Source organism: Convolutriloba macropyga, chromosome 3, assembly GCF_964194025.1.
Source record: "Convolutriloba macropyga chromosome 3, txConMacr16.3, whole genome shotgun sequence".
NCBI lineage: Eukaryota > Metazoa > Xenacoelomorpha > Acoela > Convolutidae > Convolutriloba > Convolutriloba macropyga.
The window spans coordinates 36,163,315-36,235,403 of NC_134470.1; the positions used below are offsets into that span (position 1 = coordinate 36,163,315).

The 72,089-nt window shown below is 35.3% G+C and overlaps 2 protein-coding genes across 4 annotated transcripts; both read right to left on the minus strand.

Moving 5' to 3' along the window:
* Positions 1 to 19,614: 19,614 nt before the first annotated feature.
* Positions 19,615 to 59,741, minus strand: LOC142336172 (uncharacterized). 3 transcript variants are annotated; one of them, XM_075384793.1, is made up of 11 exons: positions 58,786 to 59,741; positions 58,158 to 58,340; positions 57,362 to 57,565; positions 44,008 to 44,439; positions 39,574 to 39,606; positions 39,027 to 39,166; positions 37,945 to 38,071; positions 31,427 to 31,510; positions 21,678 to 21,927; positions 20,944 to 21,098; positions 19,615 to 20,346 (listed from the first exon to the last, which is right to left on the minus strand). In XM_075384793.1, exons 1-11 carry the CDS (start codon positions 59,437 to 59,439, stop codon positions 20,191 to 20,193), a joined length of 2,418 nt encoding a protein of 805 aa, XP_075240908.1. In that variant the 5' UTR covers positions 59,440 to 59,741; the 3' UTR covers positions 19,615 to 20,190. The 3 variants fall into 3 exon arrangements, with proteins under 3 accessions (XP_075240908.1, XP_075240910.1, XP_075240911.1); XM_075384795.1 differs by having other exon boundaries at positions 31,442 to 31,510; positions 58,786 to 59,740; XM_075384796.1 differs by lacking the exon at positions 31,427 to 31,510 and having other exon boundaries at positions 58,786 to 59,736.
* Positions 59,742 to 65,364: 5,623 nt separating this feature from the next.
* LOC142337041 (interferon-related developmental regulator 2-like) lies at positions 65,365 to 67,082 on the minus strand. The gene has a single exon (XM_075386084.1). The coding sequence runs from the start codon at positions 67,023 to 67,025 to the stop codon at positions 65,754 to 65,756; it is 1,272 nt and encodes a 423-aa protein (XP_075242199.1). The 5' UTR covers positions 67,026 to 67,082; the 3' UTR covers positions 65,365 to 65,753.
* Positions 67,083 to 72,089: the final 5,007 nt, after the last annotated feature.

Sequence of the window (72,089 nt, forward strand, 5' to 3'; positions counted from 1 at the left end):
TCAAGACCTAAACAAGGAAACTGAACTTTGGGTTAACACAGGAGAAGGAATGGTTAAAAATTCAAAAACACCCTAAAACTGGCTAAAAATATGTCGCAACTTTTTTTCTCAAAAGTGGCAATTATTGTCGGAATTTATGTGCTTGACTGTCATTAACAAAACGATTAAATACTTGTTTTTCGAAGATGCCCTCAAAAAGATTAAATTTTGTCCAAAACTTTAGTTATATTTGATAAAATTAGGCGTTTTTTAAATTTCGTTTTTCAAAAATTGCACTGTTAAATTTAATGAGCAGTGTCAAAAGGCACTAGTATTCTAATAGGATGAATGTACAATCGATCGAAATTTATGTTTCCAAAAAAGCAAAATTCCTAAAATTTCCATTTGTATTGAAATTCTAGACGCAGAGAGCTTCCAATTGATACCACATATGCTAGCCTGGGATGACCTCAAAAACTCAAAAATTGTCTCAACCAATACGGCGCTAGCATAAGAGTTCTCCCATTTTTTTTCAAAAAATGTGGGAACAATAATTTATGAGTACAGTAATATTTGATACTAAAATGAAATTTTCCATTGAAATGCGGACGGGAACAGTATTGAGAGTTCAAAGGAGAAAAACGTTATACGTTTCACCAAGATTGAGGTTCAATTGACAAGCGCAATGTCTTGAAATATTCAGTGTTTTCTTTTGATTAATGAACAAAAGTTTCTCCTGAATCTCTTCAAGAAATATTGACACGACGCGGAGCAGTGGAACTGTTTCCTCCATTATTTAAAGCTTCAAATTGCTGGTTTAATTTTGCACTCAATTCTCTAGATGCAACCTGAATTGTCATCAGCTGTAACTCGAGGGACCATATTAAACTCTTTATTAGTTCCAATTTTGTGACAGTTATGTGAAAAAGAAGTAACTCACTTTGATCAATTTTCATCTTGTGTTCCCTCCTATACTACTGGCCCTCCTTTGAAAAGAACTCAATTAAATCTTGTAAATATGAACTATTCAGTGCTTAGTTTTTCTGTTCTAATCGGCACATATCGTTTTTTATAAATTGCAGTTGAAAGGCAATAATCAAATTCTACACAGAATAATGCGGAAGTGTGCTGGTGATTCTTGAGAATAACGTGTATTAATAATAATCAGACCTAATTAGAACACTGAGTCATTGAGTTATTAATGCCTTGAAACGAGGCTGTTAAGCCGGTGAAAACCTTTAATGAACAGTGTCAAAAAGCACTACTATTCTAATAGGATGAATATACAATCAATCGAAATTTATGTTTCCGATACAATAATGGATAGCATTAGCAGATGAGGGTCTTTCCCATTATAGCATCCCCCACCAGCTTAGTTATATAGGGGGGGGGGGGGGGGGGGGCTATAGTTTCGTGGTGGGGGCTACAATTGGAAAGACCCACAGATGTAATAACAGAACAAATAGATAATTACAGTATTTATTATTGGACCATTACAGAGTTGCCCTAGCCGAGGCCTTCAAATATCGAGCCTTGTTATTCTCGTAAAGAATTTGTTGCTTCTACTTTCTACTTTTGGGTTCAAAGGCGCTTTATAGGCAAGAATTTAAGGCACCCAAATATAAGTGACCAAATTATGTATGCAAATGTTTAATATGACCACATTAACTTTCTGATACTTGGTTGATAAATATTTCAACGAAAGAGGTAATGCGCACGCACATATTTTGTTCCAACCACTGCCAAAAACAGCTAAACGTATATAAAAATAGGAAAATTCAAGTATAAAAGGTAACTGTAACAAGGAGGCTCGATAATTTGCTTTTGCAAAAAAAATGTTCCGATTCTGCTCATCCACATTTTGACGTACTCGTCTACCAAATGAGCAAACATACACTTTCAACAAGGAGGCTCGGTTATGTGCGTCCGCATATAAAGTTCCGACCTCGCTTATCCACATTCTTGGCATAATTGTCTACCAAATGAGGAACAGATCGAAAACCCCAAAAATTTAAGTATTTTTCAAAAAATTGGTGTATGAAAAAAATATCATCTCCAACATAAATCAGTGGAGTAAAAAACCGCATTAGATTGATGAGATCTGCAATTATTAAGAAAGCGAGGGAAGATGAACAACAAATCAAACAACAGCCACAAACTTTAATTTTATACAAATCTTATGTCCATTTTTTGTAAAAAACATAATAACAAAGTCCAGATAGCGTCAGATAAAACCTAAACTGAATAAAATAAAGTCTAGTTTACTAGAAAAGGTATGGACCAATCCATAATAAGGCTCGGATACGATTAGACATAAAAGAACTAAAACAGCAAAGTTAATAAATTCGCTTAAATTTTTAAAAACAATTAAATTCAAAGTAATGAAAAGCATTAGATATCAACTGAAAACATCCAAATCTTTTTTATCACCGATGCCTATGTAGAAGGGCCTTGAGACGTGTCTTTATTCAATTGTTTACGCGGTTACAAAAAGAACAACAAATAGAGACAAAGAAGAAATCAATTGAAACTTGCAAGAAAAGACTATCCAAGCCGTAAAGCCATTTTTTACCCCTCAGAATATGTTCGGCTGCGCTTTCTTTGACTGCCAATTTTGTGTTATGTGTCATCTTATTAATAAGACCAGGTAAAAAGTTGACAAAAAGAGAAAAAGTGGTAAATTTAAGAAATACTCTTGTTTGTTTAATTTATTTGTCCAAAGAAGAACTTGAGACCTGTAATTATTCAGAACATATCTTACTTTTACCAAAAGAACGTCAAACGGAGACAAATATCAAAAAATAAATTACTGTTTTTTTGCGAAAAAACCGTGTCGAGGACAATAAAACAATGACAAATTCTTAGATTTGTTACACCAGCGCCAAGAACGTCATATGTGACATGTAATTAGCGAGACTAGATAACAAAGACACACAAAAAACAAAAAAGCAAAGTTAAAAAGTGTTTTTTGTTTTTTTTAGAATAGATGTTTTCAAAGTCATGAATGCCATCAGTTGTCTATTCAAATCAGAATACAGGCACTTTTCAGCCTCCATAAAAAACCAATGAGTCCTGTCATTATCCAGGAATTTTTATACGACTAAAAGACAAATTAAAAACGACACATAAAGACAAAATTAAAAAAACTCAATTAAAGTCATCGAGAAAGTGGTGCCAGAGCCGTTAAAACCATAATCTGAACCTTTTTAAAATTTTGATATGTTCCACTGTGCCCTATTTTGAACGCCAGTAATGTCTTTTGTGAACTTTAAATAAAGTGATAAAGTGAAAAAATGAGAAAAACGCGAAAAATGGAAAATGCCGAAAAATCAAAAAAAATTGTGAAATCTGGTAGTATGAAAGCCAGAAAACCATAACTTAACGCATAGAACCTCAAAAAAGATTTTTAAATTCAGATGTTTTTTAATTCAGTAGAAAGAAGAAGAGTTCTTACTTTGCTGACATTAAGACCGAAACTAGACTTACAATGGCTGTTCATCAATTAAAAACACTTCATTGTTTCGAATGCTATAGATATAGCTATTTTGTTAGTAGAAAATTTTTCAAAAAAGTATGCTGCGATTTTGATAATCATCGAGAAATGTTAGCAAAAAAACGGAAAAATTTTAAATCCCGAGAATTCTCAATGGAAATGGAAGTAGCACCAGCCCCTTTTGGAAATTACAAAGATGTGTTAGTGGTTTTTGGATCTCTACTCCGGCAAATTTAATCAGAGTGGACAGAAGAAGCTTAGTTCGTGCAAAATAACGCAAAGCAGTCTCAATACTCACAAAAATTTAAACCTCGATAACTCGCTCTGGAAAATTAGATTAAATAAATCTTATTAGTTCCATATTCTACGTTGGATGAACCTTTTAATGATACCACTCACAACTCTGTACCGTGAATATATCGATCGGTCAAAATTGACTTAACAAAAAAACCATTTGAGTATAAGGTTCCTCCGGCCATCAAGAGGTGTCGGTACGAAAAAAAACCTACTTCGAAGTAAATCGGTTTAGGAGTATCAGCAACCATCAGTTTTCAACAGAAACTAGATACATTTTTATGTAACTCCTTAGGAAGCCAATGGGAAGTGTCATAACTTAGTGTGTCATTGCACTATCATACCTGTCAATAGAGAGACTACGTCATAAGATTCTACAAAATATCAAAAAAAATAAAAGCAAGATGAAAAGAATTCAAATATTTTACAAAAAACACATCGTTGAAGCCATTAAAACCAAAAGCAATTAACTGACATGATTACATATATTCACCTAAGCCGCATGTGAACATCAATAAGGTCTGTTTTTTAATGGGCGATGCAAAAGAACAGTTAAAAAACCAAATTATTGACCAGTATCAAAAAAATCATTAACCTTTCTTTATAAAACCATGTAGTGCCAAAGTCATAAAAGCTTCTAGTAAAACTGAAAACCAGTAGCTATAAGTGTTTATCTCACAAAAAGTGGATGAAACCTGGCATTATTGAGACTAACTTACAAATTAAAACAAAGAAGAACAAAACCGGCAAAGTTCCAAATTGTCAATTGAAAAAAATGAATACAAAAAGAATATCTATTAACGGCAAAAATAGAAAACTCATCAAAACAATTTGAGAGCAAACTATCAAAGCCATTAAAACCGAAAACTATTATTTTAAGCTCAAACTTAATTTAAGCTCAATTGGGACTCTTCTTAACGCTAATGGGACCTGTCATAAATGTCATAACCTGACAAGAGATCAAAAAGATCACAGATATAGGTAGATTTCCAAAAACTTTATAATTAACTAAAAAACCGTAGCATCAAAATCACTAAAGCCTTTGTTCGAAAAACCACTCAAAAGAATGACTTGTTTTTCATTCGGAATAGGACGGAACCTTTCAGTAACCTTTCATTAAGCTACAAGTTTACTGAAATAAGGTTGGTAAAATGCTAAATTTCCTGATTCCCTGATTTTTTAAAACATATTTTCAAAGTAATAACAGCCATTAGTTATTAACTGGAAGTGACTAATTAGAAGACTAATTAGTAAGACTACAGAAGGAATGACTACAGAAGTAAACATAGCTCTACTCCAGAGACTAATTAGACTTATTAGTAGAGACTAATTGGTAAGACTACAGAAGGAATGACCCTATTTTGAACGCCAGTAATGTGTTTTGTGAACTTTCAATAAAGTGATAAGGTGAAAAACGAGAAAAACGCGAAGAATGGAAAATGCCGAAAAATCAAAAAAAAATTGTGAAATCTGGTAGTATCAATGCCAGAAAACCATAACTTAGCGCATAGAACCTCAAAAAAGATTTTTAAATTCAGATGTGTTTTAATTCAGTAGAAAGAAGAAGAATTCTTTCTTTGCTGACACTAAGCTACAAGCTGACCAAATTAAGAACAAAATAGTGGAAAAGTTCAAAAAGCCCTTGTTTAATTAAAAATCTAATAGTTTTAAAAGTCAAAAAGAATACAGGCTTTCGAGTAAAGAAGTAGATACATTAATTTGGAACCGATTAGGAAGCCAGGTGGACCTATCATCAGTGAGCTTTGATTTGAATTGTTCCGTTTTTTTCTAGAGAAAAAAAAACTTTTTTAAAAAGACCGACTCATTAAAATCCGAAATGTTTTTGTGTTGTAACAGTCCAACACTGGTCCGAAACTAGACTTACAATGGCTGTTCATCAATTAAAAACACTTCCTTGTTTCGAATGCTATAGATATAGCTATTTTGTTAGTAGAAAATTTTTGAAAAAAAGTATGCTGCGATTTTGATAATCATCGAGAAATGTTAGCAAAAAAACGGAAAAAGTTTAAATCCCGAGAATTCTCAATGGAAATGGAAGTAGCACCAGCCCCTTTTGGAAATTACAAAGATGTGCTAGTGGTTTTTTGATCTCTACGCAGGCAAATTTAATCAAAGTGGACAGAAGAAGCTTAGTTCGTGCAATTTTATTAGCCTAAATTTCAGCCGAAAAATTAATCAAAATATTCAACAATACTTTTTCGGTCTTTGAAAATCAAATCAGCAACACTATTGTTAACAATGTGAACATAATTTAGTGATATTGACTAAATTTTAGGCAAAACGTCCCGAAAATGTGAATAAAAATAACGCAAATCAGTCTCAGTACTCACAAAAATTTAAACCTCGATAACTAGCTCTAGAAAATTATCTTAAAAAAATCTTATTAATTCCATATTCTACGTTGGATGAACCTTTTAATGATACCACTCACAACTCTGTACCGTGAATATATCGGTCGGTCAAAATTGACTCAACAAAAAAAACTAGTTGAGTATAAGGTTCCTCCGGCCATCAAGAGGTGTCGGTACGAAAAAAAAACCTACTTCGAAGAAAATCGGTTTAGGAGTATCAGCAACCATCAGTTTGCAACAGAAACTAGATACATTTTTATGTAACTCCTTAGGAAGCCAATGGGACCTGTCATAACTTAGTGTGTCATTGCACTATCATACCTGTCAATAGAGATACTACGTCATAAGATTCTACAAAATATCAAAAAAATAAAAGCAATATGAAAAGAATTCAAATATTTTACAAAAAACACATGGTTGAAGCCATTAAAACCAAAAGCAATTAACTGAAATGGTTACATATCTTCACCTAAGCCGCATGTGAACATCAATAAGGTCTGTTTTTAAATGGGCAATGCAAAAGAACAGTTAAAAAACCAAAATATTGACCAGTATTAAAAAATTCATTAACATTTCTTTATAAAACCATGTAGTGCCAAAGTCATAAAAGCTTCTAGTAAAACAGAAAACCAGTAGCTATAAGTGTTTATCTCACAAAAAGTGGGTGAGACCTGGCAATATTGAGACTAACTTACAAATTAAAACAAAGAAGAACAAAACCGGCAAAGTTCCAAATTGTCAATTGAAAAAAATGAATACAAAAAGAATATCTATTAACGGCAAAAATAGAAAACTCATCAAAACAATTTGAGAGCAAACTAACAAAGCCATTAAAACCGAAAACTATTATTTTAAGCTCAAACTTAATTTAAGCTCAATTGGGACTCCTCTTAACGCTAATGGGACCTGTCATTAATGTCATAACCTGACAAGAGATCAAAAAAGATCACAGATATAGGTAGATTTCCAAAAACTTTTTAATTAACTTAAAAAACCGTAGTATCAAAATCACAAAAGCATTTGTTCGAAAAACCACTCAAAAGAACGACTTTTTTTTCATTCGGAATAGGACGGAACCTTTCAGTAACCTTTCATTAAGCTACAAGTTTACTGAAATAAGGTTGGTAAAATGCTAAATTTCCTGATTCCCTGATTTTTTAAAACATAATTTCAAAGTAATAACAGCCATTAGTTATTAACTGGAAGTGACTAATTAGAAGACTAATTAGTAAGACTACAGAAGGAATGACTACAGAAGTAAACATAGCTCTATTCCATGATAGAAAATTCAAGAATTCATTAGAAGTACGAAAACAATTTGTCGAAGCCATAAAAAGCACGGGTTTTTCTCTGACATAATATTTTTTCAATGGGCCTCTTTTGAACGGAAATGCGATGACTCATTATTTGAACTTCAATATCAAAAGTCTGCAGTTGGCAAAAAATTGAGAAAAAATTATCGGAGCCCCAATACAATATGTGCTCTTCTGGTTTGTAAAAATCTACTATAGGACCAGAATTCACCTTGGTGGCACTAATTAAAAGAGCAGAACTATTCCATGTCTTAGCGTATCATATTTTGGCTTCCAAAAATCTTATTGTATCAAAATTATAAGAAATAATTTTCATAAACGTCGATATAAATTAGCGAAAGCCCGGAAAATACCAAAACACTTTTTTGAAAGCGGAAGTAAACATAGCTCTAATATGATTTCCAAAGATTCGTTCAGAAGTTTGTAGGTCTGTTCCTCAAACTTTAGCCTGTTCTACAAACTTTGACAAAATGTTGTAACGAAGCTCATTTGATACTTTTTTTCTCTTGAACAAGCCTCAAAACTTCCTAGGAAATACAAGACCATCTTATTATTTTGATGGTCTACGCTTTGACCAGCTTACTATTTATTCCACTCACAACTTTCTACGATGATTTTATCAACCGGCCAAAAATGACTGAGTTAAATAAAGGAACCCAGTTGAGCATTCAGTTTCCCCGCTCCACCAAAGTGAGGCAGGAACAATTGAAAGTGAGGCTGAAAATCGAAAAAACATGTACAGTTTTAATTAAAAATAACCTTTTCAGCGTAATCCCAGCGCAGCGTTAAGCTTTTAAGTCTGCCGTGCCTTAGCGGTAGCATGTTCCAAGCTGTCCCTTTATATTATGCTCCACATTTTAGACTGTTCTATTTGTAAGCATGCATGTTATTTTTGGTGACTTTTTTGTCTGCAACTTTCAAATGGTGTATGCATTGCAGTTCATAGATTAGCAGTTTTAAAGGCTAAAAAAATGAAATGTGGAACCAAAAACGAATTCAAGATACAATTCACGTAAACAATTCTAAAACGAACGGTATCCCATTCAATAAAAAGTTAACTTAAAACTGAATCAAAATTGACCAAAAATGCGCAACGCACTACTAAGCCAAGGAGAACTTTTATTTTTTCCGACACGAAAAATGCAAGACCAAACATAGCCGGCAGATTGCCGGAAATAAGCTGCCGTTGACGCGCTAGATGCACATCGGGATTGAAACAATAAAAAAGAAAGATTGAAAATGAGAAAATTTTCCTAAGTTTTCCTAAGTTTCAAAAAATGTTCTAACTCAGTGTACAGTTTCAGTTAGATTCCAAACCTATAGCTATTTCAGCTTCTAAACTGAAGAGTATTAGGCTTAATAATATTATCAGCTAGCAATCGGTCTAATGAACTTCGACAACCTAATGCACTATGACTTATCGGTTTACCCCGTTTCTTTTGATTTTGCTCTTTTGAGATTGATCGCATTCAATACATTGCGTAATTCAATGCGTGAAAAAATTAGAATTCATTCATTTGAAACAGTGAGTGAGGTAAGTTGGAAGTCAAAAGTGAAAATTGTGACTTAAGAAAAATGAAAACGTGATTAAAAGGTAAAGCGAATTTTAAAAACATAGAAGGACAAGTCTTGACGTACAATTCAAAGAATTTTCAATGACAGAAAACTATACCTTGAACGGACTATGAATGGATTGGGAAAACCATTTAGAAAAAAACGGGGAAAACGTTTTCTCAAAAAATCAGATCAAAAAATTTAAAACAAAATGTCAAAATGCCACACGTGAACAAAAGAGCCCTAGCGAGAAATAAAAATTCGGTTCAAACAATTTTCATTGACTAAACAAAAAATTAGACCTAGAACGGACTTTGCGTGAATTGTAAAAACCATTTCCAAAAAAAATCAGATAAAAAAAATTGAAAAAAAAACAGAAACTCAATGCCAAAATGCCGCATGAGAACAAAAAACCATTGTCGAAATGAACTATGAATAGGTTGGGAAAAGCATTTAGAAACAAATGCGATCCACAAAATCGAAAAAAAAGTAAAAATCAAAGTGAAATTGCCGCATGTGAACAAAAAACCACTAGCGAGAAAGCGAATTTTTGTTCAAACACCGTTTTCTCACTCTAATTTAAATTTAGAGCGAAAAAATTTCACGCCGCAAAAGCACTCGCTTTTTTTCGCTCCACTTCCTGTTTCGGCGTGACCAAAATCACTACCCCAATTTGACTTCAAAAATCATGAAAATGTGTGAACAGATCATAAAAAAAGACAGCGCCCCAATACAATTCAAATTCTTTGAATTTTAAAAAGAAAGCGCTCAAATAATAGCCGTTTGAGAGGCTGACGGTGGCTATTAAAGAAACAATTTTCAGTTTTTGAAAAGAGTGCGTCAAAATCATATGCACAACTGCTACAAACACAGTCGACAAAACCGATTCTCTTTCTCACTAGCAATGAATGAAATCTGTCATAGCTGCGACTAAATAACAAAAAAATCAAAAAACAAAAAATCTTCTTACCTTTCATTATTGAGAATAAGTTATAAGTACAAATACAAGGAAAAATTTATCTTTTTTCAAAACGAACAGCGCATAGTTCATAGAAAGCAGTAGTTATGCTCCGAGACAATTAACCCGATCAATTTGAGCCACCTTAGCAACTGATGAGAACTTTAATTAATTAAACTAAGAGAAAAAGCAACACAGTGACAAAAAACGCAAAATTAGAAAAGATCGATATTTCTAGAAAATATTTAGTGTCAGTCAAAGAAAACAATAGCCTTAAACTTAATTATTTTAGTCCATCAGTTTATTCTCTCCTAGGAATATACAAGACCTGTCCCTAATGCTATTAAATGATAAGACAACAAATACACGAGAAACTCAAAAAGTCATTTTCGAGAACAGATAGTGTCAAAAGTCATGATAAACACAAGCTATTGAATCACACCATTAAATGGTTCATTTATGTCTGATTAGCAGCCAATAAAACCTATGCGTATATGAAAAGGAGGCAAAATGCGAATATTGATTCGTTCATTTCCTATAAATACAAATAGTTCAAATTCATAAAAAGCTGCCCAATGATCAATTCAAGCAATTGCAAATAGGCACAACTAGAACAGATAATTATCAATTTATTAGCACTCACGAGAAGAAACGCTGAAACAGAAGTCAAATTGACCAACATAAAAATAATTCCCTGTGAAACACTGGCAGTTTGTTTGACCAATATTTTCTCACTTCAGTTTAAAGGTAGTTTGATAAAAAATCACGCCTGACCTAGTCGATCTTTGGCTCCCAATACGACTGCAGCGTTACCTATATCACAATTCTAATACGACCTCTCACTGACGTAAAAAAGCCGAAAAAAGAGCAATTCTTATACATAGCCGACAAATTGCCGAAAATTAGCCGACGTTGACACGCTTCCTGCACATCGGGATTGAAACAGAAAAAGAGAAAAAAAAGAGCGAAATGGTGCTTAAAATTAAGCTTAATAGCAATGTCAGCTAGCAAACACTCTAATGAACTTTGATAACCTAAATATCAATGACTTAATGACCGGGCTTTTTCTGTTTATACCGTCTATTTTGATTTTGCTCTTTTTACCTTGACTGTATTCACTATCTTGCGTAATTCATCGAGTGAATGGATTTAAAAACCATTCAGTTGAAACAGTGAGTGAGGTACGTCAGAAGTCAAACGTGAAAGTCGTGAATTATGTAAAACAAAAAACTGATCAAACGATAAAGCGAATTAAAAAACATAGGACAAGTCCTGACGTAAAATTCAAAGAAATTTCATTGACTAAACAATAAACTAGACAAAAACTAGACCAAGAACGGACTATGAGCAAACGGGGAAAACGTTTTCTCAAAAATCAGATCAAAAAATTTAAAACAAAATGTCAAAATGCCACACGTGAACAAAAGAGCCCTAGCGAGAAATAAAAATTCGGTTCAAACAATTTTTATTGACTAAACAAAAAATTAGACCTAGAACGGACTTTGCGTGAATTGTAAAAACCATTTCCAAAAAAAATCAGATAAAAAAAATTGAAAAAAAAAACAGAAACTCAATGCCAAAATGCCGCATGAGAACAAAAAACCATTGTCGAAATGAACTATGAATAGGTTGGGAAAAGCATTTAGAACAAAATCCGATCCACAAAATCGAAAAAACAGTAAAGATCAAAGTGAAATTGCCGCATGTGAACAAAACACCACTAGCGGGAAAGCGAATTTTTGTTCAATCCCCGTTTTCTCACTCTACTTTAAAACTAGAGCAAAAAAATTTCACGCCTCAAAACCACTCGTCTTTTTGCTCCTCTTCCTGTTTCGCCGTGACCAAAATCACCACTCCAATTTGACTTCAAAAATCATGAAAATGTGTGAACAGATCTTAAGAAACATAGCCGGAAGTAACAACTCGAAGTCGAAATCCACTTAAACTCCATCCAACCTCTCATCAAACAAAAAGTGTCTCTATTAATTTATGGTTATCTTGAAACAAAACCATGAAACAAAAGTAAAAACAAGAAAATCAAATATATTAAAATATGATAAAAAATCGGATCCAATTTTGTTTTTAATTGAGATCCCGAAATAACTATCTCTGCCAAATTTACTTTATCAAACAACTAGTACCTACTAAAACCACCTATGTGATTTTTCCAAAAATAATTGAGGCCAAATTATGAAGGAAAAATCTCTTAAAAAAACAACTTGCACTAAAAAACTGGAAAAAGTTTAAAAAAATTTTTAAAATAACAAACATATAAATCCAAACAAAATTCATTTAAGCCAATAGGGTGGGTATCAAGATGCTCGCAAAACAATAGGCAAGTCATAATAGGCATAGAAAATTGTCTAAAAAACAGAAAATGAAAAACTGCGAAAAATTTAAAAAATAGTTCAATTTTTTGCCATTTTTTGTCATATTTCTCAACTAAAAAAAATCATTTCCATAAAACTGTAACCAATTGTTATCTAAATTTTGCGCAAGCAGAAAGGGTCTTTTAAATACCCATTTGAGCCGGTAAAACAAAATAATCGTCAAAAATCGCAAAAATTAGCCCGAAAAAACATGAAAAACCTCCGAATTAGCATAAAATTCATACGAATTTCCAGAAACCTTCAAACCACTACCAGAACCAGCCTAAACTCAAAAAAAAATCAAAACCAAACCTCTTAACCAAAAAAGGAAAAAAATTGCTTTTAAATGCCGCACATGAACATAGAATTTCGCTCGCTTACAGAATTGTTTTTCACACCTCAATTTCTCGCTGTCTAGAAAAACATAGCTGGCAAATTGCTAGAAAATAGCCGTAAAAGCTTCGTAGATCTATAGTCTCAAAAAAACAGTAAGAAGACAGACCAAAAAATTTCGTCTTTTCATTGAAGGCTGATATGTTATATTTTGATTAAAAATCTGTATGTTTTTGCTGCCTCTATTAGGTGCTCTCAAATAACCTTCATTTAGAGTGACACACACACACACACTTGACCTTATCTCTTTGAATTAAATTAAATAAAAGTCAATTTCAAAGTGAGGAAGTCATTTTTGAGAGTGAGGTAAGTCAAGTGTGACCAAAAATTTAATTATGCAAATGAACAAAAAAACTCGCTCCACTAAGAGCGAAAAATGGCGTCACACGCACTTCAGTTGAAATTTCATCAACGAAAGAACAAAAAGGAGATTTGAAGTGGTTGTGACGTCATATGGTCGTAACCAAAAATCGCGACAACAAAATAAAAAGAACCAAGAGAAGTACAATAATAGCCCCCACTATCGCGGTGCGGCAGTTAACAGCGATATGAAGAAAAAACCACTCTCCTTTCACTCCACTCTGTGTTTCATTTCCCGCTCCAAAATTCACTCCAATAAAATTGATTAAAAAACATAGCCGGAAAAATTCCTGAAACGGCTCGAAAGGGAAATTTATTTAAACGCCATCCAACTAGTCATCAGACAAAACCTGCCTCCACTAATTTATGTTAATCTTAAAACAAAACCATAAAACGAAAAATTAAAAATCAATAAAATCAAATCTGTTAAAATGTGAGAAAAAATCTGATCAAATTCTGTTATAAATTGAGATCCGGAAATACCTATCTCATCAAAAATACCTATCTCATCAAAACGCCAAAATTACTTCATCAAAACATCTAGTACTTACTAAAACCACTACTAAGATTTTTTAAAAATACGTGAGACCAAATTATGAGAAAAAGCTCTTAAAAACAGCTTGCACCAAAAGACTGGAAAAAGTTAATAAATTTTTTTAATATTACAAAAGCATATAAATCCAAAGAAAAATTCCTTTCAGCCTAAAGGTTATTCCGATGCTCGCAAAACAATGGGCAAGTCATAACAGGCTAAGAAACATGTCTATAAAACAAAAAAAAACAAAAATCTCCAAAAATTAAGAAAAATAGTTCCGATTTTCGCTATTTCTTGTCATATTTATTAACAGAAAAGTGATTCATATGCACAAAATTGTACTCAATTGTTATCTAAAATTTGCGCAAGTAAAAGGGGTCTGTTCAATACCCATTTTAGCCGGTAAAACAAAATAATCGTCAAAACACGCAAAAGTTAGCCCGAAAATCAGCAAAATACATAAAAAACCTCCGAATTAGCATAAAATTCATATGAATTTCCAGAAACCTGCAAACCACTACAAAAACCAGCCTAAAATTAAAACAAAATCATAACAAAGCTTCTTAACCAAAAAAATGAAAAAAACTGCTTTAAAATGGCGCACGTGAACAAAAAAAATCGCTCTTACAATTTTTTTCACACCTCAATTTCTCGCTCTCTAGAAAAGAGCGATATGAACAAAAAACCACTCTCGATTCGCTCCACTCTTCATTTTGTTCAGCAACAAAATCATTCCAATTTTTTCCACGTGTTCCATTTCCCGCTTCAAAATTCACTCCAATAAAATTGATTTAAAAAAGGATCGAGTCGTAAAAATTGATCGAGTCGTAAAAAAGGAGAGCGCCTAAATAATAGCCATTTGAGAGGCTGACGGCGGCTATTAAAAAAGACAGCACACCAATACAATCCAAATACTTTGGATTGTGGGAAGAAAGCGCACCAATACAATCCAAATTCTTTGGATTGTAAAAAACCCAGAGCACCGTAATATAGCTAAACTGAGCTTACTGCTTGGCATCTACAATAATAATAACAGTAATATTAGTAATAATAGTAACAGTAGTAAAAATACTGATGATAAATAATGCATTTACCCAAAACCTGGTTTTGAACATCTTGGTGTGCAACATTGGGAGATTGTTTCAATTTTGCCTTGAGATGATCCCAACCCTTAGGATTCCTTAATTATTTGATCTTTTTAAACGGTGAGGTATCCAGGAATACTCTCCTTTAAATTGAATTGGATTGAGCGGCCTGATAGAACAAAATTTGGGAACAATTTACAGTACGCAGTTATTCTCATCCAATTGTATTGGGGTCATACTACTGAATCCGTCTAATAGTCAACTTTGAGCACAATACTTGGTTCAGAACTTTTCTCCTTACTATTGTACACATCCGTCTACCGTTCCGAAGGTTAAAACAGAAAGAGATCTAAAGAGATCTCAAACGGAACTCCATTTTACTATTTTGAATAACAAGGCGGCTCGGTAATGTGCGATGGCACATAAGGTTCCTACCCCGCCCATCCACAATTTTGGCATAATTGTCTACCAAATGAGGAACAGATAGAAAAACCCAAAAAATATTTTTTGCGAATCCCAAAAAAGCCCAAGTCTTTTTCAAAAAATTCTGTATGAACAATAAGATAGCCTCCAAAGCAAATAACTCAGTGGAGTAAAAATTGATGCATTAGATTGCTGTAATATGTTAATATGTCAATATTAAGAAAGCGAGTCAAGACGAACAGCAAAATCAAACAACAACAAACATTAATTACATCAAAAAATATATGTCCCTCTTAAAAACTAAATTTAATAACAAAGTCAACATACCGTCAGATAAACCTAAAACTAAACAAAAATAACTTATAAATCACCAGAAAACATATGCGACCAGTCCCTAAAAAGGTTTGGTAACAATTATACAAAAAAGAACAAAAACAGTAAAGTAAAAAAATTAACTTATTTTTTTGAAACAGTTAACTTCAAAGTAAAAAATACCATTAGGAATCAATTAATATTACCAAAAATTTACGATTACCACTGCTTCTATAGAAGGGCATTAGGACCTGTCCATATTCATTTTTTTAAGCGGCTAAAAAGAACAACAATGAACAAACAAAATTTCAATTGAAACTTGCCAGAAAACGCTGTCAAAACCGTCAAGCCAGATTTTGGCACTCAAAATATATTTGATTGCGCCTTCTTCACAGCTATAATGTAGTACGTGGCCATTCATTAGTAAGACTAGGTAACAAGTAGACAAAAAAGCGAAGTGCTAAAGTATGTAATACTTTTAATTTTTTTCGAAACAAAATTACATTCAATGTCATGAAAGGCATTAATTACAAAAAGAGCTATTTAAATAGGGTCGTTTATTCATGAAAAGGAAGCCCTCGAGACCTGTAATTATCCAGAATATTTCTTGCACCTACAAAAAGAACGTCAAATATGACAAAAATCAAATTAATTTACTTTTTTTTGTGAAAAACCGGTGTCGAAGCCAGTAAGGTCATAACAAATTCTTCAAGAAAAAGATTTTGGGACACCGATCCCTTTTATTCCCTTGACACCCATAATTTCATATTTGACCTGTAATTAACTAACGAGATTAGGTAACAAAAAGAAACATAAAAAACAAAATTGCGAAGTTAAAAAGTTTTTTTTTTAATTTTGGAAAACGATTGTTTTCAAAGTCATGAAAGCCATCAGCTATCTACTATTATCAGAATATCCGTTCTTCTATTCTTCCATGAAAAGCCAATGAAAGCTATCACTATACAGGAAATTTCATACGACCGAAACGACAAAGTATAAATGACAGTTAGAGACAAAATTAAAAAATTCAATTGATTTCTTCAAGAAAGAGGCGTCGAGGCCGTTAAAACGATGATGTATATCTTTCAGGATTTTAATATGTTCAATTGTGCCTTATTCTGAATGCTAATAAGGTGACATGAGAACTGTCAATAATGTGATAATGTGACAAAATTAGAAAACGTGAAAAACTGGCAAAAATCAAAACAAACAAAAATATAAAATCTTGTAGTATCAAAGCCAGAAAACAATAACTTCAGGCTTAAAACTGCAACCGAGAATAAATGTTAAATCAGTAGAAAGAAGAAGCAGTCTTTCTCTGCTGACACTAAGCTGGAAGTTGAACAAATTAAGAAAAAAATAGAGGAAAAGTTAATTAAGCCATTATTTATTGAAAAGTCAATTATTTTTAAATGAAACAATAAACTTTCAATTAAAAAACTAAATACATTAGCTTGGAGCTGCTTAGCAAGCGAATTGGTTGGACCTATCACTCCTGAGCTTTGATTTGATATGTTCTGTTCTTTATTATTAAAAAAAGTCTTTTTTTTAAAAAAAAAAAAGACCGACTGATTACAACCCGATTTTTTTTGGATTGTAACAGTCCAAGAATGGCCGAAAACTAGCCCTGCTAATACTCATTGTCCGTTAGGAACAATTGATTTTTCAAATGTTGTAGATATAGATAATTTGTTAGTTGAAAACTCAAAATAAATTCTGCATTTTTGATAATCAACGAGTAAAGTTAGCAAAAAACGGCAAAGTTTTAACTACAGTGCACTCTCAGCGGACTATGAAGTAGAAATAGCCCCCCTCTGAGTCTACAAAGGTTGTATGAGTGTTGTTTGGGGGTGTATTGTCGGCAAATTTAATCAAAGTGGTCTAAAGTAGCTTGTTTCGTGCTGTTATTGATGAAAAAGGCTTAATTTTGAAATGTTTATCCAGATTTTTTTGACCAAAAAAATTAAATCAAAACAATCAACAATGCTTGTTCGTCTTCGAAAATAAAATCAGCGACACTATTCTTAAAAATTATGACAAATTTTAGCAAAATTGACGAAAATTTAGGCAAAAATTCCGGAAAATGTGAAAAAAAAACAACGTGAATTCACTCTTCTTTTCTCAGAAGTTTAAACCTCGATAACTCCCTGTAGGAAACGAAAATTAAAAAAATCTTTTTAATTCCATATTCTACGCTGTACGAGCTTTCTAATGATACCAGTCTCAACTCTCTACGATGAATATATCGAGCGGCGAAAATTCACGGAACAAAAAAAAACCCATTAGAGCATATAGTTCCTCCCCCCTCAAGAGGGTCGGAACAACTACTTACTAATCACCACTCCCGCTGATTAGATGACGTTTCTCTGATGTTCCTATACAGGTGTGAACACTCCGAGATTTCGCACAGAAAAAATTGTGTGCTTTTGCTAACTACAAACTTAACTTCACTATTTTGAATTCCCCTATTTTTCTACCTCTAAACGTTTCATATCAATTCTAAAAATAATTGAAAAATGAGTTTCCGGCCCAAAAGGTCGATGAGTCCTTTATACAGTAACACAAAAGTTTCGTTTACTACACTGATGAAAAGATTTATAGAAAACAGTTAATTATTCATTTGAAGAAGAAACCAAACAAAATCAATTGTGTCAATCTGTATAACAAGGAATTTTGAGATGGACCAATCAATGCAACGCAAAAGTGGGAAAGGAGGTCGTGGAAAAGGGTAAATTTTAGTTAACCTACATAAACTCACGAACAATGATTAGAGTTATCAAACGGGGGACAAAAGTTTGAGGGCTCAAGTCAAATAGTTTGAAAGTGGCAGCTTCACAAAGCAACTTTAGTGGGTCGGTATTTTAGTCAAATCAGTTAATCTTATAGGATTTTATAGTAAATGTTAGAAAATATAGCATTTATAAATTTATTTTGTATGAAAAGCACATCTGCATTTTATACAAACAAACTGTTGAGAGCTAACAGTCAGCTCCAATTCTCACCAAGATTTTTAAATCTTTACTCATAATTTTTCCATGAAAATTTAGGATAAAAATCTTGGTCAATGCAACAAAACAAATCTTGTAAAAACAACTCCAAATAGAATACAAACATCTCACAATCTGATGTTAAGGTCAACACAGTAATCAACACAGTTTATCGCCTAAGCATTAACTGCAATATGTTGAGGAAAAGTGTCAAAAGTTTAGTATTTACGAAGTCATTGGGTTGTTTTATATTTCTGGCAATGAGTGTGCACCACAATGTTACGTAAAATCTATTCATGCAGATACACTCTTATTCGTTTTACTTTACTCAAAGTCGCTCGGAACATTGTGGTGAACGCCAATTTAAGATTTTAAAGACAAGTTAATCGAGTTTCGATCACACAGGTCAGTCAAAATCGTGATGAAACAAGTACGGTCATAGTGGGGGTATACGGAAGAGGGGGGGGGGGTTCAACAAATGACAAGGGAGAGGGTTTAGTTTGAGTGGGTGGGAGGGAAGGGACAATTATCATCAATTTAAACACCTTGATAGGTTGAGGATGGGGGGATTGGGGGTGAAAAGAGAATGGGAAAGAACAGACACTCTTTGTTTTGATAATTGAGAGCACTAACAAGAAACATGTAGCCATGATCTTGCCTGACACTTAAATCCTTTCACACACTCTAGAGGGAGTGAACAAAGAATTTTCACAATGAAAGCAAACAATAGTTTGATTAATATGTGCATCATCAGGCAAGCCATTCATTAAATATTAAGTTTACTGGGCATCAAAATACAACAAAGCAAAATAAAGAAAGAACTATCAAAAATGAACAACCAAACACAATAGGATATAAAACCAAGCGCGAAAAGTTCAAATCCATACAATAGAGAAACTCCGTGAACTCTAAATTTGATAAATTCATTCAAAACAGGAAATGTAATAACAGTTAATAACAATTATAAACATGACAGACTCACATCGCAAAAATGAACCAAACCGACAATTTCACAATATTGACTATAAGAACGCAGCTATAATGCGCTCTTTTCTTTTAAAAATTTTATTGCTTTTCCACAATAGTCCAGCTCCAAGTTTAAAACATTCAGCTACACCTCCTCGACGAAACGTCTATAGCTTGAGATTTTACATATTTAACAATACATAACATTTTATTTTAGAAGTAACAAACGAGTTGAAATTGCCGTTTTGGAGCAATCAAAAATAAATATAATACCTCAAATGCTAGTAACTTAAATCAATATTCTGCTAACCGAATTTATTAACCTCTGCCCGTGATGGGTTAGCAGCAGAGCCCATAAAGTTAACAGTTATCAAGGTAAGGGTGACATTATTCTACATAACTAAGATTTATCAAGTTACAGCTACCAATAACGTACAATTTTTTCTACAGACTTCAATAATGAAAATACTCGATATTTACGCAAGACTTTACATGAAACTGGAATTCATCAGTTCATAGAACCAGCAAATAGCAATAGTCACATAATACAAAAGTGAGCAAGTGAAAAGCACCAATTATCGTCCAAATATGACATTTTTTCCAAGCATTTGTAGCAATATGCGTTATTTCCAATAGATATTTGGTCAGGATCAAATATTTTACGAGCAAAAAGCAGTTTTGTATTGTATGATTTTTAACTAAATAATAGTGACGCACTGTTGTTTTTGTGGTCAAAAACGACATGAGAACAAATCCGTTAGGCTAGATGGCGAGAAATTTGTTCAAGAGATCAGCGATCACAGATACTTTTCGATGACGACGACTGATCCGAACTCAGACATGACCACAATCTGATTGTCTCCCTTGGGAACCGCACAGATGGGCCTGGCGAACTGCAATGCCCGCCCATGTAACACTCGGATCAGCTTGCCTTGTCGGGATATTACTTGCACCTAGAAGCCAAAAAATATTATTTTAACAAGAATAACTGAAGAATGACACAATGAACAAACTTCAAAAGAAGTTTAAATACAGCACTGAAATTATACTTGGTGTCCGTAATTTTGAGTTTCTTAAACCTTAGCAAGATGTAAACGCAGATTAAAGCGAAAAAAGATAAACACAACCTACTAAGGAAGGGCGAACTTCTCTTAAACGACTGGCGAGCAGTTGGCTTAGCGAGGCTACCTTACGAATACCTGAGAGAGGGTGACGTCAGGGAGGAGAAAAAAATATGTTATAGGGTGGGGGTCGAGTGAGGGACATGGGCGCAGCGGGGGACCAGACGAAGGACTAGCGAGGGACTAGACGAAACAACGGTCAAACGCAAAATCGATCCTAAGAAAAATTGCATTAAGAAGAGCAAAAGCCCTAAAATAATTGGGATCTTTTCCGTTTGTACCTCCCTCAGGGGGAGGGGGGCACAAAAGGAAAAGAGCCAACAATTATCACAATCTTTGTTTGAGGGCAATAATAAACGAAAATAGATGGAAGAATTAAAACTCTGAATTAAAACTGAATTAGAAGAGTTAGCTCTGAATTAAAACTACCTGCTGATAATAGTTATCAACTGTGATCAGGTTTCCAGCAAGGTCAAAATTGATCTGCTTTAGTCGTTTGAAGCTCGTGTTCTCACGCACTGGGAACTTCCACTTGTGGCGACCATTTCTGTCATACAAGTAGATCAAGTTGTCTTCCGCGTTGCCTAAAATTTGTCAAGTCGAAGTGTAATCTCAAACTATTCGGACCTATGCACAGTCTCTGCCTGTATCGCTGAGTATCGATTCACATCATTTTAACATTACCAACTTGATCTTCTTTTTAATTATAAACGTATTTACTATCTCAGTCACTCCAGCAGAACTATGATTGATATTTTTGCTGTTTACCATTATCGCCCCCACCATGGTGTATTTACGGTAATGGGGGAGGAGGTGGGCGATACGCTATATGCCGACTGAGTGAGAGGGACATGACCGGGAATACCCAACAAATCAATTGTTACTCCAGCTTTTAATTAACTGATATAGAAAAAGAAAAATACTTGCACACATTGAAATTACAAAATCCCCTGTCCGCACTTTCAAAAAAAACAATTCCAAACTACCAACAAAAGAAATTTTATCATACTTGAGAAGACTACCAGTGGGTCACTGACTCCTCTAGGAGATGCCATAACTGTAGATATAATAGTGTTCATGTCACTTACAAAAGATGGCAGGATCGTAGAGCCGTCTTACTCATTTAAAATTTTTACCTTGTCATAGCCAATGCTTGAACATACCTAAAGCGATGAATCCAGTGGCAGACACAGCCATGTGGCTGATCATGAAATTGGCATTGAAGAGGAGGTTGAACCGTGGCTCCCTCCACTTGGACATCCTGGTGCCAAACTCACTCGTGATTGCATGCTGCTCGTACACATTCATACTTTTAGTTGACAGAATTATTTGTCCTGTGGGCGACGTGCACACATCGTGGATTCTCTCATTAATGGGCAGGTCGGGCACAAAAGGGCTCTTGTCCATCAGGTCCTGTCAATAGAGGAAATAAGCAGATTGAAAAAATGTACTCGCATTAATGTCAGCAACTTTTGATAGCATTTCGAATGTCCGAAGACTTTTTTAACGAAAAATTACAGGTTTCAGCAAGTAAAGTATGGATATCTGTTCGACTTTACAGAGTCGTACTTGTCAGATGAACGATCAATTGGTAAGAAAAGCGGCAAAAAAATAAATTTCCCAGCTGATGACATTTTATCAAGAATAAATCTATTATTACCAAATTGCAGGTAACAACGAAGTAATTCACACACCTTCCATTAATCTTCAAGGCGGCACCGCACGAACAGAGAACAAACTTAAATGGTTTTAATTTGCGTTTTTCTGCGCTTCAGTCGGCTCAAAAGACTCGTAGAAAAATCATAGGTACTTTTCATTACGGCTCAACTACCAGCGCAAATCGCTGCTATAAGAACCTCTGGTGACCTTCCTACATTACTCACTGTGTTCAAATGAGCTCTAGTACTTGAGCCTTCAAAAACATATTAAATAATGGATTATGTCGTCAGAGCCAATTAAAGACATAGCCGTTATTAAAATCAAACAAGTAAACTAATTTCCGTTTCCTTTTCATTTACCTATGTTTTAAAGTGATGTCAATTGAATTCAGCTAAAATTATGATTGAAAGAATAATTTAGATCGAGCAAAATTCAAAACCTGCCCAAAAGTTAAAACGGCCCAGCGCAAATCTTACATAAAAGTAAAGAGACACGCACCCAATTTTTGGACCATCGTATAAAACTGAGCATACAAAATCACAAATATGGTTACCATGGAAATGATGTGTTGCAAAATTCGGTGCAATAAATGACATTTTGAAGCAATAATTGGATCTATTCTTTGTTTTGAAAATTATGAATGTTATTCAATACAAAATTTCAACGAAATTAAGTACGAAACTTTGACCATGTCGGATGATGGTTAGCATCAATGGCTACATAATTTGACGCGGAGGAGAGAGCAGTTTAAAAAAATAGTTGAATGACGTCGAAATAGTTGAAAATAGTTGATTTTCACTCAAGGAGTGTTTCGCCCCTTGACAAAAACGCAGCACACAAATTGCCCAAATACACCTAAGTGTTGAGAATATACAAAAACAGAATGGAGTTGCTGATATCTATTTAAAAAATCATTTTCCCCAACAAAATTCAAAGGCTAATTCAATTTTGACAGTCCTGCTTTATTCCTAACTCCTTCTATTACATAGTATCCCTTAATTGACCTTTAAATGTATTAGACTAACCCTAGTGACCTCCAACTTAATTTTTTTAAAAAGTTAGCTGGAACTGGACGTACGTCATTTACGCTGAAAAACATATCACACAATTCAGGTAAAAACTCTTACAATTAACAAAAAAAAATTAACAAAAAAACTTTCAATTATCCAATTAGATTAGGAAATGCAATCAAGCACAATAAGCCACAAAAGAGCAGTACACGAGAGACCAAAACGTTTGAAGAACAAAACTTTCAAAATTTGCGGCAGGAAAAAAATTATAACAAAAACGAGCGTCAGACGACGGATCAAAAAAAAAGTGAAGCCAAAACCCAGCACAGCAATATAAATTCACACCAATCTTAAAAAAGAGCACCAATACAATCCAAATTCTTTGGATTGTAAAAACAGGAGCCCTATAACAGCCGACTGAGATGAGGGCGACTATTAATTAAGTTAAGGTTACAATAATAAAGATGTTCCCCAACAATCTGAACGTTGAGAATACAGAATTGAATTAGCGATATCTATTCAAAATTCAAAAAAGGTTGTAATTTTGAATCAATAATTCGATCAATTCTTTTTTTTTTGAAAATTAGTGACATGGATTTTCTTCAAAACATAAAACTTCAAAAAACAAATACACAAATTCCACAGTATTTTTCAGGAAAATATAATTTTCATTACTAATGACAAAAAAATCAGTTGTTGACGTCCTTGTTTTCACTCAAGGAGTGTCTTGTTAATAACAGCCTTGCCTTGGACGCGAAAAAAATAGCAGGAATATTAAAAGAATAGAACTACGTGTTGGGAATCTAGATACAAAAAAGCGAAAAAATTGAGTTGGTGATACCTATTTAAAAAATGTGGCATTTTGTGTGGCATTTTGAAAGTAATTTGATCTATTATTTTTGTAAAACAAAGCAGAAGAATTTTCAATTGAAGTAACGTCCCCGACAGGTTGTCAGAAAACAATCGCGATCGATCGATTCCCCTGACACTGATTGGGATTTAAACAAGCAAATAAAATATATTTTCTTACGAAGTATCAAAAAAGGGATGCTGTGATTTAAATTGGTAGCTAAAATCCATCCTAGTGGGAAAATAGTAAGGATTTCGAAAACAAAAGGCACCAAACCTGATAAAAAATTACCTGGCAGACTGCCAGAAAATAGCCGCAATAGCTTTGCAGATCTGCGGTCTCAAAAAAGATAGTTGAAGAGACAGACCATAAAAAAACTTCTTTTTATGAAATGCTGAGATGTTATAATTTGAAAGAGAATCTGTTTAATTTGTTTCGGCTTCTATTAGCTGCTCTCAAATAACCTTCAATTAGGGTGACACACACTCACTTGACCTAATTTAAAAAAAATTAAAGCAAGCGAATGAAATAATCTCGCTCCACCAAGAAAAATGAAGTCACACACGCAATTCAGTTAAAATTGCACGAACGAATGAAAAAGCAGATTCAAAGAAATTGTGACGTCATCTGGTCGTAAGAAAAAATCTTGACAAACTAAAAAAAATAAAGAGGGCCAATAATGGCCCCGCTTATTATTTTGCGGCCATTAATCAGAATTATTAATAAGAATTTTTAATCATTAATCAAATGAGAATGAAATTCAAGCAATGGGCATCTAAAATTGGTTTTTACTGATTTATCTCTATTTTTCGTTTCGCTTTTCGATATTGACTGCGCTCATTTTATATTAGTTTGCTGGGCAATTCCTATTTCCAAGCACTTTGAGCAGAATCAGTGAAGAATAAAACTACAGAAGTCAAGAACTAGAGAAGTGTTTCATGCAGTGTTCACAAGATAGCACAATTGGGTACAGCCGAACAAATTTTTGATTGACCTACAAGTAAAAGATAGCCGACCTACCAGTAAAAGAAATTGTTTGCTTTGTCAGTAGAGTGTTGAAGCTTAGAGAGATAGCTTAAGCTTAAATGAGAGACGGGAAATAATAGAGAAGGGGATGTATTCGGGGGGTCAGGGGTGGAATGAGGTGCGAGTGGAGTGAAGTGAGAGGATAGGGAAATGGGATGGAATGAGGAGGTCTAAACTTTCCTCACAGCGTGAATTTATGTCCTCTTAGTATCTTCGGTGATTAGTACTCAAAGAAAAAATAGTACATCTCTCTGAGAACTAATCAGTGACTTAATGCCTTCAGGACTTTGCGTTTATCTCGCATCTGCGGACAAAAATCAGACAAAAGTTCGATAGTACAAAAATTGCATTAAAAGACTAACAGGACTGATAAAAATTTCTTCAGACTTCGTCGGAGAGAAATTAAAAACAAAATTAAGAGCCCATTAAAAGCCGACTAATGGCAGAGTAATGCCCCACTAAATTGAGGACAGTAGTTAATAAAATTAGTTTCTGGCACACACAATTCCATACAAAATGTCCGACGTTGTTTTGTTTAAAGACTGCATTGCTATTGAACCCTTAACCGAGAGAAAAAAATGATAGCTCATGAGTTTGGACTGTCGAAGAAAATTTTACTATGAGACAGAAAGGTTGATTGCTTCATTCTTCATCCCGATGTTTGAGATATCAATGGTAAAACATTGATACGAAATGTTTCTCTAAATATTAACGTGAACAACACATTGACCAAACAGACGAAAAAAAAAATAAAAAAAAGATCAACATGTTCGAAACCCAATTAAAGCCGAATAAATCATAATTAAGAAAAGTGAGACGTGGTTACAAACCTATCAAAAGTGCTTTTCATACAATGAAGTTCTGCTTCTTCAGCAGCTTCGGTGAACCGTACAATTAGGGCTTAAAGTGAGCTTCGGTGAGTACAATTAGGGCTTCGGTGAACCGTGCAAGGGTTTAAAGAGAGCTACACAGAATATTAATGCCTGTGTTCTAGGTTCCCATTTCTTTTGAAGAAAATTCAAATCATTCATGCAAGCGAAAGAACATTATAGAACAACACGACAAAACGGTCAAGCAAAAATTTCGCAATAAAAGAGACACGTTTATATTAATGGCTTCAGACTTTGCTCGCGAGCAATTGACAAGAATAAATATATATCAAGTAATCGCACGTGCGTTGTTAGGTTGTTAAGCAAATTCAGCAGCTAAAAGGAGAAAATTATCGAAACTTGAGCTCGATATAAATACTTTTTGCCCCCCCCCCCTGTTTCTGCGTCCTGATTATTCATTTGTGGAGTGCACGTGGAATCTATTTGTGGCTATTGGGGCTAGAATAACATCTTTAAATCAGTTCCCCGGTGAGATCGTTCCTTTTCTAATACTTTTTACGTATTTGTTGCCGCGGTTGCCATGGGCTTCATTCGTCAGGAGTCACGGCATTTGTCCCACCCCCACCCCCCAAGTAAGCTTCCTGTGGTGGCTGTCCCCCCAAGTTTTCTGGGGCGGTTTGCCTGTGAAAACAATTGTCTCAAATTATTCCCCAATTCGCGTTCTTCATTCACAAGTCGGAACATGGAGAACAAAAAGATACCAAAAAAGTGAGTTCTGCTTGCGGTTCTTGCAATTTAAATTGCAGAGATTATAGTTTCACGATAGACACGAATCGAGATAAATTAACAAACACCCAGTTAAATTTGATTGAAACCGTAAACCGCTTATTTATTCACTGTTTTTGCGTCCAATTATTGTTTACCATGCACAACACACTTAGTTCTGAGCAAGCTAATCAGCTTGATACAACAGAAAAGATCCAGACAGGTTTTGAATCCGCCGAGTTCAGTGATAGCGAAAACCAAGAAATCCACGACGAGTATTTTGTCCATAAGAACACTGAAATCTGGATTCCTGGTCACGATAAAAACATATACAAAGCAAAAGTTATTGGCCACGAAAACAACAGACCAAGAGTCCATTATGTGAATTGGAATAGAAAGTATGACACCACTTTTGACTCTTATTCCGTTTGGATTTATCTGCAATTGGTAGAAAAACTCAAGCAGCATACAGTTATGACCGATGAGGTAAACAACTTGATACAAAACGCTTTTGAAACTCCAGCGCAATTTAGTTTTGAGTCTTCTTCTAGTGGTTTAACACAAGATTTAGCGAGGCTTGATCTAGGGGACAATAATCGTGCAGATAAAATTTTATCAAATGCAGAGAAAGAATCTTTGATGAAAGAAATTTTTCCTCTCAAAAACACAAATTACAGCGTGCCTCATGAGAACGAAGTGCTTTGGGAAGATATATGGAATACTGTTTGCACACACAGATGCAAATTTTACAGATTGCCGACGGGAAAAATTGGTAAACAGTATGTCGAGATGCTAAATTGCGAACTTGAATTGTTCCTGAAATCAAATATTCCATCAGAGCGACTTCTGGTTTTTTCGGCTCTCATACTCCACAGAGACAAAGTGAGACACTCCAAAGATGTAAAAATAACAATTGAAAGTAGGATGAAGGAGTGGTCCATGGAAAAATTTCAACCTCTTGTTCAATCTTTTAAGAGATGTATTCAATTCTCAAGCAAAGCTGTGAGAACTCAAAAGAGCGACCCCGAGGAGAAACTACGAGCGTTTGCGAAAATGGTTCAAGAAGGGAACATCAAAAATGCAACTAGGTTCCTTGCAGACGAAAACGGAGACGAGTGTTCTTAAGCCTTCTGATTTAATAGACGGAACAACTGTAACCGAAATTCTGCAGGAAAATCACCCGAAAGCCTCACCATTATTTGAGGGGACATTCAACATATCAGAACTTCCTCCTCTGGAAAAACTGAATATAACAAGTAGTACCGTTGAAAAACAAGCCCGGAAACTTTTCGGTAGTTCAGGACCCTCTGGATCAGACGCCAACCACTGGTTTGATGCCTTAATTAGGTTTTGGCCTCGAAAGCTCCAGGTTGAGAGACTTAGTTTCTCACTTAGGTAATTTGATCGCAAACGAAATCACTTCGTGGCGTAAAATCAAAGCCTTGTTCTCATGTCGACTTATTGCATTAGATAAACAGCCAGGAGTCAGACCAATCGGCATTGGTAAAACTTTGCGAAGATTACTCGGTAAACAGTAGCTGACTTAACTGGTGATGACTTGGCTTATGCGTTTGGATCAGAACAACTTGCTGGTGGAGTGTCATGTGGAATTGAGGGGTCGATTCATGGACTTCGAGAGTTGTTTGAGAAAAAGTCCTCCAATGGTTTTGGTCTGTTGCTGCTTGATGCAAAAAATGCATTCAATTCAATAAACAGAAGTTCCGCACTTCTAAACGCTAGAACCCTTTGGTCCAGAGCTTCCACTTTTCTGTACAATAGTTACCAGGAAAGCTCTAAACTTGTGCTGAGCAATACTGACGTTTTTATCCGCAGCGAAGAAGGGACAACTCAAGGCGATCCTCTTTCAATGCTGTTTTATGGTGTTGCTCTATTGCCTTTAATACAAAAATTGCACAAACCGACGAAACATAAACAAAGTTTTTATGCAGATGATGCCGCGGCTTGCGCAAAGTTTGATGACTTAAAACAGTGGCTGCAACAAGTAGTTGATGAGGGGCCAAAGTATGGATACTACCCTGAGCCACAAAAAAGCTTCCTTATTGTTCATCCAGACCATGTTGATGAAGCCAAGAGTTGCTTTGAGCAAACCGGTTTGAAAATTGTTACTGGAAAACGTTATCTTGGAGGCTTCATTGGCGGTAAAACTACCATGAAAGAATTTGTTCATGAAAAAATCAAAAATTGGCAGGCTAAGATTCACCTTTTGAGCGCTGAAGCCAATTCATGCCCTCATGAGAGTTTCTCGGTGTTCACTAAATCAGTCCAGGCCGAATGGAATTTTCTCATGAGAGTTGTCCCAGGTTGCGATGAATTTTTGAAACCACTAGAAGATTCAATAAAAAACCAGTTCATATCAAGCGTAACTAACATTTATAAGGTGAGTAATCCCCAACGTACCCTGTTCAGTTTGTCTGCTAAGAATGGAGGATTAGGTATTCCTGACCCAGTGGTAAAGGCGAGTGAACAGTTTGAAATGTCCAAGAAAACATCTTCACTGATTTCGGATTCTATTGTGAATGGAACGGCATTGGACGTCGACGCACACAAAACTCACGTTCGCAGCAGCAAACAAACTTTTCAGCTGGAAAATGAGTCCCAGCAGAGTAATACATATAAGGCTTTGTTAGAACAAGCATGCTCATCAGAGAGAAAAAGAATGGAGCGGAATTTCAAAACGGGAAACTCTTGTTGGTTAACCGCAAAAGTGTCAGAGAGACAATTTTGTTTTGTCGAAGAACGAATTCCAGGATTCCATGGCGCTAAGATACGGTTTACTCCTAACAAACCTCCCTGTGAAATGTGACGGTTGTGGTGAAGATTTCCATGTTCAGCATGCCCTAATCTGCAAAAAAGGAGGCCTGATTACACAAAGGCATAATGAAATTAGAGATTTATTGGGAGACTTATCCTGCCTTGCATGGACTTACACTGAAAAAGAACCAGTAATTCGTGAACATTCAGAGAATCAGAAAGCTTTAAGAGCCGATCTTCTCATAAGAGGTGTCTGGCGCCCGCAAGAAACTGCCTCGTTTGATATTCGTGTCAGACACTGAGGCTAAATCTTACAGCAACAGAAATCCAGAGGATGTGCTGGAAAGCTGCGCTGACGAAAAGAGGAGAAAATACTCCGAGGCTTGCCATGAAAAACATATCGCTTTTACTCCGTTAATTTTCAGTGTTGACGGCATGATGGCCAGAGAGCAAAACTTTTCTCAGAAGACTGGCGGACAGACTCGCTACTAAGTGGGACAAACCCTACAGCATTATCATGAACTGGGTCAAACTGAGATTAAATTTTGCAATCTTAAGGGCTTCAAATCTGTGCATAAGAGGAACTACATCTAAATGGAGATCGTTTCGCTATGAAGATGGAGCTTTCATTCCTTAAAGAAATATGTTGACGTTCCTGTTGTAATCGGATAAAAGTTGTCAAATATTTATCACGATACTTGAGAGGACAGCGTACTTGTAGAATAAATGTCTGCTGGCATGGATTCAAAAAACTGTTTTATAAGTCACCCAATCAGCAGGTGCAACAAATTTTAACGCCAATTATTAGCGCTCTGATGTTTTTGTCACCCAATGAGTGGAGGCATCAAACTGAAATCAAATTGAATATGGTGAGGGCAACTTCAAATCGGCTCAATTTGAAAATGTCATCAACCCGAAAACCTAAATTATGTATCCAGAAGAAAGACCTCTAGCTAAGTTAATGCCTAAGATCACCTAAGATGCCCAAGTTTTTGTTCTTACCTGATCTAAGTGGGGAGAACAAAAGCATATTGCAAGAGGCCTATTTCTCGTTGTGAAGAAAAGAAACGGACTGCTGATATTTGATTAAATGAACTGCTAATCTGCTGTGTTGATGAGAATATCATGTTAACCAAGTTAATTGTCAGTTGATTTTGAACTAAGATTTTTCAATTTACGATTTTTTTAGTAAAAAAATTGACAAGAAACTTTTCTCCTTGAAATTTCAAAAATCGGTTCGCTAAAAAGATAGCATAAAAAGACCGGAAAAATTCTGGAAGCGTTCCCAAACTATGATAATAGGACAATATTATTTCTGCCCTTCATGCAGTATTAATTGGGGCCATTGTTTGATATCAAATAAGACGGGATAGTAGAATGACCGGGAAATTTTCCACCCGTACATGCTAATTGCAGAAAAACAATGAATTTTAACTGATTAGGATAATTGCTGTGTCTTATTCAGCTTTGTCTACGAGGCCCAATTGCAGCAAACCTTGGAAATCTTCACTTTCATCGTCTCCACTTTTTAAGCACAATTACTTCAGCATGAAAACTCTCTACCAGCCAAGCCGGGTTCATTTTAATAAACTTCGTTCAGCTAAAAATAAATTTAGACTTATTGATTGGACATATGAGTCAATGAAATGTCTCGGTCTCGATATTGAATCATTCAATATTGAGTAAAACTTGTCAATTTAGCATCTAATTTTAGAATTTTTCATAGCCAGTGAGAATGACACAACACAGCCTTTAAGTTTATCTTACTTGCCCACGCTCGTATGTCTACCTTTATATCTCTAACATTTGTGAATCTACCCACCAAACAACTCATGATAATGAACGATATTCTTTCAAATATTGGATAAGTGCCGTTCGGTGTAGTTTATTCATTCTGGCGACGCTAAAGGGCAGTCTGTTATCGACACAATCCATTCACGAGATGAACTTCAAACGTTACTAATTTAAAACAGAGAACATAACGGTTTCTACTTGCGTACTTGAGTATAGTTTACCTCTTCCTTCCCGAGAATGGAGGAGCCTCTTAGGCTCATAATATCGTTGTCATTATACGAGAAACCTCTCTGAAACAGCCAGCAACTTTACAATGCCCAAATACAGCTAAACATCGAAGAGGACATTTTTTCTTAAAAGCATCTGTATTAGTTGTCGATGCCTAAACCCAAGTCGATTAACCATTATATCAACTATTAAATAATACCAAACTTTTTCAATATACTTCAATCAGTGATGTTTTGAAGTAATTGGTGAGATACAGCAGTTGGAAAAAATGCAGTATTAGCCGTGAAAGATGCTTGCTTCACCGCAGTAAATGTATAAAAACATCTACAAAATTGCATTAATAAACTGAAAATCTAGAATCTTTCAAGATAATCCTTCAAATTTGTGAACTCAGGCTAAACTAACTTCTAGGTAAAAGTGCCTGAAAAGCAATATAAAAAGAAGAAAAAGGACTACTTTGAGCTAAGCCAGAGAAAAGTAAACGAATCCACGAGATGGAAAAATTGTAGTAGAAAAACTGCGCAACCGAAACTTAAAGTTCAACCTAACAGCAAGATTACATATGTCAAACCTAAAAATGATAAGGAAAACCATTTAGAAGTTGACATAAGATATCGTAACATGAAATGATTTCTTAGAAACCATTGAGTGTATTGAACACTTTGACAACTGCAGAAACTAGAAATGCTAAAACGGCAGAATGTGGGAATAGCTGCGAAACCGACACCCATGCCCTAGCATACAGAACTTAACCAACTATCGTCCGAAGAATTGCTCTCGAACAACTAGTCGGAGCTCGAATCTATTGCAGCCTGCTTCAGTCAGGGAGTAACTAAATTCACTAAGAGGGCTTCAAATGTCCTTAGAGGTTATTATATACCACTATAACCACCAATGAATTCAACAAAATCACACCAACTTTGACGCACTTTTCATTTGACTTTTAGCAGTGAACTACGGCCAATTGAGTTCAGCTGCTGACACTTGCGAATGAGAAAAATATAGATGATCACGCAAAACGAAAAAGCCAAGGTCAAAACGCTCAAGCAAAAATTTTGCATAAAAAACATGGCCGCTAAAAATGGAAGCGACTCGAAGAGTTGTGCAAAAAAAACTAACTGGCCCTACCTATTTCACAATTATCAAAAAAGAAATAAAACAAAGAAACACATTAATAAGCAACATTTTAGTTAAGAATGCGTTAGGAGTGTTTGGGGGTGTAGGTAGGTGGAATGTGGGGAGCGCTAGGTAGGCGTAAGGAGGTAGGTGGGGCTAGGTAGTTGGAGGGGGTAGGCTAGTGTGTGCGGAAGGGGTGTAGGCAGGGAGGTAGATATGTGCACAGGGGGTAGGTAGGGGGTATGTGGTTGGGGCGGGGTGGGGGAGGAATATGGTGTAGGTTGGGGATAGGAATATGGTTTAGGTGGGGGGATTTTAGGCAGGGAGATTTTTGATAGGTAGGTGGTTGGTCTGTTTAGGTAGGTTGTGTTTAGGTGACTTACACGGGATCAAAAAATCTGAAAGGAACCTCATCACCCTTAATACCTCCACAGTTCCTAATTACCATACGTTACAACTAAGCTACTGTTAAAGTCCAATGCTCGAAAACATAAGTCAACGTTTAAAAACGCAGGTAAATGGTGGAAAAGAAAGAAGTCAAAATTCAGATCATAAACAAACTTGCTTCAGCTAAAAAAAACCCGTGGAAAACCAATACTCTTCGAGCCGTAAAAAGTCCATCACATTTAGAATACTTGCTTCAAACTTTGATCGAGAGCAATTGTCATAGTCAATTTCACTGCACCGAAGATTTTTCCTGGGGATACTTATTATGCATGCATTTTTTTGATCTTACACTAATTTTAATTTATTTTTATTGCCAAACAAGGAAGGCACCTGTGATCAAAATCCATCCACGCAAATTACCTCAACACTCTTTAGTGAGACGAAGAAGTCCTTCAAATTTGACATTTCAGCTTTTCTGTGGAATAAATGTAAAACAAAAAACTAGGTCATACGAAGCAACAAAAAGAAAAACAAGCTAAATTACGGGCTTCTATAAGCCCAGCTATATGGGTTTATTCCGTTCGATTTCGCGTTCCACTGTTTGCGCTGTTTGTCTCAAATTGCGTTGCTCTTTTCATTTGAGCTGAGAAGAATGAAAATAGCTGATTTTTTAACCAAAAAAAATAATAGCCGAATTTCGTAAACGAATTAAAGAAAACGACTTATAAAAAACAAACCCTCTAAAAAATAATCACCGATCAAACTGGACATAGAAAACAAACCGACTAATGTCGGAGGAATTGCTCTGGGGCGGGGAACTTTAATTCAGCGCGAGCAATCATAAAATAACGCGAGTCAGCATTTTAATAGTTTCTATTACAGTAACAACACAGTATTATTATTTCAACACTTCAGAAATTGTAAAAAAAAACCTGAAGAAACTGGCCATAGAAAACATTTTTGCGTATTTTTTTCTGAATCAATAATTACAATATGCTGTGAATTTTTATACTTTAAAACCTTAACACTGTGTAAAAAAATCCAAACTAACGAAGATCCGCGTGAACATAGAGTTGTAGAAATATTACAATGAAAATTGTTCTCAATTTTTCTGATTTTTTAAGAAAATGAATAATATAGAAAAACAACCGACTAACGTCGGGCAAATTGCTCTCAAATGACCTGCGAGCTGCTAGCTTTAGTAGCAGCCAGCCGGGTCTTAGGGCTGCCAGCACTGGGAGGGAGGGGGGGGGGGTCAATAAACACAGCCTAGAAATTTTGCGTGAAGAAACTTTGCATGGATTCAACGGGAGCATGAACTAAAAAAACATATAAGGTGACTATTAAGACCTAGGTGGAACCCCTAATAAGAACCAAGAAACTACACTCGCTTCAATTCCTCAAGGAATAGTGAAATCAAGAAAGATAAAAACTCGCTAAGGTCGGACAAATTCAGGCAGGTTTGTAGCCTGGATAATCTCTTATGGGTACAAAAATTCCGACTAGGGAGGGGTTCAAACCAAGTACTCCGGCGCAGTAGGCGGAAGCATTAACTGCTCGGCTATCTGGGCTTAGTATTAAACTAAATAGAAAACTAGACCTACAAATGACTATGAATTGTTTCGCAAAAGCATTTAAAATAAAACCCGATCATAAAATTCGAAAAACAGTGAAAGCAGAGGTCAAAATGCCGCAACTGAACAAAAAAGCACAATCGAGAAAGCAAATATTTTTGTTCTAACACCAGTTTAACACTACTTCAAAACTAGAAAACAATTTACGCACTAAATGTTTTCTACTTCCACTTCATGTTTGGGCATAAACTAAATTACTACTCAAAATTGAACTCAAATTTGATTTCACGCATTGAATTTGATTTCACGCATCGAATTACGTATTCACTACATTGCGTAATTCAACGCGTGAAGGAAATAGAACTCCTTTCAGTTGAAACAGTGAGTCAGAAGTCAAACAAAAATCAATTATGTGAAACGAAAAACGTGATCAAAATGAAAAGCGAATTTAAAAAAACAATTCCTGACCTACAATTCGAAGAATTTTCATTGACAAAACAAAAAACTAGACCTAGCATGGACTATCACTGGATTGGGAAAACCATTTAGCAAAAACATTCTATAAAATAGAAAAAACAGTAAGAATCGAAGCTCAAACGCCACATATGAACCAAAACCACTAGCGAGAAAGCGAATTTTTGTACATACACCGTTTTCTCACTCTACTTGAAAAAGAGAATGAAAAAAAAAATTACGCTACAAAACCACCCGCTTTTTCGCTCCACTTCCTGTTTCAGCGTGACCAAAATCATCGCTTCAATTTGACTTCAAAATTCATGAAAATGTGTGAACAGATCTCAAATAACTCTTAAAAAAAGACTCTTAAAAGCGCTTAAAAAAGACTCGAAGATACCTTCAACAAAAATTCAATTTAAACCAAAAAAACTTTACTTAAATTCATTTAATTTTTCTATTTGTACAAGTACAAATACAAAGCGAAAACAATATTTCAAGTTATCGATACAATTTAACTGCTCACAAAAATTCGGACAACCCGAAAAAAGCACAAAAAAACATCTCAATTTTGAAAAAAGCGAAACACTGGAAAATTTAGCAAATAAACAATTTTTCGCATTTTTTATTAAAAATTAAAAAAAAAATAAATTGCTTGGTACCAAAGAACCTATATTTAATTTGTAATAGAAACTGACCACGAGCATTAAGCTTACATTCATTGACAAGTAAAAGCAATACAATACAATAATGGGCCAGAAATAGCTAAAACAGGCTTAAAACGGGAGAATTAGTTGAAAAATTTGAAATTGGTGTAAGACTCCTTTTAATTACCAAAAACCTTGAAACGCTATCAAAACAACCTTAAAACTATAACTTTAGTCTGAACTAACCTCTTAGACAACATAGAAGTTTCACAATACAAAAAACGCTTGAAAATTTTTTCACACCTACATTTCCCGCTCAAAAGAAGGCATGAACAAAAGAACCACTCTCTCTCTCTTTTCTCCACTATTCGAATTTGTTCACTGAAATAACTTATACAAACTTTATTCACTCCATGAACTTCCAGTTTTCTTGCTCGCCAACTTATAAAAAAACCATAAAGACTCTTCGAGTCTTAAAAAGACAGCGCCCCAATACAATTCAAATTCTGTGAATTGAACAAATGAGAGCGCCTAAATAATAGCCGGTGAGAGGCTGACGGCGGCTATTAGCAACTAACTTCAACCAAAGAAGGACCATAATTCCTATAAGAATTAAAGACGCGTTCAACAGGGCTAGGCTAAAACACTCAAAATAATATCTCAAGTCTAATATTTGTCTCACATGGCCAAAGATACTTCTAAACATACTATTACTAAACAAAATCTCGAGTTGAAATTTAAAAAACATACCCGGCAGATTGCCGGAAAATAGCCGCCGTTGATTCCAATAAGCATGATTGGGATTGAAAGAATAGAAGATATTGAAAAAAGATTTTTGTACAAAACATTTTTTAAGTCCGATTTATTTTGATGGCATTTCGTAGTTGAACATAACGTACTTCTGTTTCCTAGAGAGAGGCTATAGGGGCTACTATAAATACCAATAAGCATTAGAGATGGTAACTAAGACTTATAGGAACGACGTTCAAACAGCGGGCATCTAAAATTGGGCTTTATGGGTTTATCCCGTTTCTACTTCTGACTTCAATTTTTTATACTGACTGTTCATTTTGAATTGCTTTGCTGAGCAACTGATGTTCAAAATCACTTTTAGCAGAATGAGAGAAGAGAAAAACTAGCCTAGAGAAGTCAAAAGGTATCACGCAAAATGTTGAAAAAGCGGCAAAATGAGGTAAAGCGAAACATTTTTTTATTCGACGAAGTAAAAAAACATAGCAGGACAAGTCCTGACGTACAATTCAAGGAATTTTCATTAACTAAACAGAAATACTAGACCTAGAATGGACTATGAGTGAATTGAGAAAACCATTTTAAAAAAATCAGATCAAAAAATAAGAAAAAAACAAAAAATCAATGTCAAAATGCCGCATGTGAACAAAAAAACCACTAGCGAGAAATGAAAATTTAATTCAAACGAAAAACTAGGCCTAGAATGAGCTGTGAATGGATTGGGAAAACCATTTAGAAAAAAATCCGATCCAAAAAACCGAAAAAACAGTAAAATTCAGAGTGAAATTGCCGCATGTGAACAAAAAACCACTACCGAGAAACCGAATTTTTGTTCAAACACCATTTTCGCACTCTACTTTAAAATTAGAGCGAAAAAAATTCACGCCGCAAAACCACTCGCTTTTTTGCTCCATTTCCTGTTTCGGCGTGACCAAAATCACTACTCCAATTTGACTTCAAAAATCATGAAAATGTGTGAACAGATCTTAAAAAAAAAAAAAAAGACAGCGCCCCAATACAATTCAAATTCTTTGAATTGTAAAAATTCTTTGAATTGTAAAAAATAGGAGCGCTATAATAGCCGGCTGAGAAGATGAGGGCGGCTATTAAAAATAAAGTATTGGAAAAGCCTCACGTGAGCAAAAAAATCGTATCCCCAGCTTCGCGAAAATTTTCTCACACTTACCTTTCTCTCATTAGAATAATGAATGATCAAAAACCACTCTTTCTTCTGTTCAACAGATGGACCGAAACACTTGTTTTCACGTTCCGCATTTGATTGTGCATCATGTGAAAAGAGAAGTCACCGATTAAGCAATATTGCCATCATGCCTCTTCGAGTCGTAAAAACAGAAAACCATAACGCCTCTACGAGTCGTAAAAACAACAGAAAATCAGAACGCATCTTTGGGTTGTAATAACACGCTCAATCAAATCTCTTCAAGTCGCAAAATAAGACCGCTAAAATAGCCGGCTGAAAAGACGAGGGTGGCTATTAAAAAAAACACACGTGTGCATTAATTGCTTCAATCTCCGTTCGAGAGCAATTAAAAAGATCTCTGTTCGTACCTTGTCGACAAAGTACAGTTCGCAGAATCCTCTCTCGTTCTCCTCCACCAGCAGCATTGTGCTGTGCGTGAGAGTGTGCACACCGACTGGACTGATTGTGAAGCCTTTGTTGTTCGTCCCAATGTACCTGATATCAACAACACATCTCAATTCACTTGACCTGTACTGTATTACACATCCGCATTTCAATTACACCGATTATCATTTTGAAAATTTAAAATTTCAAGACATTTTTTGAATAACCAACTGACGTCGGGCGAATTGCTCTCAAACCACTGGCGAGCTGTTTCCTTCGTCAGTAGCCATCTGGGGCTGAGGGAGACTAGTTTAGGGCGACTAAACCGCAAAAAAGTGCACCTCACACTAAGATACTGTCTTCTCAGCAGCTTTGGCGACTAGTAAATTTTGAGAGTAGTAAAGATCTACGAGAACTGCTCATCGATTTAATGCACTCCGGTCTTCACCTGTTTATCATTTTTTAAAAATCTATTCTGGGTATGAAAAACTGAAACATAACCCGACTAACGTCGGAACGTCGGGCGAATTGTTCTCAAACGACCGGCGAGCGGTTGGCTTCGTCAGTAGCTAGCCACGGTTTAGTGAGGATAGCTTTAGCTTAATTGAAGGGGCGTGAGGTGAGCACAGCGGTGGGGATGCACCGGGGGCTGATGGGGGGTAGGGGCAACAGTTGGGGGGGGGGGGGGGGGGGGGGGTGGGCAACGTTGGGTGGGGCTAAGTCTACAAAACAGTCAACAGTCGGGGGCTACTATATGATTGGGGGGGGGGGGGGCTATATGTAATCTGACCACTAAGTTTGGGGGGGGCTATAATGGGAAAGACCCGGTGTGCGTGCAAGGCGTAAGGGTCTGAGAGAGCTGCTCGGCCATTTCATGCCCTCAAAGAGCTACCTATTTATGCCGTTTCTGAGGACGAAAAGCCAAATGGGTCAGACAAGAACTCGGTCAAGCGAAGAATCGCATTAAAAAAGACCATAGGACTAACATAATTGCCACAAACTTCGTTTGAGACCAATTAATTAGACTGCAGTTTTCCCCGTGGGTGTTCATTTCCCAGATCCGTACCTGCCAACTTGGATGTCGAAAGACTTGATCCATTCGTTTCTTTTGTCAATCACTGCAAAGTCCTCTCCCAGAAGAGCACAGTCCCGAATGTCAGTAAACTTGTCAAATGTCGGGTTCACCACTTGGAATCGCAGAATTACCTGTCCAATCAGTGAAAGCATATTAATCAGTTAAGTCGGCCTATTAATAATAGAAGTCGGCCCAAAACCCAACTTTCATTCTGAAACATTGCTACCAGAAATTTTTAACAGATTGTCACAGTAACTTCTCTACACCATTTCAAGAATAGCATTCGCTGGATATCTCTTAATACGGATTCATTTCAGCACTGCTAAGGCAATCGATCAATTCCAGTCCGGACACTGCGGGCGTTTATTCAGCGTTTTTGCAAGCGTTAGGATGCCATTACTTCGCCGTATCTCTTACGCATTTTTTACAAATTGAGGACGTGAAATTAAGTAAATTTTTCATATAACTTTTTGCTCGGTTCAATTTGATCACCATAAATAATACAATTAAACCTTTCATTCAATTGGTTTTAACTGACCTGAGCATTGTTGCGAACTTCCGAGTACGAACTCTGAAACATCAGCCAAAATTCATACTATACAATCAGCGTTTAACTGCACTTGAAAAACAGGCTTGAACCATCAAGAATTTCTCTGACTGCCGAAAAAATTAGTTTCTGTCGCAAAAATAATGGCATTTTTTTTCCTTTAAAATTTGTAATAAGGCGGTGTTTTCTTATAAAAAAGTCGCACTTTTATAGAATCTTAAACGTTTAGGCAATGTGCATGTAAGTTGAGGCGAGCCTTTTTTAAAACAAAAATTAGATCCGGCTCTGTAAAATGTTCATTCATTTAGTTGGATCTGTATATTAACAAAATTATGTAGAAGACGAGAAACATTTGTGTTGTGCTTAAATACATAAACAGGTACTAAAACAATTATTTTTTATCAATATCGGAAACATAGCTGGCAGATTGCCGAAATAGCTGCGAAATAGACTTGCGTGAGGTATACTATAGATAGAAACATACAGATATAAGTTGAAAAAGTTATTGGCGCCCCCAAAAAGCTATGTAAAAACATTCAGCGATACCTTAGACAAGCTTGTTAAAATTCATTCCACAGAAGCCTTCTTATTTCGGCTTTAATTACACATGGATTCCTTTGACCTTAAAATAATTAAAATATAACTAAAGTTTAAAAGTGCACAAGTCATTTTATTGATGGTGGCAAGTTACGTTTGATCAAAATCTAATCACGCAAATAATCTAAAAACCACTGCTAGAGAGTGAGGTCACGCTCGCAAACGCAGTTAGTGAGAGAAAAAAGTAATTCAGAAAATTTAACTTTTTTTAGCTCGGCTCTGTGAACAAATGTAAAACAAAAACAGCGTCAGACGACGAAACTAAAAAACAATCCTGAAATACAATCTTAAAAAATGAATAGAATACTTAGAACTGCTGTACCTGAACAGCAGATCAATTAAACAATGCCAGCCAAAAAAAATCTCAAAAGTCGAGAAACAAAAAATAATCGAACAACCTAAACTAAGACATCATCATTGCTACAAATCTGGATTTGATCCATTCAAATATACTTAATAACCCACACACACAAGCTTGAAAGAGGTTTATTGGCTAAAAAAGATAGAAAAATTGAGAAATGACAAATAATTAAAGTTTCCTCATTTCTCATTAATTTTTTGTCTCTGGAATCCATCTGCAATACCTAAAAACTAAAAACCTAATTGAGATATCAAACTCTTCACAACTATTTCATTGTCTCCAGATGCTATTCATTAACCCAATTTGAAGTCTGAAAAAGTTCCATTGCCTCATAAAGATCGATAAATTAGGAAAATGTCAAAATTTTTCAAAAATTAAAAATTTCAAATTTTATCACAAAATTAAATCGAGATATTAAAATGTTGAAAACCAATCCATTGGCCCCAGCAAGTATGCAGTAACATAATATCAATCTCAAGAGGAGGTTACCTGGCCACTGAGGCATAAAAAACTCAGGCAAAAATCAATTTTAGACTGATCAACCAGAAAACTGAAGTCGAAAAAACAAAATTGCACCATTTTGGGCTCATCAATTGCACCATTTTGGGCTCAAACTCCTTAAAATGACGAGTAACCTTAAATTAAGGCCTTCCCAGCAGCTGCACCACTCTAAGCACTTGAAGGCCTACTAAAACCTCTGAAGCGTTGCGCCTCTAAAGAAACTTGATGACCACTGGACCTTACCTTCATCGTCTAGAAAGATCAAAATCATTGAAAAGTACGTGAAAACATTTTTTACAAAAAACAGCCGGAAAGCTCCGGAATCGACCCAAAGAAATTAACTGACGCCCTATCCAACAACTAACTAAACTAGCTAACTTGCATTCAGTTTATATTTGGTTTGAAAAGAAGAACAGATCGAGGAAACAAATTAGAAAGTAGAAGAAAAACGTAAAAATATTCTTGGCAATTATTCACAATTTGGACTCGAATAAGAAATTTCGATAACAAGAAGTTTAGTATACTCAATTTCTGTTCAATAAAAGCCCGTTGATTTTTTATTTGGTTTATTTCTTTTCACACTGTTTATTCAAGATCGTTTTTCTGAGCGACAGCTGCGTAAAAGCACTTTTAACAGAAAGATATAAGGATGAAAACAGCCTGAAGAAGTGAAAGGTCACGCATAACTTTGATCAATCTCCGAACTAGGATAAAACGAAACAAAATTTTAATCGTTAAAAATTAGTTTTCAAGGTAAAAAAAATAGGGCCGCTGAAAAAAAACCAGCTGAAAACATGAGCGGCGATATAACAAAAAAAAACATGACAAGCGATACATCTCGAAAAAGGAGAAAAACCGAGCAAATAAATGACAAATATAGGAGACCTGTTAAGTTTTTTAATAATGTTCCCTAAAAATTGTAGAGTCTCAATAGATGTTTTGAACACACATTAAGAACGAGCTTCACTTCATTCGTTGAGCTAGCACACAACACCCAAACAATAAATAACAACACCCAAAAAATAAACAAATCAATTCTGCAGTTTGTTTGTCATTTTTATTTCTAAATAAATAAAAACTACAATAAACTGTAGAATTGACATATTTATTTTTAAAAAAAACATGTGCTATCAAACCTTTGAATCTTTTAACGTAGAACGATCATTCTTTAACCAGCATTTAATAAATTATTGATTATGACTTTTACATCCAGTTTTAAAAACGCTCCAAAACTATCAATCAGCTGGCAGATTGCCGGAAAATAGCCACAAAAGTCGCTTGCGGCCTTCTGCGAATTGAAACAACTAAAAAAAAAAGACAGACAGATTGACCACCAGTCCTTTAATAGACCACTAGACTTTTTGGCTAGATTCGGACTGTCATTTTAATGAGACACATATGCTCCTAAAGGAAAAAGCCTAATGGAGCTTTTTGCAAAATTAATAATCAAAATCAAAAACTCAAGAATCTAATACTCAAAAATTAGTTCATATACGTTAGGCACTACTTAGATGCACACCCTTGTCCTTTAACTAGTAAATGTTCATAAAATTTAAAGTTAATTAAGTGAGTTCAGAAGCACATAGCCGGCAGACTGCCGGAAAATAGCCGCCGTTGACTCGCTTGATGCACATTGGGATTGAAGCGGAAAAAGGTGAATTGACCAATTTTTCTATTTTTTTTTTTTTCATTGTCAAAAAGTTCTAATTCGGCGTACAGTTTCGGTTGGATTCTAATACCAAACTTAATTCAGTTTCTAAACTGAAAGCTAATAAGCTTAATAACAATGTCAGTTAGCAAACACTCTAATGAACTTTGGTAACCTAATTCTCAATGACTTAATGACCTGGCTTTATCGGTTGATCCCGTCTCTTTTGATTTTGCTCTTTTGACCTTGACTATGTTCGCTATCATGCGTAATTCATTCAGTGAATGGATTTAAAAACCTTTCAGTTGAAACAGTGAGTGAGGTAAGTCAGAAGTCAAACGTGAAAGCCGTGATTTATGTAAAACGAAAAACGTGATCAAAGAAAAAGCGAATTTAAAAAAAAGAGCACTAGCCGTTTGAGAGGCTGGCGGCGGCTACTAAAAAAAAGAAGAACAAATGACATCACGCACACAAATTTGAACTGCAAAGCAGCAGAAATCACTGAAATTGAGATAGCCAATTCCAAGAAGTCAGGTCGCAAGAAGCGTCGATGGAGACGACGAATTAAAAAAAAAGACACGATGTCCCCAACAATAGCCGCTATCGCTTCGCGGTTATTAATAAAAAAGACTCTGCACCAATACTCCTCTTCGAGTCGCTAATAGACAGCGCCTCAATACAATCCAATTCTTGAGCTTTACGATCTAAAAGAGCTTTCTCAAAATTGATATTCAAAATCAAAAACTCAAGACTAATACTCAAGAATTAGGGCATAAAAGTTTGGCACCACTTAGATGCACACTATTGATCTTTAACCAGTAAATGTTCTTAAAAATTAAATTTCCATAAGTTAGGTAAGTTTTAATATAAGTAAGGTTTTTTTAGTGAGGTAAGTCACGTAATTGACCTAAAAGCAGAAACGACGTCACGGTAAGACGAAACAATGACCTAAAACCAGAAATGACGTCACGGTAAGACGAAACAAAAATCTGTTAGACAAAGTAAAAAAAAATTAGAAGCGCAACAATAGCCGCCTGCAATTGCTGACGCGTCTATTAATAAGCAAAAAGAATTAGGTACCCTTACAAAGTTAGAAACGACTATGTCAATAATTTCAGTATCAGGCAGCATGCTATCAAAAAAGTAATCGCTAAAGTAGCAAATAACCGAGTAATTGGATCCCCCAGCTTGGTGGGCATATAACTTTTACGCTCCTCCGGCGCACGTGCTATTTTTTACATAGTAACGTGCTATACAACAACAACCCAAAATTAGTATATTGGGGCATAGTAGATCCCAGTAATTTCCGTAAACACACCTGCGTCTGTTGCTGCTGTGGAATGGGGCTGCTAGCAATTGGTGATATGCATCCATTGAAGGTGGGAACCAATACAGGCGCCACCGGCTGATGGTGTGGAAGAGGTTGATGTTGCATAGCTTGCTGCTGCAGAGTTTGCTGCGGCTGCATCATAGGCGGCCTACGAATAGGCGACTCATGCTTCGAAGAACATGTAGAACCAGTATCATCCAACGAGTAAGTGGTCATTGCAGCAGCAATCAGATCACTTCCAGCGGCTGTCGAACTTACAACTGAGGTTGCATCATCGCATCTAGAGCTGAAAGCCTCATCAAGTACAGGATTGCTGTCCGTAAAAGTAACTAGTCCACTTCCAATAACTCCACCTTCCGCTCCAACACCTCCACTCAATCCGACACTGTCCAAGCTTTTCCTGGATCCCGCCGGCGAAATCTGAAAACGAAGACAAACACTAAATGATTTTTGCATTAAAGACTTTTAATTAAGAAACATGGTTACGAATGGCAGGTAAAAAACAACGCACATTAACTGTCAATCAAATAAACATCTAGTGTTCGACCCAATTTTATCAGGCAAGAGCAATACAAACAAAATCACAGAGAAAAGGTTAAGTGATCTCGCCAGTTTCACGAGGTAAAAACATGGTGTGTCAGAAAAGTCTGAACAACTGTTAACGTTAATAAATCTGCCTAGATATTTTCATCCGCTATGCCTTTTCTCAATTAAAACAGATGTCGATCGTATCAAACGGTTCAATGCATGGTTTGGTCCACAATAGCATAATGGTGATGATAAAATGTCGCTCTAATTGGGTCACAAGATTATTTCTCATTTTCCCCTCCAACCCGGTGAGCGGTTTTTTTTTCATGAACTGTAAGCTGCTAACGGATGTCAACTATAATGCAAGTTAAACTATTGTCATATTGGCGCGGACTCATGAAACTGAAACGTAAGCTCGTATTTGCCTTAAGTCCCGGATATTAACTATATATCTGCAGGGGTATATTAGTCGTTACTGGTGGATTTCTTCTTTTTTTCTGGAGAAGCCACTTTAATTTCAAGCAACCTGCAGACGAAGAAATTCTTTTCATTGAGAGTCATAGTGATGTACGTTATCTCCTCATGCTTCGCCACCTGAATAATGATCCCCACGGATGTCAAGAATAGCAATTTAACAAAGGGATACTTTTAGGGGCATCATATATACGAACAGAAAGTTTTTGACACAGCATCGAAACTCTTTCTACTGAGTGGAGTCCAAGAGTGGCTATAGGAAGAATGTTCAACCACGCACCTGCACACTTTTAGGTATCTATATTTTCAAAATTTCAACTTTATAATAATTTGCTTTAATTAGGCTCAACAGTAGGACCAGAATGCAAAATGTTTGCGGGGAATTATGTATGTTAAGAATGGCGTTTTCCCAGGGGCGGCAAAACTATCGGATTACCATTAGAGCAAGGTATGATTTTAACAGGTTAGATTCCACGAAATATGTACTTGACGGATGTCATAGAGCTGATACCAGAAAAGCCGACTACCAGAATTCCTAAAGGCCTACCTGCTAAAGTAAACCTGCTAACTTCATCCAATCGCAAAGTGCCGGAAATTGGACATTTAGATAGAGAATCTTCCCGTTGAAAAACTATTTTATCTCTGACAATGCACAATTATCTCTTATCAAATCTTCTTCAATCTTGAGATAAATTGTTAAATCTGTGCTTTCATTCAAACAGAGTTATGCGAATATAATAATTGCCTTTTAACTTCGTTTCAAAGCTATTAAATTTTATAAATCTATCAAACGGAAAAAATTGTCAAGCGGACCTTGCATTTCATCAATTAGTTATACATAGGAAATTTGATATTTTATACATTTCTCAGGATGACATTCAACTGAAAATTTCTCACATTTATAGTAATCAGACAAAAGAGAATTCTGTAAAAGAGCGACTAATTATATAATGTTTTTCACAAATTACATTGATTGTTAAACATAAAACGACCAACGTCGGATGAATTGCTCTCGAACGACAGTCGGTGCACTCTAATCTGGAGGGGAGAAATGTGTTATGGGTGCAAAGAAAGCCAATCCCATACGGGGTTTGAACACCGGACCTCCAAAATGCCAGTCCAAGTTAGCTACAACGGCGTTAGCTCTTTTTCGCTCACAATCGCGTCTACATTAACAACATTTTATTTCAGAAGGCGAGCAACTTATATCACTCAAAAGAGCTCAAGCGTGAAAAACTTACTCAAGTTACAGAATGTTCTAAAACAGACGCATGTCAAGCAAAATTTTGCATAAAAGACCAACTTTACAATAATTGCTTCAAAGTTCGTTAAAGAATATTGGGAAACGTTTAAGATCCAGTGGGAAACTCAGATGGAAAGCAAGGCGCTATACTGCTCTACTTCTCAACAAAAGGAAAAACTCTTACCTCTGCACCCCTTAACTTAGCTTACAACATTTCTCAACTTTCTAACAATCTGGACCGTTTCAAACATCAAAACGGTCCATATTCTGCGGCAAACTATTATAGATTAGACAATCTATATTGCAAAATAAATAATAATACTGCCAAATGAGTATCTGATATCAACAGCTATTTTTAAAACTATCTGAAAAAGCAGTTCTAAATGCACTTTCATCAACATTATAAATTGAGGGATTATAAATCAGCTTTTACTTCGTACAATTGATATTTTTAAAGAAGATGTGGGGAGAGAACAAGAACTAAAGAGAAGCCCAACTTTCCCAGAAACACAACATTCCCAATAAGAAGACATAGCTGCCAGATTGTCAAAAAAATAGAGTCTATAGCGGTCTCAAAAGCATATAAGAAAGCAGACCGAAAAAAATTTCTGTATAATAATTACTCAGATGCTAAATTTTGACAAAGAATCTGTATTAACTATTGCTGATTCCACTAGCTATTCTCAAATAACATTAAATTAAGGTGAAATAAACGCAATTGACCTTATCTCCGTGAATTGAAGCAAGGAAAAGTCATGTTAAAAGTGAGGAAAGGTATTATTAAGATTAAGGTTAGTCACTTGCGACCAAAAATTCAACCACGCAAGCAAACAAAAAACTCAATCCACTAAGATTCACAAATGACGTCATTCAGTTGAAATTGCTTGAATCAATGAACAAATCGCAGATTTGAAGTGATCGCGACGCCATATGCTCGGAACAATTCTTCAAAAAAATAAATAAATAGCAGAATTGATAAGTATTTTAGTGACTTATCAAAAAATTATACCTAGAAATGACCAGAAATGAGCTCGAAAAATCATTTACAAAAATCGAAAAAACGCAAAAATTGACGTCAAATTGCCGCATGTGAACAAAAAATCACTAGCGAGAATGGGAATTTTTGTTCAAACACCATTATTTCACTCTATTTTAAAATTAGAGAAAAAATCACGCCACAAAACCACTGTCTTTTTCGCTCCACTTCTTGTTTCGACAGGACCAAAATAACTACTGCAAACTGATTGCGAAAATCATAAAATGGTGAGAACAATCTTAAAACATAGCCGGAACAAATTCGAAAACGGCTCGAAGTAGAAAATTGACTACCCTAACTGAAAGAATGAACAACCTTCATAATTATATGAAAGATTTTGAAATAAAAAGAGGAAAATTAACAATGGAAAAGAATCTGACGACAAAAAAAGATAAACATCCGATGCTTGCGACAGAAAAGAATTTGACGGAAAAAATAACAATTGACGGAAAACCAATAAATATTTCATAGAAAAAATCGAGGAAAAAGAAATGAGTTAAGTACAAAGTCAAACAAGGCGGCTCGGTAATGTGCGATCGCACATAAGGCTCCGACCCCGCTCATCCACAATTTTGGCATATATGTCTACCAAATGAGGAACAGATGGAAAAACACAAAAAATTCAAGTATTTTTCAAAAAAACTGGTGTATGAACGAAAAGATAGCCTCCAAAGCAAATAACTCAGTGGAGTAAAAAAAATGATGCATTAGATTGATGAGATAAGCCGATATTAAGAAAGCGAGCAAAGACACGGCAAAATCAAACAACAACAACAAACATTATTTACATCAAAAAATTTACGTCCGTTTTAAAAAACAAAACTTAATAACAAAGTCAAAATAGCGTCGGATAAAACTGAAAATAAATAAAATAACTTGTAATTCACCAAAAAAATGGTTATTCACCAGTTCATAATAAAGCTTGGTAACAATTAGACAAAAAAGAACAAACTTTAAAGTTAGAAAATTCGCTGAATTTAAAAAAAAATAATTTCAAAGTAATGAAAATCATTAGGATTCAACTAAAATATCCCATAGGTTTACAATTAACAATGCTTCTATAGAATGGAATTAAGAACTCTTGGTATTCAGTTTTTTTTGCAGTTACAAAAAGAACAACAAATAGACAACAAACTAAAAGTCAATTAAAACTTGCCAGAGAATGCTTTGGGAGCCGTAAAGCCATACTTTGGCCCCCAAAATAAGTTCGATTCCACCTTCGTCGAAAGTGTTCGTCATGTATTATCTTCCACCTTCGTCATGTATTATATGGCCGCTCTTTAATGAAAATAAACAACAATTAGACAAAAAAGAATACTTAATAAGTAATACTTATTTTTTTCGAAAAAAGTTTATTTCCAAAGACATAAAAGCCATTAATTACAAAAGGAAAATTTTAAATAGGTTCGTCTATTCTTCCAAAAGAAGCCCTTGAGACCTGCAGTTATCCAGAATATGTCTTACGTCTACAAAAAGAACGTCAAATATCACAAAAATCAAAAATCCATTTATTTTTTTTTGTGAAAAACTAATGTGGAAGCCAGTAAAACCATAACGAATTCTCTCAAAACATCAGATTTTGTGACACGAATCCGTTTTGACAGCTTCCCTTGAAATGTATTATGTGACCTCTCATTCATGAAATTAGGTAACAATTAGCAAAAAGAAAAAATGCAAGATTATATAATACTTAATTCTATCGAAAAAAATTTATTTCCAAAGACATGAAAGCCATTAATTACAAAATGAAAAAATTTAATAGGTTCGTTTATTCTTCCAAAGGAAGCCCTCGAGACCTGGAGTTATCCAGAACAAGTCTTAATTCTACAAAAGAACGTCAAACATGACAAAAACCAAAAATTATTTGACTTTTTTTGTGAAAAACCCGTGTCGAAGCCAGTAAAGTCATAACGAATTCTTTGAAAACATTAGATTTTGTGACACCAATACCTTTTGACACCTTCCTCTGACCAAAAATAATGTCATCTTTAGCCTTTAATTAACAAGACCAGGTATTAAACCGACAATAAAAGGAAAAAAATTGCGAAGTTGAAATGTTTTTTTTTTCATTTTGGAAAACAATTGTTTTCAAAGTCATGAAAGCCATTATCTATCTTCTCATATGAGGAAATCGGCTCATCCACTCTTCCAGGAAAAGCCAATCAAACCGGGTCATTGTACAGGAAATTAAATACGACTAAAAAGACAAAGTAAAAAGGACAGTTAAAGACAAAATTAAAAAATTCAATTAAATTCTTCCAGAAAGTACTGTCGAAGCGGTAAAGAACCACAGTTTATATCGTTAAGGATTTAAATATTATCATTTGTGCGTTATTTGGAACGCAAAAAATGTGATATATGAACTAACAAAAACGTGATAATTTGACAAAACTAGAAAACATGAAAAATGGGCAAATACCTAAAAATTAAAAAAAAATGTGAAATCTAGTAGTATCAAAGCCTGAACACCATAACTTAAGGCGTAAACCCGCAATAAAGACTAAAATTGAATTCAGCAGAAAGAAGGAGCACTCTTTGATTTCTGAAAATAAGCTATAAGTTGACCAAATAAAGAGAAAAATGGAGGCAAAGTTCAATAAGCCATTTTTTATTTAAAAATCAAGTATTTTGAAAGTCAAAGCGACCATAAGCTTTCAAGCAATCAACCAGTTAATTTAATTTCCAGTTTATTAGGAAGCCAATAGTACCTATCACTATTGAGCTTGGATTTGAAATGTTCTGTTATTTAATTAATATAAAAAAGATGGATTTTTTTAAATCAAAAAACGACTGACGACAATCCGAATTACTTTCGGATTGCAGAGGTCCAAGATTGGTTCAGAACTAGTCCTAATAATGCTGATTGTCCATTAGGAATATTAATTTTTTGTATTATGTGGCCGCTCTTTAATGAAACTAAGCAACAATTAGACAAAAAAGGATATACTTAATAAGTAATACTTTTTTCGAAAAAAATTTATTTCCAAAGACATAAAAGGCATTAACTACAAAAGGAAAAATTTGAACAGGTTCGTCCATTCTTCCAAAAGAAGCCCTTGAGACTTGCAGTTATCCAGAATATGTCTTGCATCTACAAATGAACGTCAAATATGACAAAAATCAAAAATTAATTGACTTTTTTTGTGAAAAACCCGTGTCGAAGCCAGTAAAGTTATAACGAATTCTTTGAAAACATTAGATTTTGTGACACCAATACCTTTTGACACCTTCCTTTGACAAAAAATAATGTCATCTATAGCCTTTAATTAACGAGACCAGGTATTAAACCGACAATAAAAGGAAAAAAATTGCGAAGTTGAAATGTTTTTTTTTTCATTTTGGAAAACAATTGTTTTCAAAGTCATGAAAGCCATTATCTATCTTCTCATATGAGGAAATCGGCTCATCCACTCTTCCAGGAAAAGCCAATCAAACCGGGTCATTGTACAGGAAATTAAATACGACTAAAAAGACAAAGTAAAAAGGACAGTTAAAGACAAAATTAAAAAATTCAATTAAATTCTTCCAGAAAGTACTGTCGAAGCGGTAAAGAACCACAGTTTATATCGTTAAGGATTTAAATATTATCATTTGTGCGTTATTTGGAACGCAAAAAATGTGATATATGAACTAACAAAAACGTGATAATTTGACAAAACTAGAAAACATGAAAAATGGGCAAATACCTAAAAATTAAAAAAAAATGTGAAATCTAGTAGTATCAAAGCCTGAACACCATAACTTAAGGCGTAAACCCGCAATAAAGACTAAAATTGAATTCAGCAGAAAGAAGGAGCACTCTTTGATTTCTGAAAATAAGCTATAAGTTGACCAAATAAAGAGAAAAATGGAGGCAAAGTTCAATAAGCCATTTTTAATTTAAAAATCAAGTATTTTGAAAGTCAAAGCGACCATAAGCTTTCAAGCAATCAACCAGTTAATTTAATTTCCAGTTTATTAGGAAGCCAATAGTACCTATCACTATTGAGCTTGGATTTGAAATGTTCTGTTATTTAATTAATATAAAAAAGATGGATTTTTTTAAATCAAAAAACGACTGACGACAATCCGAATTACTTTCGGATTGCAAAGGTCCAAGATTGGTTCAGAACTAGTCCTAATAATGCTGATTGTCCATTAGGAATATTAAATTTTTGTATTATGTGGCCGCTCTTTAATGAAACTAAGCAACAATTAGACAAAAAAGGATATACTTAATAAGTAATACTTTTTTCGAAAAAAATTTATTTCCAAAGACATAAAAGGCATTAACTACAAAAGCAAAAATTTGAACAGGTTCGTCCATTCTTCCAAAAGAAGCCCTTGAGACTTGCAGTTATCCAGAATATGTCTTGCATCTACAAATGAACGTCAAATATGACAAAAATCAAAAATTAATTGACTTTTTTTGTGAAAAACCCGTGTCGAAGCCAGTAAAGTCATAACGAATTCTTTGAAAACATTAGATTTTGTGACACCAATACCTTTCGACACCTTCCTCTGACCAAAAATAATGTCATCTTTAGCCTTTAATTAACAAGACCAGGTATTAAACCGACAATAAAAGGAAAAAAATTGCGAAGTTGAAATGTTTTTTTTTTCATTTTGGAAAACAATTGTTTTCAAAGTCATGAAAGCCATTATCTATCTTCTCATATGAGGAAATCGGCTCATCCACTCTTCCAGGAAAAGCCAATCAAACCGGGTCATTGTACAGGAAATTAAATACGACTAAAAAGACAAAGTAAAAAGGACAGTTAAAGACAAAATTAAAAAATTCAATTAAATTCTTCCAGAAAGTACTGTCGAAGCGGTAAAGAACCACAGTTTATATCGTTAAGGATTTAAATATTATCATTTGTGCGTTATTTGGAACGCAAAAAATGTGATATATGAACTAACAAAAACGTGATAATTTGACAAAACTAGAAAACATGAAAAATGGGCAAATACCTAAAAATTAAAAAAAAATGTGAAATCTAGTAGTATCAAAGCCTGAACACCATAACTTAAGGCGTAAACCCGCAATAAAGACTAAAATTGAATTCAGCAGAAAGAAGGAGCACTCTTTGATTTCTGAAAATAAGCTATAAGTTGACCAAATAAAGAGAAAAATGGAGGCAAAGTTCAATAAGCCATTTTTTATTTAAAAATCAAGTATTTTGAAAGTCAAAGCGACCATAAGCTTTCAAGCAATCAACCAGTTAATTTAATTTCCAGTTTATTAGGAAGCCAATAGTACCTATCACTATTGAGCTTGGATTTGAAATGTTCTGTTATTTAATTAATATAAAAAAGATGGATTTTTTTAAATCAAAAAACGACTGACGACAATCCGAATTACTTTCGGATTGCAAAGGTCCAAGATTGGTTCAGAACTAGTCCTAATAATGCTGATTGTCCATTAGGAATATTAAATTTTTGTATTATGTGGCCGCTCTTTAATGAAACTAAGCAACAATTAGACAAAAAAGGATATACTTAATAAGTAATACTTTTTTCGAAAAAAATTTATTTCCAAAGACATAAAAGGCATTAACTACAAAAGGAAAAATTTGAACAGGTTCGTCCATTCTTCCAAAAGAAGCCCTTGAGACTTGCAGTTATCCAGAATATGTCTTGCATCTACAAATGAACGTCAAATATGACAAAAATCAAAAATTAATTGACTTTTTTTGTGAAAAACCCGTGTCGAAGCCAGTAAAGTTATAACGAATTCTTTGAAAACATTAGATTTTGTGACACCAATACCTTTTGACACCTTCCTTTGACAAAAAATAATGTCATCTTTAGCCTTTAATTAACGAGACCAGGTATTAAACCGACAATATAAGGAACAAAATTGCAAAATTGAAATGTTTTCTTTTTTTCATTTTGGAAAACAATTGTTTTCAAAGTCATGAAAGCCATTATCTATCTTCTGATATCAGGATATCGGCTAATCCACTCTTCCAGGAAAAGCCAATCAAACTGGATCATTGTACAGGAAATTAAATACGACTAAAAAGATAAAGTAAAAAGGACAGTTAAAGACAAAATTAAAAAATTCAATTAAATTCTTCCAGAAAGTACTGTCGAAGCGGTAAAGAACCAGAGTTTATATCGTTAGGGAATTAAATATTATCATTTGTGCGTTATTTTGAACGCGAAAAATGTGATATATGAACTGACAATAACGTGATAATTTGACAAAACTAGAAAACATGAAAAATGGGCAAATACCTAAAAATTTTAAAAAAATGTGATATCTAGTAGTATCAAAGCCAGAACACCATAACTTAAGGCGTAAAACCGCAATAAAGACTAAAATTGAATTCAGCAGAAAGAAGGAGCACTCTTTAATTGCTGAAAATAAGCTACAGGTTGACCAAATTAAGAGAAAAATGGAGGCAAAGTTCAATAAGCCATTTTTTATTTAATAATCAAGTATTTTGAAAGTCAAAGCGACCATAAGCTTTCAATCAATCAACCAGTTAATTTAATTTCCAGCTTTTTAGGAAGCCAATAGGACCTATCACTAGTGAGCTTTGATTTGAAATGTTCTGTTAATTAATTAATATAAAAAAGATCGAATTTTTTTAATCAAAAAATGACTGACGACAATCCGAATTACTTTAAGATTAGTTCAGAACTAGTCCTGCTAATGCTGATTGTCCATTAGGAATATTAAATTTTTGTATTATGTGGCCGCTCTTTAATGAAAATAAGCAACAATTAGACAAAAAAGGATATACTTAATAAGTAATACTTTTTTCGAAAAAAAAATATTTCCAAAGACATAAAAGGCATTAATTACAAAAGGAAAAATTTGATCAGGTTCGTCCATTCTTCCAAAAGAAGTCCTTGAGACTTGCAGTTATCCAGAATATGTCTTGCTTCTACAAATGAACGTCAAAGATGACAAAAATCAAAAATTAATTGACTTTTTTTTTGTGAAAAACCCGGTTCGAAGCCAGTAAAGTTATAACGAATTCTTTGAGAACATTAGATTTTGTGACACCAATACCTTTTGACACCTTCCTTTTAAAAAAAAATGCCATCTTCAGCCTTTAATTAACGAGACCAGGTATTAAACCGACAATAAAAGGAACAAAATTGCAAAATTGAAATGTTTTTTTTTTCATTTTGGAAAACAATTGTTTTCAAAGTCATGAAAGCCATTATCTATCTTCTGATATCAGGACATCGGCTAATCCACTCTTCCAGGAAAAGCCAATCAAACTGGATCATTGTACAGGAAATTAAATACGACTAAAAAGACAAAGTAAAAAGGACAGTTAAAGACAAAATTAAAAAATTCAATTAAATTCTTCCAGAAAGTACTGTCGAAGCGGTAAAGAACCACAGTTTATATCGTTAGGGAATTAAAAATTATCATTTGTGCGTTATGAAAAATGGGCAAATACCAAAAAATTTTAAAAAAAATGTGAAATCTAGTAGTATCAAAGCCAGAACACCATAACTTAAGGCGTAAAACCGCAATAAAGACTAAAATTGAATTCAGCAGAAAGAAGGAGCACTCTTTGATTGCTGAAAATAAGCTACAAGTTGATCAAATTAAGAGAAAAATGGAGGCAAAGTTCAATAAGCCATTTTTTATTTAATAATCAAGTATTTTGAAAGTCAAAGCGACCATAAGCTTTCAAGCAATCAACCAGTTAATTTAATTTCCAGCTTATTAGGAAGCCAATAGGACCTATCACTAGTGAGCTTTGATTTGAAATGTTCTGTTATTTAATTAAAAAAGATCCAATTTTTTTAATCAAAAAACGACTGACGAAAATCCGAATTATTTTTGGATTGCAACGGTCCAAGATTGGTACAGAACTAGTCCTGCTAATGCTGATTGTCCATTAGGAATATTAAATTTTTGTAATGTCATTGATATAGATATTTTGTTAGTTAAAAAATCAAAAAAATGCTGCGTTTTTAATAATCAACGAATAAAGTTAGCAAAAAACCGCAAAGTTTTATTTACAGAGCACGCTGAACGGAAGTTGAAGTGCAATTAGCCCCATTTTCAGTCTACAAAGATTGTGTTAGTGGTGTTTAGGTGTGCACTTCCAGCAAATTTAATCAGAGTGGAGTAAAGGAACTTATTTCGAGCTGTTTTTGATGAAAAAGTCTGAATTTTGTAAAATATTTAGCCGGATTTTGTGACGAAAAAAATTCAATGAAAATAGCCGACAATATATTTTGTCTTTTAACGTAAAATCAACATTTTCTTGAAAATTTTTTTTGAATTTTATCAAAATTGGCGAAAAATTCCGAAAAAAGGTGAATGAAATCAACGGAATTCACTCTATTTTCTCGAAAGTTTAAACCTCGATATCTCCCTGTCAAAAACGAAAATCAAAAATATTCTTTTTAATTCCATATTCTACGCTGGACAAGCTTTCTAATGATACCAGTCTCAACTCTCTGCGATGATTATATCGATCGGCCAAAATTGACTGAAAAAAAACCATTTGAGTATATAGTTCCTCCCCCTCAAAAGGGGTCGGAACAAAAAAAATTCTCTATAAAGTTCCCGAGCAAAATTATCCACAACACTACTTCCAAAAGATTATTGAGAAAAATTTGACTCAAGTATTCAAACACGTGGCAAGAAATATTCTCAACAATAAAAAAGCAAAGAACCAAGAAACATGTAAGAGAAATTTGCATTATCTATTTCAGTGAAAAGTGCCCCGTCTAGCTGTCACCGTCTAGCTGTAAACTGCTAAAAGCTCCAATATGGCAAAAGTGTAAAATTAACTCAAAATTGAATTTTAAAATGTAATATCTTCTGCAGGTCCAAGACGCTTTCAAACGCTCTAGAAGTGGTCTCGATAATTGAGACAAACACCTTTAACTTGGAGTTTAAAATAAAAACGGCTTTGAAAATGCCACAAGTGATCCAAAAAAGACTCTTTTTTCACACCTACTTTTTTCGCTCGCTCTTTCAAAAATTCGACATGAATAAAAAAACATTCTCTCCTCTATGCTTTTCAGCAATTTGATCCAAACACTTTGTTTTCACGCATTTCAATTCCTGTTTTAAATACACGCCTACCGATCAAAACAGTCTCTCCACCAGTACTCCTTTTCAAGACGGTAGAAAAAGACGGTCCCAATACAATTCAAATTCTTTGAATCTTGAAAACATAAGGCCACAATAGCTCGCTTTCACCGCCAGTAACAAGCATATTGAATATTTCTATTTTAAAAAGTGTTCCAATTTAAATGCAACTTCAATAATTTTTAGAAACCTTTCGTGATTCCGGCTCTTTTGAATATTGTAAGTACAGTAACGGGGAAAATAAGCTTTCATTTAGTATATCAATGATTCTGAAATCCAACACTAGACTCAAAAACAAATTGAAGGAACATAACCCACCAAAATCAGGTGAATTGCTCGCGATGGCCCGATGCGAGTGCGCCTAGACTATCAACTACGGCTGCTTTAACTTGAGGGGGGGGGGGGGGGGTCTTCCGAGCAATTTCGGTGCTCTGCGCATCTTAAAAACAGCTAAAAAATTAATGCCCGGCCTAATACCTTGGAGCTTAAAAGAATTATCCCGTTTCTTTTGAAGAGCGGCCAAGCCACTCAAACGAGTGAAAGAAGAGCAAAAGCCAAGCATTTTTTGCATAAAAAGACACTCCTCATTCGAGAGAAATTAAAAGAAACCTTCGGAACATAGCCGGCAGATTGCCGGAAAATAGCCGCGATAGACGATTGTGGCTTTCCTCCATGGAATTGAAACAACTAAAGAAATAAGATAGACAGATTGGCCACCAGTCCTTTAATAGACCACTAGACTTTTTGGGTTAGATTCGGACTGTCATTTTCATGAGACATACGCTCTATAAGGATAAAGCCCTAAAAGAGCTTTTTCAAAATTAATATTCGAAATCAAAAACTCAAGACTCTAATACTCAAGAAATAGGGCATATACGATTGGCACCACTTAGATGCACACTATTGATCTTTAACTAGTAAATTCATAAAACTTAAAGTTCATTGCTTCGCGGCTATTAATAGAAGGAGGGCAGTCTGTTTAAAAAACATCAACACTTACATCAACGGTAGTGGCTGAACTGACATTTCCACTTGGACATGGGAGCTCCGTTTGGACAACCACAAGAGGAGCAGAAGCCAAACTTCCATTGCCACCAGCTGCACTCACGGGAGGCATCCGGGAGTCCACGTAATCCCCGCACACACCATCGGTCAGAAAATCTCGAACAAGGTCTGAGAAAGAGTCCATATCAACTGCTGTAGACTGAAATAAGTCAGGACTGCTATTCAGGCATTCAAAAAAACTTCCACAGAAATTCTTGAAATTTTTGACAAATACTTTCTCGCAATTACACTTACTGCGCAATTACACCAAAAAACTGTACAATTTCGTGTTAATAGCAAATCACAGTTTAAGAACTCTAATATTATCTTTAAAACCTGTGACAATCTGCTCGCTGTTTACCCAACAAATGCTGTTTGGGTCACGCTCTGTCTACCGGGTGGCTTCGGCCAATCTGACAAGGCCACAAAAATTGTTGACAATTCGCAATGCACGAGGTACATTTTGATGGACAACAAAGTTCGAAAATTGCTGGAAAAATTCTAAAAATCTATGTCACATTTGTGCAGGTTCGCTCCTTTTACCGCCATGGAAAAGCCAAAATTTCTGCTTTTCAGAATAGTACACGGCCAGTGAGTTATTGCATTTAAGTTAAATTCGCTTAGAATCCGTCAAAGAAAATGAACCATAAAAAGCCGTAAATACCAAGGTGAAAAGAATACTGAGAACAATTATGGATAGCCAATTTGAACAATTTTGCACCGGCGCCCAAAAAGCTAGGGACGTAGCAAACCTGTTTAGCCCTGACAGAAGTGAGAGCATTGTAGCACTCGTTATTGAGCTCAGTGATCACTCTTACGACTGCCTCGTGCAGCTCCCGCATTTGCACAGGAGTGCTCGACATGTAGTTGTTTCTCCCCTCATCTGAAATCCGCTCTTTCACATCCAACAAACGCAACTGCAGACGATTCAGCACCTGCAAACATTACAATCGGTCAGAGAATTTAAAATATAATAAGTACAAAAAATTCCTTCCAATTTTTCTTAGATTATCTCAATGTCTTTTGGGAATTGCAGACACTGTAGACAACAGAAAAGAACAATAACTTTTTATGGGTGCAAATTTCACATCCGCAACCTGCCAGATGGTAGTCTGAAACAGCAACCATACTAGGGACCATACTAGGGCTTTGCTATCTCAATTACCATCGGCTTTATACTAGCAACAGACTTAAATTTCGGAAAGGGAGCAATTTATATCGCGCACAAATATAAATCAAGCGTGAAAAAGTCACTCGAGAGGGAAAAAATATTCTAGAAAAAAACGCAAAAATGGTCAATCAAAAAATTTGCATAAAAAGACACGTTTACAATGATGGCTTCAAACGTCTTTCGAAAGCAATTAAAAGTTATGTTCTAACCTGAATTGCTCCATTTTCAGGCGAAGCTTCTGCATCAGCTGGCCCCGTCTTCAAATTCTCTTGCAAAATCATGAATTTCACTTTGTGCTCAACAAGCTGCTTCAACTTATCTCCCAAAGTCTTCAGTCGCACTTCCCGATTCCTGTACATGTTGCAGTTGTCCACAGTTTGCTGGCCTTTCCGCTCCGCCAGGACCAGCGAATCCAACAGCGACTTGTAATGGTCCTGGAGCTCCGCCACCTCGTGGTTCTGATGCGACGTTATCGAGCATTTATAACAAATAGGCGTCAAACATCCCGGCGAACAACAAAACAATTCCAGTTTCTTTTTATGCTCAAAACAATTCAAACTTTCATTGACTTCACGTTGTTGCAACTTCTCAATTATCTGGACCACTTTGAAATCTTGCGGAAGATCAGCGATGACCAGATCCACAAACGTCGATTTGCAAGAAGGGCATTGAAATTCGTTGTTCGAATTGCCGTCCAAGTTCAATGCCACTTTCGAAGGTGTCAATGCAATATTTCGTAACTGAGACGAGGACAACTTTTGTAAACAAGGTAAACAAAACGCGTGTAAACAGGGTAAACATCTTGGGTCATTCATTTGGTTACTGCAGATCTGACACGTGATGAGATCTTTGAAAACGTCCATTCTCAAATTTTTTGTTTATTTTTAAATTATTTATTTTTAAACAGCGTTTAACACAAGGCTCAAGAAAAGCAGCAAGCAACGGCAGAATTAATTCAGCAGCAGCAGCCAATATTAAAGAATGTTTGTCGTCATACGACCAAATGAAACTAAATGCAATGGGAGGCAAGGCAAAGAAAGGAAGGGCTCGTAATAGAGATGGGTTATTAAATGAGAGAAGTTGGCTCTTCTAACAAACCAGCCAAAACAAATCCACCCCACAAACAGAACCTGAAAAACAAACATCCTTACACACCAGATCCCTTAGACAAAGACTGAGCGAATCTCCTGAAATAGTCAACAGGCTTTTTCGCAATGTTCCGTACATTGTGTTTGACTGAGCAGAAATTTAAGCTAATTTTCTAACGGTATATCTTTTACTCATACGAAGACCTCTAGGCCCTCACTATTTTTAACTATCAAAACCTATATACATACGTTTTTATTTTAAAAAAAACTAGGATTCCGTCTACCATACCAAAAATCTACCAATACCATACTGATGGTATAAAATGGCAATATAAGCATAGAAATGTAACTACTGGGAGTATAACCTAAATTTAAAATTAGCCGGGAAATTGCTCAAAAATAGCCGTCATTGGCCCCTTGACGCAAATCGAATTGACGCAAATCGATCCCTAATAACCTAATACACTAAAATAATTACCGGTCTTTACTACTTAACTGAACCATCAACAATTTCTCGGAATATAAAAGTCCTAAAAACAAATATAGGTTTAACGACATAGCGACATGTTCTTCTTAGAACTGTTCACTGTATGAGGACTCAAGGATCAATCAAATCAATTTTTTTTCGAAATTTGCATCTCTTTTAAATGGATGTTTTTTTGTTAGTGTTAAAACAAAACTAGATAGTGCAACGGGGGGCTGATGGGAGGTGGGGTGGGGGTGGAGGGGGGGGGGGGGTGAGGAGCTTGATCACATTCAATAAAGTGCCTAAATTAGCTTGAGTGCATTCATAGTTCCGTTCAGTTGGAGCTTGGTGCATTCAAAGCTCCGTTCAGTTGGAACAGTGAGTGAGGGGAAGTCAGAAGTCAAACGTGAAGTCTTGACTTAATGTGCAGCAAAGAACAGAATCAAAAAGAACAACGAATAAAAAAGCAGAAAAAGCAGTCCTGAATAACATACAATCCAAAGAATTGAATTACCCAAGAACCTGACCTTCAAAATTTTTCAAGCAACAACAAACGACAACAGTCAAAAAGCACATTATATATGCGCAAAACAGCTCTAAAACTATTAACGTTTTTTCCAAAAGCTAGAGTTTTCAGAAACTAAACAACATTTTATATAAATATCGACATTGCACTCTAGAATGAGTACACAACATAACCAACTTGACGAAATCAATAACATAGAAAGCAAAGGTGTAAATACAGACATTTGACAAAATTCAGAATCTTCTTGAGAATTCGTGGCATCAAAATAAAAAAATCACATCCACATACAACAATCCGTAATCACAGCACAATATAACACTTTGGAAGCCATAAAACACCGATGAGCAGTTCGGTTAGGTGAAAAGAAGACAAAAAGAACAAAAAACTTCACAAAAACAGTTCCTTTTCATTTAAAGAAGAACATTTCATTTTCCTTTCACAAAACAGTTCCTTTTTAGTTTAAAAACGAACATGAGGAGGAGGGGGATTTTCAACCTCTAAGAACCGCTGTTCCCACCATAAGGCTCCAAAGCAGTTTCTGTGAATCGCATACTTGGAGACTAGTGAGCTGAAAGGCCCTGAGAGCACTTAATGCCCGCTGGGCGCTGGCTGTTGATCCCGTTTTTGAGGACGAAAAGTCAAATGGGTCAGACGAGAAATTGGTCAGGCGAAAAATCGCATAAAAAGACGGACAGGACTAATATAATTGCTACAAAATTTGTTTGAGAGCAATTAATTATGTACTTAAATCATGAATCGTAGCAGAAGTTACAGGCTTCACTGAGAAATTGAAGACAATTACGCCGGTTAGGTTAACGAGAACTGAAGCCAAAGCGATACAATCACAAGAAAATCAACGAAAGCTGACAAGACTCAAAATACAACTAAATATTATTCGAAGACGTTCACATGTTGAAACCATTAATTTGAAAAAAACGAAAAAACACAAACCAAATAACGTTGGACAAATTGCTCTCGAACGACAGGCGGGGCAATTTAATTCGCGCAGTCTAAATAATTTTGTATGACTGCAAGAAATTCCAAGCTTTAAAAGTAATTTGAAAAAGACTACGCTTCAGAACTGCTCCCTTTTTTGCTTACTACTTCAGCATTATTAAAATCACTGCTCTATTTTGACTTCTCATTGACATCAAAAAGTGTAAAAAAGTGTGAATAGATCTTTAAAGACAGCACACCAATACAATACAAATCCTTTGGTTAAAAAAGGAGAGCACGTAAGTTTTGCGATTTCGGCCCAGTATACACCTATTAGTCCATAGCTTACTTACAAAAATTTTTCCTTGACTAATTGCCTTCGGGTTTTATCCTGCTTCGGACAGGTTACCTAAAATACCATCTCAATGACAAATGAGCGCACGTGAGGAAAGAGCAAAATCATTCTGTAGCTCCAGGAGTCTGTGTAGCTCCGAGATGGTAATTCACTTATTTTAAAGAATTTTAATTTTACTTTTAACGGGTAACATTTTATAAAAATATAAAGGAAAACCTGAAAGCAAAAATGCTCGGTGGAGTAACAAAATAAAGATTAGGGATGAATTTCGCACAGTTGTAGTTTCACTTTGCAATTTAATTGTCAATGACTTCCGAAAAATGCAATCAAAAGTCTAAAAAAAACATGACTTGTTCTCAAAAATAAGCAATTAGCCAAAAAAAGTTTTTAAAGAACAAAAAAGTGCTATGATTTTTTGTTTCGGAGGCGTTCAAAATCAAACACAAACTATTCCTTCCTACTGTATTTTAAGAGTTTGTTTTAACTACTAAAAGAGCAAGCAAAAAAATTATAGAAAAAAAAGGAATCTTGCTTTTGAGACTTTCAAAATCAAATTGAGACTGTTCCCTTCTACTGTACCAAGAAGTTTCTACTTAACTGAACCATCAACAATTTCTCGGAATATTAAAATCCTAAAAACAAATATAGGTTTAACGTTATAGACATGTTCTTCTGAGAACTGTTCTTCACTGTATGAGGACTCAAGGATCAATCTAATTTTTTTTTCGAAAATTGCATCCCTTTTAAATGGATGTTTATTGTAAGTGACTACTTATATGTAATGATAAAAGGCATAATACCAATCAACTGTTAAAACAGAACTAGATAGTCAAATTTCTCTGAGCCCAAGAATTGTTTTTCAAAACGATGCATTCACTTTGAAAACCAAGTTTTTGAATTGACAAACATAAACGACTAACGTCGGGCAAATTGCTCTCAAACGACCGGTTGGTTTCATCAGTAGCTAGCCACGGTTTGGTGAAGCTAGCTTTAGATTAATTGACGGGGCGTGAGATGAGCGCAGCGGAGGGGGCACCTCAGTGGGGAAGGGGGATATTTGACTACACGGGGCCCTTACGGGCTGAATGATGTGCAGGGGTGGAGATTGGGGCTGATGAGAGGACGGGGTGGGTGTAGGCTCAATTTGTAAGAAGCACCCTTCACACCATAAGTATAAGTCCCCAAAACAGTTTCTGTGAATCGCGTACTTGGAGACTAGTACCCACTGGGCACCTCATGTTTATCCCGTTTCTGAGGACGAAAAGTCATATGGTCAGACGAAAAAGGGAAAGAAACAACAACCGACAGAGAGATAGAATTTTCCACAGTGAGCCTCGACTCTGCAACCTCTAGTTTTCTAGCCTTGTTAGTAATTAAATCACATAGAAAAAAACTTCTATGGAAGTGCAATCTAGGAAGTGCAAAATTTAAAAGAAAAGTTCGAAATTTCGCAGTGGGAAAATGCTTAAATCAATTTTTTGTCTTTCGAGTTATCTCATGCAACCTATCTCCAAGACTTCGTTGGCCAGTAATTATCGTTAAACTCAGAATAGGACAAAAATAATCAAAATTTTGATACTGCTCAAAATTTGATCAAAATTTTCAAGAGACAATACAGTATCACTATTTCAAGCCTGAAATAGTTTCACTGGCTCATAAAGATTCATAAACTTGGAATACGACAAAAATTTTCCGAAAATTTGAAAAAACTAAATTTTATCAAAAAATTGCTACAACTCGAGTCATTAAAACATTGATAACCATTCCATTAACTCTAGAGACTGAGCAGCAGCTTATTATCAAACCTTGGGAGAGGTCCCTGTGACCCTGGCGCCGCAAGAAATCAAAATTCATATATGCCAAAATTTTGCAAATCTATTTTTAAATGAATAAATTCGTGATACTAAAATCTTCAAAAACATTCAATAACATCTATTACAACTATTCAGTAACATATTATCAAACCCTAGAAGAGGTTCCTTGGCTCTTGAGGCTTGAAAAATCTAAAAAATGACAAAAAATTTCAAAAAAACTTGAAAAATTGCAAGTCTAATTAAAAAATTGTTAAAATTTGTGATATTAAAAAATTGAAAACTATTCCATGGCCAAAAAATGTTTTTCAGTAACTTATTATCAAACAATTAAGGAGGTTTTCTGGATCCTGGATAATGACAATACATGTTAAAAACAGAAAAAATGCAAGTTTTGTCATAAAAAAATTATAAAATTCGTGATGTTTAAATGTTGAAAACCATTCCATTACCTCTAGAAACTATGCAGTAATCAATTATCAAACGCTAAAGGAGACTTCTAGACACCTAGGGCTGAAAACATATAGCTCTTAAAATATTACCAAAACATAGCTCTTAAAATGGTCAAAAAAGTACTTGTCTTGCAAAAGAACTTTATCAACTTTAACCAGCCTCAATTTTAGACTGGTGCACCAAAAAAAATCAAAAAATGACAAAAAACACGGACAATTGCAACATTTTGGGCTCAAAAACTCTCAAAAATGACCTTTTAAAATTTAACTACAGCCTTCCCAGTAGCTCCACCACACCAAGCACTTGAAGGTCTACTAAACGGGGCTAAGGGCTTCTACTGAAACTTAATGTCCGCTGGGCGCTATCTGTTATCCCGTTTTAAGGACGAAATGTCAAATGGCTCAGGCGAAAAGTTGGTGATCGCATAAAAAAGACTAACAGGAATATAATTGCTACCAACTTCATTACAAAGAGGAGCACTTCAAAATAACTGATTCATTATTTATTGTTTTTGTGATGTTTTGGGGGTTAAGACTGAATAATGCAAATGAGCGATTCATTTTTATTGTTTTTGTAATATGTGCTTGGTGTTAGCAAAAGTTTTGGTGTTAGCGAAAATCGCATTAAAAAGACCAACAGGACTAATATAATTGCTACAAATTTCGTTACAAAGATGAGCACTTCAAAATAACTGAATCAAATCGTTCGCTAACCCCAAAAACATATCACAAAAACACTAAAAATAGATAGGCTTTAATACAATGACAAAATTTTACAAAAAAACTAAGAAGCGAGAAGCTGAATACAATGTTTCCTTAAATCGGACATTTCATTTCTGGAAACCGTTTTAATGCCAACAATCAATTTTTAAACTGAAACAGCGAACAAAATAACAAATTTAACATTTTTAAGTATGAAATAAATACACGACTTTTCGAAGCTAAAAAATACCAGAGGTAGTTTGGAATGTTCTGTGCTACACACAGATTCTCACGAGCAGACAAACTTGTTAAGTCCTAAAGTACACATTAATTATTGTCTTATCATAGAAATCTATTCGCATTCTTCATTTTTTTTAATTATTATAGGTTTAGGCACCACCAAAGTGCTCAACATTATCAATTTCTACAGCTGCGATATGCGATATTGTCACTTCATCACAAAAAATCTTTAATTAATATTTTTTTTTGAAAAATCTATCAGTTTAATATACACTCTGACAGCAAAGTTAATCGGCCTTGTGAGCACAACACCATGTAGACGGATAGAATGAATATAAGAACTTCAAATACAGCTAAAAAGACAAAATAGAAGATAAGAATGATTGCTTTGCTTGCGTGGTATTATTTCATTCTTATTCTGTATTCGTGATTTAGTAATAAATTACACAAAACATTTGAAAATCTCCACCAGTCCTACCCCGTTAGTACTAATCAATTTTCACCAAAAAATGGACCACAACAATAATGTAAAAACCAAATAATTGGCATTTGATGGAGATTTCTACGTTTATTTAAAAAAATAAGATCATATTTACTAATATTAGTCAAAAGACTGATCTGTCCTTTTGCCTCGCTTCCCTCTCAAATACAGAGTCCTTGCCTTGTCGTTATCGTTAAATTCGCCTTTCATTCTATTTTTCATCATTTTTCTGTCCAAATTTGTCAAATTGTTCGAGTTCTGATCCCCTAGGTCAAATATATCTCGTATTGCTGGATTGAGAGCTAAATGTCTGTTGATACCAGTCCCTATAACCTCTTTGAACGCCTCGTAGAGGAGGTAGCTTGAATATGAACTGATAACCAGAGTTTCTTTCCCAAATTTAACAGCTTCGACTTTGAATGTTTCACCATCCATGTAAGAAATTGCTTCACGCAGAGATAATTTCTGAGCTTTTTTGTCTCGCTTGCTAACAACATTATTTCCCTGGCGCGCCAACTCGCTGAGAAGATCATACAATTCGTCAAATTTCTGAAATTTCTTATAAGTTTGGCCTTCAGACTCATTCATAGTTTCGTAGATTAAGGCTACCATTTTACCGGCAGCGAGCCTTAATTCCTTGTTGTCTTGGAATTCTTCAAAGATTTTTAGAACTCTAAAGAGCAACTTTTCTCTATTCTCGACAATTCTATCTGGGCGAAACTGGATAGCTAGTACACACCAACTTTCTAAAGCCCAGGCAACTAGTGGTACGACTTCCTTGCGCATTGTGCCACAAATAACCATTTCCAAATTGGCCAAGAGATTTTCATCATGCTCTGAGTCAAGGCTGAAGAAAGAACACAGGGATAAAATGTAGAGAAACCTTCCACGCGCTTCGAATGAATGATTGGCATTATTGGATGCATCTAAAATATCTGCCCTGATTTTGTCAGTTTCTTCTGACATCTTCTCGGCGCCTGATTGGATGTACAAAAGCAACAGCAGGTTGCTGGCAAACTTTGATTCTGTCTTTTTGCCTTTCTTGAGGCTTTTTAAGGCTGCAAATGCGATAGTCTCATGTTGATTTTCAAGCAACTCAGGGATATAATTAGATGATAATGTTGAGCAGAGATAATTCAATGCCTTTTCTCTGTCATTGGTCGTTTTACTTTCTAGTAAACTGACAGAATTCTGAAACTTTTCTTGAGCGGCATCTGTTAAAACAGATTGATCTGGATCCCCGATATTGTCTTCATTTGACATGACACTTTGTGCATCGCTTTCTGAGCAGTTGGTGTCCAGCTCATCTTGGCTATCAGCTGAGTAATACCCATGTCCACCTTTACTCGTCTGCGCTCTGTTAGCATTCTGCTTAGTACGATTTTTACCCATTTCGGATCATTTACTTTAACTGAAACATGAAAAAGATTTCTTTCTGCAGTTAATTCCTATGGGTTTTTCCTATTATACTCCCTCCTCAGCTTAGTCGTTGTTATTGTTGGGGTTTCGTAGTTGCCTGAAGTCTCAGTCATCTTTATTTAAAAACTTATGCTAACTTTCCTGCACAAATGACAGTCGCAGAACAATTGCCACGTGCAAAGACTTTGTTCATCAAATCTTTCATTGACAAATTTCCACATAAAGAAATTTTATTTATTCTGTTGATATACATTGTACATGACTTTGTGTATTCTTTAAGAAATACCGAAGCACCAGAAAGGGACCTCCTCTGGGCAATAGTCCTACAGAAGCTAGATAAGACTAGTATAAAAGAAAGAAGTCTGAACTCATACTAGAACAAGGTATCGAAATTCTTTTTTATCAACAAAACCTTGAGATGATCTATGGAACGTTTTAATGATGTTTCGTCTCCGCAAACAGGATCAACAATAAAGCCATTACTAATCAAGTAATTCAACAGAACGCATCCTCTCCAGGCCAAGGAATTCTTATCTGAGGCTTTATTCAGGCGTGGTTTATTGAAGAGGCCAGATGAGACGCTCCTCGTAGTAAGGCAATCTTTCACGTCACGCTGATAATGGCTGTTCAGATACCGAGTAGGCAATTTAGCGTTGACCGATTTCAAAACACGTTTCAATAATTCCCGGTATAAATCGTATTCACTTAGGATAGTAGATACTGAGAAAAGGCAGGATACACTTTCTCCCTGTTTTCTGAAAAAAATCAACCTAAGCAGTTTTCTCTGCACCATATAGATACGACGTAACGAAGAAGATGTACATCCATAGATTAAAAGACCATATCGAACTATCGGTTCGGCAAAAGAACGGTAACAGAGAATGAGAACGTTTCTACTCACGAACTTCCTGACTCTTGCGACCGCAAACACATGCTTTGACAAGCGTTTTACAACCTCATCAACATGAACGTCCTAAGAAAAGTTTCTGTCCAAAATAATGCCCAGGTATTTCTCAGAATCTGAGTTTTTCAACCTTTCATTTTGAAGCCTAATATCTATGATGGGTTCACAGAACCACACAAGTTCAGATTTCTTAACATATCAATATTAGTTCAAATCATAATTTTGACTAAATGAGAATGCATAGGGCAAAAAACATTTTGTGCATGACAAAACGAAATTTGCAAAACCTCCACAAGAGGGATACTTATGGTTAGGGCAAATTCGGAATAACCCTAAAAATACAAGAACATGGACAAAATCGAAAAATCCGGAATAGGAATGTTTTTAAGTAAATTGATAACAGATGTAAATATGTGTTGTAAATAGGCTAAATATTGTATATAAGGAAAAATTTTCGATTGAATTTTTTAGAATGTTTCCTAGAATTGTTTTAATTGTCATCTCAGACAAATGTAAATACATATTCATTTTATCTTTTAACAATTTGTAAAACAGTTTTAACCTGACGATGAACGTAAAGTTCGAAAACGTTTGTTTTAAGTATTGGAAGTAATTTTAATTTGACAAATTGGTTTCTTTTACATTATTTACTTTGTCAAATATTTTGAAAACAAGGCCTATAGAGGGGCTCATTACATAATACTTTGAGAAGTTTTCACTGTTTTAGTGTTTTAGCGAGTATGAATTTTATGGATTTACCGAGATGGTGCATATTTTGGCTGCAAGTTCGCTTCATCTCGCCGTAAATAGTCTCCCATATTCAAGCAAGAAACAGTTTTTAGGGAAAGTAACATCAGTTCCCGGATTCTCCTTCAACAGAAATTCCAGAAATTGGTTCAAGAACGCGAGAAATCTCCTTCAGAAGGGTCATCTGAGCAAGAGGAAGGACTTGGCAGTGTGGCACGACCTGACAAACAACACAATCTCACGTCACAAGTCAAACAACTACCAACCCTGCAGCGTGCCGGAGTTGACATCGTTTCTTAGAACGAACAAAGACCGCTTCTGTGCTATTGTGTACTGTCGACGTATAGGCACAGAGGATATTTTTCAGGAGCTGCTGAAGTCCGAGGTACTGGTGCTAAGCGTAACCAAGCACCTGATTTCGAAGAGAAAAAGGAAGACGCAGCCAGGAAAGTATTCTCAGCTGCATCAGGAAGCTGGGCTGGAGATTAAGACCTTGGAGACAGTATTACGCCATCAATACAATTTAAGAGGGCTGCTCAAGAAAGGAAGAGGCAAGAACTTGGGCAAAAGGCAGAGGAAAGTGAGAGCCAAGGCAAGGAAGGTGCAACAGACACAGACTGAGGAGGAGCTCCTGAACAATCGGGCTTCATTGCCCCCTGTCCTTGAGCTTCTTTGAGGTATGTGGTTGCTGCTACCGAAGACGTGGCTCAGGTATATTTTGAAAAAATCAAACTGTTTCAAACTTTATCTTGATTACTTGAAATCTTTAAATAAGGTCACTAGCTGCAATCACCGAATTGAATTTCTAAAACAATGCCTTAACAATGATATAATTCCGGATTTTTTGAGGTTTCGCGCTCCTAAAAATGAAATTTTTTCTGAACAAGCGGTGCACAGTTTTCAATTAAAGCTCCTAAAACAAGAAATAAACCGTGCGGAGAAAGGCCGTAAAGTGTTCAGGGAAAAACTTGAGACAGATAGGAGTAGTTTTAGGGAGAAGGTGAGACCAGAACTGATGCCATCCGTTGTTAGCTGCATTAAGCGTGAAATGAGGGGTCACTCCGCAATGGTTCAGAACAGACTTAATGGAAAACTTGATAAACTGTCAGAGAGACAGGATAGACCACTGCGGAATGGCTCCCACAGTAATGTTGTGATAATGGATGGCCCGGAACTTCCAAAGTTTGTACTTGACATCCTATCGTTGGGACCTAAACACCCAGTGAGAGACAAGTTTAATGAGGTGCACTTTCTCGCAGATGTAGACAAACTTGTACGTGAGTTACGCGAGAATAACACTGAGGGTGAGAAACTTTGTGAAATTGAGGCGTCCGCAAAATGGTATGCAAAAAATGTACGTGAAACCCCATTGGATAGAGGGGCCAAAAAAGTGCATGATTACCTAAAAGCCAATGATTTGCTGGCGGTACCATTTGACAAAGGTTGCGGTTTCTGTGTGATGAAGAAGTCAACGTACAGGGAAAAACTTGATGAGGTACTGAACTCAGATCAATTTCAAAAAATCGAAGTAGCTAAAGATGAAATTGTGATCAAAAATGAAAAACAGATCAATAACAGCCTGCAAAATTTAATGAAGCAAGGGAAAATTAGTGACAAGATTTATCAAAGACTCAGGTCAACAGGTTCACAACCAGCGAGGCTTTATGGCCTGGCAAAGGTACATAAAAAAGATACACCTCTCCGACCTGTTCTTTCAATACCGGGTAGCAGCTACGAAAACTTGAACAGATTTTTGACACCATTTTTCCAGAAACTACCGGGCGCAAACATTGAAACCAACACGCAAGATGCTAGAAAAGCCTTAGAGTCTCTCACTCTTGAGGATGACGAGCAGATAGTATCTCTTGACGTAAAAAGTTTGTACACCAACGTTCCAGTTGGAGAGGCTATAGAAATTGCTCTAAGAGATCTCTATTCAAGCAACCTAGCTCCAGATATCCCAAGGTCCGCCATGAAAAGTTTGCTAAAGCTTGCGGTGACGAATGTTCATTTCAAATGTAATGGGATCTGGTATGTACAATCAGAGGGTCTGGCTATGGGTGCATCACTGGCTGTTATACTAGCAAATGTGTGGATGAAATCGTTTGAGGCATCACTTCAAAAACCAGAGCTCAGTAAAAACTTTTCCAGATGCGACCAAAACGGGAATTGCAAAGACTGTAACCGGAGAGTGACCTACCGAGGAAAAGGAGTGGAATGTGAGTCATGCAAAAACTGGTTTCATGCAAGATGCCAAAAAATATCGAATGAGGAATACGCCAACATGCAGGATGTGGTTTGGATTTGTACTTATTGCAGCAACCAACAGACAGTGGGACACGATAAGGAGATGAAATTGTTTAAAAGGTATGTGGATGATATTATCTGCACGGTTCGTGGTGACCCGGATGAGTATTTAAAATTTGCAAATTCATTACACAACAACCTGCAATTTACCTTAGAAAAAGTGAACATGGATGGGGGTTTGGCTTTTCTTGACATTAACGTAAATGTGAGCAGCAAAAATAATATCACCTGTCATTGGTATCAAAAACCAACTGACACTGGAATAATACTGAACTTTCGCAGCTGTGCACCGCTTCAACATAAGAAAAATGTGATTCAAGGGACGGTTCACAGGGTTTTTAATCCAACCTCTAATTGGTTGGCCTTCGATCAGGCTCTTGAAAAGAACAAATCTTGCTGGACCAAAAATCAATATCCAGAGGAATAGTCTTCAAAAATTGTGAATCAGACTCTAGAAAAAATAATAAGTGGCGGTAAAGACCAATTAAGAACAACACCAAAAGAGCATCAAGAAAGCAAGACTAAATCTAATGATAAGCCAACTATTTTTCTACAATACAGAGGCAACCTCACTCAAAACTTCGCAAGCAAATTGAAGAAACTATGCGAATTGCAAGTAGTTTTTACAACGCGAAAATTAAGATCGTGCCTCCCCACCCTGAAATCATCCTTTGATAGAGATCTGAAATCCCACGTGGTATATGAAATTAAATGTAATGGATGCGGATCCATCTATGTTGGGCAAACAAGCCGGCATGTTACCACAAGGATAACAGAACATCAAAAGAAGGATTCACAGGTGGGTCAACATCTAGTTGAATGTCGTGGCGCCACGAATGACATTGAATGGAGAATTCTGGACGCCTGTCGGTCAGTAGAAAAACTAATGATCATCGAAGCTATATATATCAGCAAGCTGAAGCCGGCACTAAACACACGCGACGAATATAGGGGGAGGGAACTCACGCTAAAATATTAGTTCAAATCATAATTTTGACTAAATGAGAATGCATAGGGCAAAAAACATTTTGTGCATGACAAAACGAAATTTGCAAAACCTCCACAAGAGGGATACTTAT

Bases quoted from the DNA above. Each gene is read 5' to 3' on its own strand.
- LOC142336172 (XM_075384793.1), bottom strand. From the start codon at position 59,439: ATGGACGTTTTCAAAGATCTCATCACGTGTCAGATCTGCAGTAACCAA. The intron at 31,511-37,944 runs GTACGAACAGAG...TGGCTGTTTCAG, and splicing joins AACTGTACTTTGTCGACAAG to AGAGGTTTCTCGTATAATGA. The intron at 21,928-31,426 runs GTACGCAAGTAG...CTCTATTGACAG, and splicing joins AAGAGGTAAACTATACTCAA to GACCTGATGGACAAGAGCCC.
- LOC142337041 (XM_075386084.1), bottom strand. From the start codon at position 67,025: ATGGGTAAAAATCGTACTAAGCAGAATGCTAACAGAGCGCAGACGAGT.